We start from the raw sequence: 69,550 nt of genomic DNA on the forward strand, positions 1-69,550 counted from the left end.
TCTCCCCTCCCCACAAAGGAAAAATAAATAAACGTGACCTAGCAAATTTCCTTCAGCAGCTAGAAACTACACTCCTTTAAATCTTTGTTTCTTGGCATTTTGCCCATTATAAGATGGTCTTCATCAGGGATTCCTGTCTAGCCAACTTATTGTGCAGCTGAAGTTTAGAAGTGTGAGCAACAAGGGTGATGTCGTGGTGGTAGTCTGCTATAGACCACCAGACCAGGGGGATGAGGTGGAGGAGGCTTTCTTCCGGCAACTAACAGAAGTTACTAGATCACAGGCCCTGGTTCTCACGGGGGACTTCAATAGACCTCAATATCTGTTGGGAGAGCAATACAGCAGTGCACAGACAATCCAGGAAGATTTTGGAAAGTGTAGGGAACAATTTCCTGGTGCAAGTGTTGGAGGAACCAACTAGGGGCAGAGCTCTTCTTGATCTGCTGCTCACAAACAGGGAAGAATTAGTAGGGGAAGCAAAAGTGAATGGAAACCTGGGAGGCAGTGACCATGAGATGGTCGAGTTCAGGATCCTGACACAAGGATGAAAGGAGAGCAGCATAATATGGACCCTGGACTTCAGAAAAGCAGACTTTGACTCCCTCAGGGAACTGATGGGCAGGATCCCCTGGGAGAATAACATGAAGGGGAAAGGAGTCCAGGAGAGCTGGCTGTATTTTAAAGAATCCTTATTAAGATTGCAGGAACAAATATGGCAGGTGACCAGCTTGGCTTAACAGTGAAATCCTTGCTGATCTTAAACACAAAAAAGAAGCTTACAAGAAGTGGAAGATTGGACAAATGTCCAGGGAGGAGTATAAAAATATTGCTCCGGCATGCAGGAGTGAAATCAGGAAGGCAAATCACACTTGGAGTTGCAGCTAGCAAGAGATGTTAAGGGTTTCTTCAGGTATGTTAGCAACAAGAAGAAGGTCAAGGAAAGTGTGGGCCCCTTACTGAATGAGGGAGGCAACCTAGTGACAGAGGATGTGGAAAAAGCTAATGTACTCATTGCTTTTTTTGCCTCTGTCTTCATGAACAAGGTCAGCTCCCAGACTACTGCACTGGGCAGCACAGTATGGGGAGGAGGTGACCAGCTCTCTGTGGAGAAAGAAGTGGTTCAGGACTATTTAGAAAAGCTGGATGAGCACAAGTGCATGGGGCCGGATGCACTGCATCCGAGGGTGCTAAAGGAGTTGGCGGATGTGATTGCAGAGCCATTGGCCATTATCTTTGAAAACTCATGGCGATCGGGGGAGGTCCCGGATGACTGGAAAAAGGCTAATGTAGTGCCCATCTTTAAAAAAGGGAAGAAAGAGGATCTGGGGAACTACAGGCCAGTCAGTCCCACCTCAGTCCCTGGAAAAATCATGGAGCAGGTCCCCAAGGAATCAATTGTGAAGCACTTAGAGGAGAGGAAAATGATCAGGAACAGTCAGCATGGATTCACCAAGGGCAAGTCATGCCTGACTAACTTAATTGCCGTCTATGATGAGATAACTGGCTCTGTGGATGAGGGGAAAGCAGTGGACGTGTTATTCCTTGACTTTAGCAAAGCTTTTGATACGGTCTCCCACAGTATTCTTGCCAGCAAGTTAAAGTATGGATTGGATGAATGGACTATAAGGTGGATAGAAAGCTGGCTAGATCATTGGGCTCAACGGGTAGTGATCAATGGCTCCATGTCTAGTTAGCAGCCGATATCAAGCGGAGTGCCCCAAGGGTCTGTCCTGGGGCCGGTTTTGTTCAATATCTTCATTAATGCTCTGGAGGATGGTCTGGATTGCACCCTCAGCAAGTTTTCAGATGACAGTAAACTGGGAGGAGTGGTAGACATGCTGGAGGGTAGGGATAGGATACAGAGGGACCTATTACAGAAGGACAAATTAGAGGATTGGGCCAAAAGAAATCTGATGAGGTTCAACAAGGACAAGTGCAGAGTCCTGCACTTAGGATGGAAGAATCCCATGCACTGCTACAGTGTAGGGACCGAGTGGCTAGGCAGCAGTTCTGCAGAAAAGGACCTAGGGGTTACAGTGGATGAGAAGCTGGATATGAGTCAACAGTGTGCCCTTGTTGCCAAGAAGGCTAACAGCATTTTGGGCTGCATAAGTAGGGCCATTGCCAGCAGATCGAGGGACGTGATCATTCCCCTCTATTCAGCATTGGTTTAGATTCATAGATTCATAGATTCATAGATTCTAGGACTGGAAGGGACCTCGAGAGGTCATCGAGTCCAGTCCCCTGCCCGCATGGCAGGACCAAATACTGTCTAGACCATCCCTGATAGACATTTATCTAACCTACTCTTAAATATCTCCAGAGATGGAGATTCCACAACCTCCCTAGGCAATTTATTCCAGTGTTTAACCACCCTGACAGTTAGGAACTTTTTCCTAATGTCCAACCTAGACCTCCCTTGCTGCAGTTTAAGCCCATTGCTTCTTGTTCTATCCTCAGAGGCTAAGGTGAACAAGTTTTCTCCCTCCTCCTTATGACACCCTTTTAGATACCTGAAAACTGCTATCATGTCCCCTCTCAGTCTTCTCTTTTCCAAACTAAACAAACCCAATTCTTTCAGCCTTGCTTCATAGGTCATGTTCTCAAGACCTTTAATCATTCTTGTTGCTCTTCTCTGGACCCTTTCCAATTTCTCCACATCTTTCTTGAAATGCGGTGCCCAGAACTGGACACAATACTCCAGCTGAGGCCTAACCAGAGCAGAGTAGAGCGGAAGAATGACTTCTTGTGTCTTGCTCACAACACACCTGTTAATACATCCCAGAATCACGTTTGCTTTTTTTGCAACAGCATCACACTGTTGACTCATATTTAGCTTGTGGGCCACTATAACCCCTAGATCCCTTTCTGCCGTACTCCTTCCTAGACAGTCTCTTCCCATTCTGTATGTGTGAAACTGATTTTTTCTTCCTAAGTGGAGCACTTTGCATTTGTCTTTGTTAAACTTCATCCTGTTTAACTCAGACCATTTCTCCAATTTGTCCAGATCATTTTGAATTATGACCCTGTCCTCCAAAGCAGTTGCAATCCCTCCCAGTTTGGTATCATCCGCAAACTTAATAATCGTACTTTCTATACCAATATCTAAGTCGTTAATGAAGATATTGAACAGAGCCGGTCCCAAAACAGACCCCTGCGGAACCCCACTCGTTATGCCTTTCCAGCAGGATTGGGAACCATTAATAACAACTCTCTGAGTACGGTTATCCATCCAGTTATGCACCCACCTTATAGTAGCCCCATCTAAATTGTATTTGCCTAGTTTGTCGATAAGAATATCATGCGAGACCGTATCAAATGCCTTACTAAAGTCTAGGTATACCACATCCACAGCTTCTCCCTTATCCACAAGACTCGTTATCCTATCGAAGAAAGCTATCAGATTGGTTTGACATGATTTGTTCTTTACAAATCCATGCTGGCTGTTCCCTATCACCTTACCACCTTCCAAGTGTTTGCAGATGATTTCCTTAATTACTTGCTCCATTATCTTTCCTGGCACAGAAGTTAAACTAACTGGTCTGTAGTTTCCTGGGTTGTTTTTATTTCCCTTTTTATAGATGGGCACTATATTTGCCCTTTTCCAGTCTTCTGGAATCTCTCCCGTCTCCCATGATTTTCCAAAGATAATAGCTAGAGGCTCAGATACCTCCTCTATTAGCTCCTTGAGTATTCTAGGATGCATTTCATCAGGCCCTGGTGACTTGCAGGCATCTAACTTTTCTAAGTGATTTTTAACTTGTTCTTTTTTTATTTTATCTGCTAAACCTACCCCCTTCCCATTAGCATTCACTAGGATAGGCATTCCTTCAGACTTCTCGGTGAAGACCGAAACAAAGAAGTCATTAAGCATCTCTGCCATTTCCAAGTTTCCTGTTACTGTTTCTCCCTCTTCACTAAGCAGTGGGCCTACCCTGTCTTTGGTCTTCCTCTTGCTTCTAATGTATTGATAAAAAGTCTTCTTGTTCCCCTTTATTCCCTTAGCTAGTTTGAGCTCATTTTGTGCCTTTGCCTTTCTAATCTTGCCCCTGCATTCCTGTGCTGTTTGCCTATATTCATCCTTTGTAATCTGTCCTAGTTTCCATTTTTTATATGACTCCTTTTTATTTTTTAGATCATGCAAGATCTCGTGGTTAAGCCAAGGTGGTCTTTTGCCACATTTTCTATCTTTCCTAACCAGCGGAATAGCTTGCTTTTGGGCCCTTAATAGTGTCCCTTTGAAAAACTGCCAGCTCTCCTCAGTTGTTTTTCCCCTCAGTCTTGATTCCCATGGGACCTTACCTATCAGCTCTCTGAGCTTACCAAAATCCGCCTTCCTGAAATCCATTGTCTCTATTTTGCTGTTCTCCCTTCTACCCTTCCTTAGAATTGCAAACTCTATGATTTCATGATCACTTTCACCCAAGCTGCCTTCTACTTTCAAATTCTCAACGAGTTCCTCCCTATTTGTTAAAATCAAGTCTAGAACAGCTTCACCCCTAGTAGCTTTTTCAACCTTCTGAAATAAAAAGTTGTCTGCAATGCAGTCCAAGAATTTGTTGGATAGTCTGTGCCCCGCTGTGTTATTTTCCCAACATATATCCGGATAGTTGAAGTCCCCCATCACCACCAAATCTTGGGCTTTGGATGATTTTGTTAGTTGTTTAAAAAAAGCCTCATCCACCTCTTCCACCTGGTTAGGTGGCCTGTAGTAGACTCCTAGCATGACATCACCCTTGTTTTTTACCCCTTTTAGCCTAACCCAGAGACTCTCAACACTTCCGTCTCCTATGTCCATCTCTACCTCAGTCCAAGTGTGTACATTTTTAATATATAAGGCAACACCTCCTCCCTTTTTTCCCTGTCTATCCTTCCTGAGCAAGCTGTATCCATCCACACCAACATTCCAATCATGTGTATTATCCCACCAAGTTTCAGTGATGCCAACAATGTCATAGTTGTATTTATTTATTAGCACTTCCAGTTCTTCCTGCTTATTACCCATACTTCTCGCATTTGTATATAGGCATCTAAGATACTGGTTTGATCTTTCCTCCCGGTTTTGTCCTGACCCTCCTTTCTCTCTGCCAATATAGCCCACACTCCCTCTCGTCTCCGACCCATCTCCCAGGTCTCCATGTTCCCCACTTACCTGCGGGCTTTGCTCACCTGTCCCCGTCGAACCTAGTTTAAAGCCCTCCTCACTAGGTTAGCCAGTCTGTGTCCAAATAGGGTCTTTCCCCTCCTCGAAAGGTGAACACCATCTCTACCTAGCAGTCCTTCCTCAAATAGCATCCCGTGGTCTAGGAAGCCAAAGCCCTCCTGGCGACACCATCTTCGCAGCCAGGCATTCACCTCCATGATGCATCTGTCTCTGCCCGGGCCCCTACCTTTGACAGGAAGAATCGAAGAGAATACCACCTGCGCTCCAAACTCCTTCACCCGTACTCCCAGAGCCCTGTAGTCACTCTTGATCCGCTCAGTGTCACACCGCGCAGTATCATTTGTGCCCACATGGATGAGTAGCATGGGGTAGTAGTCAGAGGGCTGGATAATCCTCGACAATGCCTCCGTAACGTCTCGGATACGGGCTCCCGGCAGGCAGCATACCTCCCGAGATGAAATGTCAGGGCGACAGATGGGCGCCTCCGTCCCCCTCAGCAGAGAGTCTCCGACCACCACTACCCTACGTTTCCTATTCGCAGTGGTGGCAGCAGACCTCCCAGCCTTAGGGGTACGAGGCTTCTCCTCCTTTACTGTAGGGGGTGATGCCTTCTTTCTGGTGAGGCCTCATCTGGAGTACTGTGTCCAGTTTTGAGCACCACACTACAAGAAGGGTGTTGAAAAATTGGAAAGAGTCCAGTAGAGGGCAACAAAAATGATTAGGGGGCTGGAGCACATGACTTATGAGGACAGGCTGAGGGAACTGGGATTATTTAGTCTGCAGAAGAGAAGAATGAGGGGGGATTTGATAGCTGCTTTCAACTACCTGAAAGGGGGTTCCAAAGAGGATGGGTCTAGACTGTTCTCAGTGGTACCAGGTGACAGAACAAGGAGTAATGGTCTCAAGCTGCAGTGGGGGAGGTTTAGGTTGGATATTAGGAAAAAACTTTTTCACTAGGAGGGTGGTGAATGGATTGCCTAGGGAGGTGCTAGAATCTCCTTCCTTAGAGGTTTTTAAGGTCAGGCTTGACAAAGCCCTGGCTGGGATGATTTGGTTGGGGATTGGTCCTGCTTTGAGCAGGGGGTTGGACTAGATGACCTCCTGAGGTCCCTTCCAACCCTGATATTCTATGAAGCTACAACCTGAAACAGAAGATCAAATGTAGCTGATTGGAAAGGGAAAATGTGGCAGTTATGATTCATAGAATATCAGGGTTGGAAGGGACCTTGGGAGATCATCTAGTCCAACCCACTGCTCAAAGCAGGACAAATCCCCAGACAGTTTTTTCTTTTTACCCCAGTTCCCTAAATGGCCCCCTCAAAGATTGAACTCACAAGCCTCGGTTTAGCAAGTCAATGCTCAAACCACTGAGCTATCCCTCCCCCCATTCATAAGAGATTATTTTAAACACTAGCTTCTCTAGTTAAACACAATGGCAGTCTAGAAGCCACTGAATTGAAGGTCTGTTTTAAGCATGTGCAGACTACATAAATGGTGATTTACCAAATGTAGCGGTGTGGCCACTTATTGCCCCTCGAGCACCTTTTGTGGACAGAGGTCACTCTACAGCACCCGACCTCTGTGGCCATCCTTTCACTTCAAGGACCCTTTAAAAAGTCACTGTTCACAGAGTACTTAAAAAAAAAATCACCAGAAAGGATCGCATTTATTGAGCCCTCTGGTGTATACTGGCTCTCCAGGCCCCAAGCTCAGTGTGCTTCTCCCAGTAGTCCAACATAAAGGCTTTCAAAACAAAACAAAACAAAGACTAATGCATTCTTCTCCCCCATTTTAGCTGGGCACAGCACCCTCCTCCCTGAGGGTCTACTGTCAGTCTCTCCCCTGCTTCTTGGGCAAGGCCCATTCCAGGCCTCGCTACCTGGACAGCTCTTGCCTGCTTCTTGAAGTCTCAATTACTTTCTCACCCCCCAGCCACTTAAGAACATAAGAATGGCCATATTGAGTCAGGCCAAAGGTCCATCTAGCCCAGTATCCTGTCTTCCAACAGTGGCCAATGCCAGGTGCCCCAGAGGGAATGAACATAACAGGTAATCATCAAGTGATCCATCCCCTGTCACCCCCACTCCCAGCTTCTGGCAAACAGAGGCTAGGGACACTATCCCTGCCCATCCTGCCTAACAGCCATTGACGGACCTATCCTCCATGAATTTATCTAGTTCTTTTTTTAACCCTGTTATAGTCTTGACCGTCACAAAATCCTGTCAAAGAGTTCCACAGGTTGACTGTGCGTTGTGTGAAGAAATAATTCCTTTTGTTTGTTTTAAACCTGCTGCCCATTAATTTGATTTGGTGACCCCTATTTCTGGTGTTATGAGAAGGAGTAAATAACACTTCCTTATTTACTTTCTCCACACCAGTCATGATTTTTATAGACCTTTATCATATCCCCCCTTAGTCGTCTCTTTTCTGAAAGCTGAAAAGTCCCAGTCTTATTAATCTCTCCTCAAATGGAAGCTGTTACATACACCTAATAATTTTTGTTGCCCTTTTCTGAACCTTTTCCAATTCCAATATATCTTTTTTGAGATGGGGTGACCACATCTGCACGCAGTATTCAAGATGTGGGCGTACCATGGATTTATATAGAGGCAATATGATATTTTCTGTCTTAGTATCTATCCCTTTCTTAATGATTCCCAAAATTCTGTTAGCTTTTTTGACTGCCGCCACACATTGAGTGGATGTTTTCAGAGAATTATCCACAATGACTCCAAGATCTCTTTCTTGAGTGGTAACAGCTAATTTAGACCCCATCATTTTATATGTATAGTTGGGATTATGTTTTCCAATGTGCATTACTTTGCATTTATCAACATTGAATTTCATCTGCCATTTTGTTGCCCAGTCACCCAGCTTCCTGCTGCCTTTAATCTAGGAGCACTTGCTTACCCTCAGGTGAGTTCACCATGTAAGCTGGGGTGGCCTAGCCCCAGGCTCTTCAGCACAAGGTCAAGCTACCATTACTCCAAATCAAAAACCAATTATTTGTGCGTAGGTCAAACTTGGTAAATACCTTTCAGTTAGGTGTTTGTAAATAATTACGGTACTTTGTGTTCTTAATGGATTGATCTTGAATGGCATTAATTACAATGATTTTAAGTGCCATCATTCTCCCCTCACCTACATGTTGCTCTTGATTTTCACTACACGTTTCATTTTTCTGGCTTAAAATCTGCTGCTAACTTATCACCTGTTCTCTGCTGGAACACGGAGCCAGAGGAGCAGCCATTATTCTTGTTAATGTGTTTGTATCACTGACAAGCAGATGAAACTGGGTTTATTTTTATTTCCTAGGTTCACCATTTTGATATCCCCATTAGAAACGAAACACGTTTTGTTTCTCCCAGGGGGCCCAATCTTAGAGTCCAGGGGGAGATTAGTCTGAGTAAGGAGTGTATCATTTCATCCACCTCTGTGGGTGGAAGGGACAATATTCCAGCACATCTCTGGGTCCAGAATGAGTGCTTCCCCCACTTCATTGTTCCTCTCTGCCTCATAAAATACCCTCTGTGGTTGTTCCACAGGGCTTTGGTTTTGCACTGAGGGTGGGGGATGCTGTGGTGAGGGAGGGCAGGGGAATGGCCACATTCTGCAGCTTCCCCTTCCCCCTCCCCAGTCCCATAGGACCTTTATCATTAAATAACAATACTTGGCATTTCATGAGTAAGTTAATGTTGGCCCCTGTTGGACTCAACTTACCTGCTGTCCCTCTCAAAGCTTCAAAACCTCCCTTGATGGCTAGTAAAGTGGGATGCAAAGGCAGCAAGGCTCCTGCAGGGAATGGGAGGAGCCAGAGAAGAGCTAGATGAAGTGGGTGGTAGGGAGGGGGACACCAGGCCCCTGTGAAGATGGCCCTGCACCAATGGATCCTCCAAAATCTGCATGGATCTTGATGGATCTACAGGCTTGGTGGACCAAGCCCCTTGGTCATTCTGCTGGAAGACAAACCACATGCTTCCCACAGAATGATCTGGCTGAAATTCTGCAAAGAGACTCTCCCAGAGTTTCACATCCCCTATATGGTAGTAGTGTGTATAGACGGATGACAGGGCCCTTTGACAGAAGTTCAGGATTGGGCCCAGCTAGATTTGTTCATTTTGGGTGCATTGGACAGGAGTAGAAGCTCATTGACATGAGATGCACAACAACGCCTACATATTTACAATACAAATTAGTTCTGTAGTACCTCAATGAGCTGGTAAATTATCCGTTCCAGATACCTGCTGAGTAACATACACACTCTGGACCAAATTTTGCCCCTACTCATTCTCTGTGCAGCTCTACTGAAGTTAATGGCAGCCTTTGTGGTGGATTTTAATCATAGAGGGGGTGGTGGGTTATTGAGATAGTTCAGGCTCAGCCCACTGAAGGCTTTAAAGATAAAGACTCAAACCTTACATTTAATCTGATATTTAATGAGGATCCAGTGTCTCCCATCATTGACTGGAATCTGAGAAGAGCTAGAAGGCTGAAGAAGCTATGAGACAGTATATGGTTCATTCAGTTATTCATGTATGAAATCCCTGGGGGAAGCTTGTGGATTTGTCTCAGTCACTTAAAAAGTTCTTGCTTTATTAAACTACAAGTAAAGAAGCTTTTTAATCAATCAGTTCCGTTATAGTAATTTCCTTTTTTTTGGCTTGTTTTCCTTTTTAAATCAGCAGGTCCGGATAACTTGTATCCAAGAGTTTTAAAGGAGCTGGATGAGCAGCTCACTGGACCATTATTTTTGAACTGACTGTTCAATAAGTCTTGGAACACTGCAAACATTCTAGAAGATTGGAAAAAAGTTAATGTGCCAATATTTACAAAGGGGTAAATGGGATGACCTGGGAAATTATAGGCCTGTTGGTCTGACATCAATCCTGCGCCCGGGGGTGGGCAAGATAATGGAGTGGCTGATATAGGACTCAATTAATAAAGAATTAAAGAAGGGTAATAAAATCAATGCCAGTCAACATGGGTTTACAGAAATAGATCCTGCAAACTAACGTGTGTGTGTGTGTGTGTGTGTGTGTGTGTGTGTGTGTGTGATTACAAGTTTTTTGATAAAATAATAGTGTTTATATAATATACTTAGAGTTCTGTAAAGGATTTGACTTGGTATCACATGACATTTTAATTAAAAGACTAGAATGAGACAAAATATGGCACACATTAAATGGATTAAAAACTGGCTTTCTGATAGGTCTTAAAATGTGATTGTAAATAGGGAATCATCACTGAGTGACTGTGTTTCTAGTGGAGTCTCACAGGGCCCTACACTATTTAACATTTTTATCAATTACCTGGAAGAAAACATAAAATCCACAATGATAAAGTTTGCAGATGACACAAAAATTGGGGGAGTAGTAAATAGTGAAGAGGACACAGTGATCTGGATTGCTTGGTAAGTGGGTACAAGCAAACAATATGTGTTTTAATATGGCTAACAAAGATTGTAGGCTATACTTATACAGTAAGTGACTCTATCCTGGGAGGCAGTGACTCTGAAAAAGCTTTGGGAGTCATGGTGAATAATCAGCTGAACATGAGCTCCTAGTGCAACATTGTTGCCAAAAGGGCTAATGCAATCCTTGGATACATAACCAGGGGTGTGATGGGGTGTACCAACCCTGCACTGGGCCAACAAGGATGGACCAATTACTGTGGTCCAAGGAGGCCATGCCCCTTTTCCCCTGCTGCGCATGTTCCAGGTGGAAGAGCCAGATAAAAGGAGGCAGCCCTGCTCAGTCGGGGCTGGCTGTGGAGTTAGGAAGGATGTGTACTGCAGGCTTCTCCAGAGGTGCCGGTGATGCTCCAAGTCGCAGAGCCCGTGGACCCGGACTATTCTGCGGACGACTTGCCAACAGCAGAGACTGACAGGGACACCAGGCCACTGCCAGCCGAGGAGATGCCTGGGACGCAGTTTGTGGTAGGAAGTGACCCAGGGGATGTAGTAGAAGCTGATGCCTAAACCCTTAGTGGGGAAGTCCTTCATAGGGCCCTGGTTCGGAACCCAGTGGCATGGGAGGGGCCGGGTTCCTCTACCACTCCCCACGAGCCATTAGGCGTGGCTACTGTTTGCCCTCAGTCCCAGCCTGGAGGCTCAGGGACCATAGACTATTTGTTCTGCCCATCCAGGGGCTACAGACTGATTGCTGTTCTTCTCTGCTCAAGGGGCCGATTCCCCAGTTGCCACTGTCTGCCCCAGCCAGGAAGCTTAGGGGCTTTAGACTGTTTGTTTGTTCTGCCCCACACAGGGGCGACAGACTTTGTTGTTCTGCCTTGCCCAGAGGGCCAGAACCCCAACTGCTACTGTCTGCCCCAGCTAGGAGACGTAGGGGCTATAGACTGTTTGTTAATTGCTACTGTGTGCACCAGTCAGGCAGCTTAGGGCCCATAGACTGTTTGCCTAGTCCCACTCGGGGGCTACAAGCAGATCATTGTCCTGCCCTTCCCAGAGGGCCAGAACTCCAATTGTTGTTATCGGTCCCAGCCCGGAGGCTCAGAGGCTATGGACTGTTTGTTTACGTGGCCCCACCAGGGGTCTGGAGCCCACTTTGCTGCAATTACCTGATCTAACAGGGAATCCCGACGACTGAGACGCAGGGTACCAACCCCACACTGGGCCAATGGGGGCAGCCCGGCTTGACAAACAGGGCCTCCGTCACAAGGGGAATCTCAGGTTGTCACAGCTGGGTTGTGCGCACCCAGATCTTGTAGTCAGAGCCAGAGTCCGCAGTCACAAGACAGGAGTCAGGTTATTGGGAGGTCAGAAGCAGGAGACAAACTGGAGTTCAGAATCATGAGCCAGAAGTCACACTGGTTCAGGAAGCACATAGTCTAGAACGGGGTGGAGCACCCTTGTTCAGACAGCTTCCTGTTCCAGGTGCTGGCTTAAGTAGGACCATAGGGCCAGCCAGCTGCTCTGGGACTCCATCAGTAGGACTGCGGGGGTGGAGCCTCAAACTGGGGCTGAGCTTCATGGGTTCCAGGTAAGCGAGTGTCAGCAGACTGCCAGATAGATACTTGGAGCTGCTCCTATAAACAGTGCAGCCACACATTCAAGACCTGTGGGTCATGACACAATGAAGAGTGAAGAAGGTTATTTTATCTCTGTATTTGGCACTGGTATGACTACTGTTGTGATACTCTGTCCAGCTGTGGTGTCCGCAATTCAAGGAGGATGTTGATAAATTGAAGAGGTCTCAGAGAAAAGCTACAAGAATGATTAAAGGATTGGAAATTATTCCTTATAGTAATATACTCAAAGAGCTCAATCTATTTAGCTTAACAAAGAGAAGGTTAAGGCATGACTTGATTACAGTCTATAAGTGCCTACCTTGGGAATAAATATTTAATAATGGGCTCCTCAATCTAGCAGAGAAAGGAATATTGTGATCCAATGGGTGGAATTTGAAGCTAGACAAATTCAGACTGGAAATAAGGTGTACATTTTTAATAGTGAGGTCAATTAACCATTCTCCATCACTGGCAGTTTTTAAATCAAGATTGAATGTTGTCCTAAAAGATCTGCTCTTGGAATTATTTTGGGGAAGTTCTGTGGCCTGTGTTATACAGGGCGTCAGACGAGATGATCACAATGGTGCCTTCTGGCCTTTTGTTCTGTTTGTACAATACCAACCACATTGGGGTTCTGGGGGCCCCATGACAGGGGATCCTAGGCCCTATCCCAATACACATAAATTACCATTATCAGTCTCTCATCATTCTTTCTATAGCAAAACTTTCGGTCTTCATCCTTCCTCAATGGGGTTACTTTCCTAAGTCACTTGCCGACCAAAAGCTCAAGGAAAATTGTCATGTGCTATTTTGCCTCCTAAAATCGCACCGATGTGATTGTTAAGTGTCATTTTGTACAGGGAGCTGAGGAGGGAAGCTTGTGTGATTGGATGGCTGGGGAAAAAATGACACTATGGCTGAAGGATTTACCCATGTATATGATAAACAGTAACTCTGGAGTGAAAATAAAATTTGAGTCAAAAATAAAATGTAAACCTAACATCATTCTATTCTGTCTCTTATAATGTGTCATCACTGTAGTATCTGAGCACCTTGTAGGAATGCTAAGTGCAGCTTCTATTTGGTTTTGTTGATAGAATGGACAAAATTCCAGCCAGAGGCTGGTCCAGCTGCTCACATGCAGGAAAAGCTGCAGCTCAAAGGAAAACGTGGTGAAATTGTTCTGTCCCAATGCTGGCTGCTCTTCAGAGAGGGAGGGGACACTTGGTCCCCAGTGACCACAGACATGAGGGTGAGAGGGCATATTCCACCATAAGGCATAGGGGACAGAGTACATTAGTCTGCATATTTGAGTATGTGAGCCCTATAAGCAGGCAATGGAAACTCTGGTCTCTGTCCCAATCCCTGCAGATAACTCCTTCTCTGAGAAGGATGGTGTCACAGTTATAGGACAGGCTGTACTTCTCACCCCTTCTATTTGTTCTTTCTGAGTGCACCCTCCTCTGGTCTCTCCTTGTGCCTTTATCTTGCCTAGGATAGAATCCCATGATTCTCCCACTCTTAGACCTCATCCTGTGTATCCGTTATGCATACCCAAGAGATCCCATCCAACTTGGTTTGGTACATGTTCTTCCCTTTGGGAGCTTTTGGCCAGTGGATTACAGTGACCCTAAGCAGCCTTCTTAAAACAAAAATACTGTTGATGTAAGGGTCTAAATGCACTGAATGAATTCTTCCCTGACAGCTAGCTGGGGGCACTTGTTATCAACTTTGGCTCGTGTTGGGTTAAAAATTACTTTAGTACTGAATGCAGGGGTACTGAAATGCTGTTACCAATGTTGGCATTATTGTATGAATACAGGGAAGCAGGACTGTGCTTAACCTGTCCCAAAGGAGGGGGTCACCCTCAGCTGAAAGAACCTCGTTAAGCCAGGGGCTCAAATGCCAGAGTCCTGTGAAAGTAAGAGGGGTAGGGACAGGTGTCCCAGCCAGGAGGTATGGGCCCTCCCCCAGGATCCTCCCTGGACTGGTTTAACCTGTTCTTCCGCTTCTGTTCAAAGAAAGAGCTAAATAGGCTTCATTAGGAGACTCTTTGTTATTTTAAATGCTCAATCAGAGCTGAAATCAGTTGTGGTAGGACTGTGTTTCTGCCCTGCCTGCTAAGAGCTAAAAATCACTGAGAGCTGAAGTCACTTGAGATGGGGCTGTGTTAGTGCCCAGCCTGCAAAGAGCTGAAAATTACTAAGAGACTGATGTGCAGAGGTCATAGCAGAGAGGCAGGTGGCAGCAGGTGACTGACAGTTGGCTCGTGAACGAGTGGCTGGTGAGGTGGAGAGGCGCGGCAATCGGGCAGCAGGCCGGCTGGCGGAAAGGTGCGGTGAGAAGGTGGCCGGCGGGAGTGGCCGGCGGGAGCGGCGAGCAGGCGGCCGACAGGGACGGCCAGCGACAGCAGGACAGCTGGCAGAGAGGGGCGCTGAGCGAGTGCCCAAGCAGTGGAGTGAGTAAGATGCCTCTTTACCCTCTCCCCAACACCCAGGGTGGGAGGTGAACTCTGCAGATACACCTCTGAACTCTGGGTCTGCACTGACCAAGGACAGTAACTGTGAGTGGGGTGCAGAGAAGGGTCGGGCACGTGAAAGGGACTTTTGCTGGACTTAAGAACCTGAGGGGAAAAGGACACGGCCCAACTTACTTGAGTTTGGGTCTTTTGCTCATGGTTTATTTTTATGAACCCTATTTGCAGTGTTTTCCCAAATTAATGCCGAGTTATTTCCCTCCTTTTATTAAAAGTTTCTTTTCTATTTTCAGACTCTGTGCTTGCGAGTGGGGAAGTATTGCCTCTCAGAGGCACCCAGGGGTGGTGTGTAATTTTCCCAGGTTACTGGGTGGGGGCTAGAGCCGGTTCTGTGTTGTATCAATGGAAAGGAACCCCTAGATATTGAACCTGGTCCTGATTGCTGCTGGCTCCACCTGGCAAAAGGGTTACATTTATTTAACCATAGAAACATTGCACAATATAAGCAAAAAAAGCTTTTAAAACAACAAAAAGTCTACACATAAGTCTGTCTTACCTAGGGTCTCACCATCCTCCTGATGAGGACCCCGCAGGTCTATCTTCCCCCAAACGCACACACTGCAGGATCTGGGGTCTTAGCTCAAAACCCTGTGTCGTCCCCCCCGTGATGGAGGGAGTGTGTCTCTTTAAACTCTCCTGCAATTCACAGGGTCTGAGTCATTCCTGAGGAAACCTGTCTGACAGGCCCAGCAGAGACCTGGGCCCAGGTATCAAAGTGAATGGCACTTGCATTGTCTCTCAAGTGTTTGCTGAGGTGTAGATCATCTCCCACCTTCCTGAGTGCATTTCCTGGCAATCTTGCTATTGATTCATGCAATATATGCATACCGAAAACATCACAATAACTTGGTCAAGATACAGTATTCATAAATCACACAGGCGGCTCCAAATAGCTCACAGAAGGTTATTGCCAGCCAAAATACAGGAGCATGTTAACCTGGATTTTCCAGTGGAAAAAAATGGTTACTAACTCTTCATAACTGTTGTTCTTCAAGATGTGTTGCACATGTTCATTCCATTCTTGATGTGTGTCCCCTGCACACAGTTGTCAGAAATTCTTCCCTCAGTGGTACCCGTCAGGACAGCTTGAGTGCCCTCTGCTACTTCGCACCACTACGTGTGGTATAAAGGGCCCATTTGCCCCTCAGTTCCTTCTTGCTGGACAATTCCAATGTAAGTAAGAGGACGGATTGTGGAACGGACATGTGAAACACCTCTCAAAGACCAACATGGTTACAAAAGGTTAAGAACTGTTTATTCTTCTTCAAGTGATTGCACATGTGAATTCCACTCTCGGTGAGTCACAAACGGTAAAGTAGAAGAAGCGATCAGAGTTTATGTACATATAGACTGGAGTACAACTTGTCCAAATGTAGCATTGTCTCTGGAGTACTGAGTAATGGCATAATGGGATGCAAAGGTGTGAATTAAAGACCAGTCTGCTGCTCTACAAATCTCCTGGAGAGGGACTCAATGAGGCCACTTGCGATCTTGTGGAACATGCCTCACTGCTTGTCCAGGAACTGTCTTTCAGATCATAACAAACATGAATCCAGGAAGTTATCCAAGACCAAATTCTTTACAAAGAAATGAGGAAACCCTTCATTCCACCTGCTATGGTTACAAATAGTTGGGCTGACAAACAAAACTATTAAACCTGTCTATGTAGAATGCCTATGTTCTTCTAACATCTAAGATGTGCAGATGTTGCTCCTGTCTATTGGCCTGTAGTGTTGGGTAAAATGTAGTTAAGTTAATTGACTTGTTAATATGAAAGGTACATACCACTTTAGAGAGGAATCTTGGATGAGAATGCAAGTACACTTTATACTTAGAAAAGATTGTATATAGTGGTTTGGGGTCAGAGAATGCAGTTTGGCCACCATCCCAGCCAAAGTGATAGGTATTAGGAGAGCTACCTTCAGAGATAGGTCCACTAGGGAGCATGTTGTTAGAGGCTCAGACGGTGGCCCCATGAGCTTTGACAAAACTAGGTTCAAGCCCCAGGGCTGGATAGGTTTCCTTATTTGAGGGTACAATCGTTCCAGGCCGGTCACAAATCTGATTGTCATATCACTAGAGAATATAGAACAGTAACCCATATGAGGATAAGAAATGTGATATTGCTGCCAGGTGGACCTTGATAGAAGAAATTGCTAAACTTTGCCATTTTAGGTGCTATAGATAGTCCAGGATATGCTGGATAAGAGGACTGCATTGGTGAGACACTGGATTGACAAGACCAAATGGAAAAATGCCTCCATTTTGACATGCATGCAGCTCTGGTGGAGGGCTGTCTACTATTTTACAAGACATGGCAAACTTGCTCCAAGCAAGACTCCTCCCTAGGATTTAGTCATGGAACCTCCAGGCCATTAAATGAAAGGCCCGCAGCTTCGGTTGAAGCAATCATGACCTTGGGAGATCAATTTCACTCCCATTGCACCTCGACTTGGAGCCTCCACTGACAGATCCAGTAAAGTGGAGAACCATTGCTGTTGCGGTCACACTGGTGCTATTAATATAACTGAGGCCTGGTCCCACTTGATCTTTAGCAGCATTCTGTGTAGGAATGGGATTAAGGGAAAAGCATAGTATAGCTTGTTTGTCAGGATAACAGGAAAGTGTCTGTGATTGAACTGGGACTGTGGCCTTGTAGAGACAAAATTATAAGGTATTTCCTGTCTGGCCTTGGTTGCCAAAAGGTCTATCTGGGGAGTCCCCCACTGCTGGAAAATGTATCTGACTACATTCAGGAGGAGAGACCACTGGTATATGACCTGCTTAAGCAGCCCGCCAGTTTATTCCGCACTTCTGGAAGGTAAGAGGCTTTGAGATTGATTGAACTGGCAATGCAAAAATTCCATAGGTGAATTGTTTCCTGACAAAAGCAGAGAAGAGCGAGTTCCTCCCTGCCTGCTGAGGCAAAACATCTCCACACTGTCGTCTGTGAGAACAAACAGGCTTTTCTCTTTGACATGAGGTAGCAAGGCCTGACAGGTGAGGTGGACAGCCCTTAGCTCTCTGATGTTGATATGAAGAGAGAAATCCCTTGAGGACCACAAACCTTGAGTTCAGAGGGGGCCCAGTTGAGCTCCCCTCCTGCACCAATCCCATGGCAGACTTGTCCATCACCAATGTCAGCAAAGGCTGAGGATGGACAAAGGGAACACCCCCCAAAAATTGAGTGGCTCTGTCCACCAATCTCATGAAGTCAGAGCCCATGAGGGCACCATGCTCAGACAGTGATAAGTTGGCAAATAAACGGAGGCCAGCCAACTTTGAAGAGGCCTGAGGCACAGCCTGGCATGCTGGACTATATACATGCACAAGACAATATGCCTGAGGAGCCTTGTACAATTTTGAGCTGCTGTGATTGGGTGAACCTTGAGATCTGGCACAAAAGATGGAATTGTGTAGAATCTTGTGTCTGGAAGGAAAGCTTTGGCCTGAGTAGAGTCCAGCACTGATCCTATAAACTCTATCTGCTGAAATGAACAAAGGGCATACTTATCTGAGCTGATCAGTAGACCTAGAGCTTTGAAGGTTGACTGGTTGAGTTGAACACTGGAGAGAACCTGAGCCAGGGACCTGCCCTTGACTAGCCAGTCATCTAGGTAAGGGTAGACCTGTACTCCTAGTCTCCTCAGGAAAGCCGCTACCATAGACATACATTCTGTGAAAACCCAAGGAGCTGCCTACAGGCCGAAAGGCAGCTTGGTGAACTGGTAATGAGAGTGCTTTATTATGAACCTGAGAAACTTTCCGTGACTGTGATAAATTGCCACATGAAAGTAGACATCTCTTAAATCAAGGGCAGCATACCAGTCTCCAGGGAGGGAACAATGTAAGACAGGGTGACCATGCAAAACTTTATCTTTTTGAGATATTTGTTGAGCTGACGCAGGTCTAAAGTTGGTCTGAGACCTCCCTTTGGACTCTGACACAGATCTCAGGGCCACCTCCATGAGTAAAAACTTTAGTCTGGCTTCTCTGTCTTTCTTTGTCCGAGGCTTAAAGTCTTTGCAAGTCTGACAAACAATCCCGAATTTGAACTTCCCCTAAACATTTCAAGCAGCTTGAGTGTGAGTCCCTCATGGGCCTTGACCTAGCACAAGAGAGAGAGGGCTTGAAGCCTGGTGATCAAGGCATCCCTCAGTACTGAGTAACGGAAAACACCCCAAACTGGGGACCAAAAAGGAAAACATACTTAGTTCATACTGTAAATAGTGTATTAACACTACATATCTAGAATGCTAGTAGGGGAGGGATAGCTCAGTGATTTGAGCATTGGCCTGCTAAACCCAGGGTTGTGAGTTCAATCCTTGAGGGGGCCACTTAGGGATCTGGGGCAAAATCAGTACCTGGTCCTGCTAGTGAAGGCAGGGGGCTAGACTCAATGACCTTTTGGGGTCCCTTCCAGCTCTATGAGATAGGTATATCTCCATATATTATCTACAGTTAATTTACAATGAACACACTGAGAGAGCACTTGCTAAGTCAAGCAATTCCAATGACCGTCATAGGCAGTAAAAAGGAATTGAGGGGGTTCGGGCTCCTTTATACTGGCCTGCAGGGCACGCAGCAGCAGAAAACACTTGAGCCGCTTCTATGGTACCTATGAGGGAAAAATTTCCAATGACTGTGCGTGGGGTACACATACAACAAGAGTGGAATGGCCATGTGCAGTCACTGGAAGAACTTGAACTGCCTGTCTAGAGTAGGAGGGACAAAAATAAACAATTTTAGGCTCATTTGTGTATTTGCATATAAATCTGAAAATAAGTATCAGCCTCCATACCTACAAACAGAGCTGCAATGGGGAGATCCAGCGAGTAAATCAGAAAACCGTCATTATGTGCACCATGCAGGTCAATGAAGTTCAGGCTCCAGAGTATGACGTGTGTTAAAATATGATTCGTCACTGTGGAGTAAGGCAGAGTACACCATTTGCTAAATTTTGTCTTCATGAAAGAACCTCATTGGTAATCAGTAAACAGTGGGTAAAATCTACTCTGCTCTGATAACAGTTATCACTTTCAATGAACAATTAATAAAAATGAGCTAACTTCAGCACTGATTGGCCATTTTTAATGACTAATATTTGCAAAGATGACTAAGTTGAGAATTCTTTGTGTAGCCAATTTGCCTGCAGGCACATTTTTGTTGGATTATTTTAATTTTTTTAATACACCCCCTTCAAAGGCATTAAGATTCTCATTGTAATTGCACAGATGTCAGTGGTCAGAGAGTGACAGAAGGCTCCCAATACCTGTACCCTGCTCCAATTCACACCACAGACAGCAGCCTGTCACACTTAAACTGGAACTGTTTCTGACAGATGTGGAGATATAATTTAGCACTGAGAGCACTTGAGACCTTCTGCACTTATTTCAGGCTTGATAAACCATCAAGAAAACCTGCAGATTATCTCATTAAATAGCTTCTACCAGAAGCAAGTCTTACCAGACTTTTCTAGCTGAAAACACTTTGAGAAACCTCATTGCTGCCTCCCTCAGCTTTCTCATAAGCCAGCTGTAAGTTTACATTTCAAGTCACTTATAAAAAATTTAAATCTTGTATTTTTTATTTGCAGGGTGACTCTCAGCCAGTTAACCAGCCACGATGGCATTCTATGTGCAAGTGTTGATACATTTGATTGTCTTTGAATCTGAACATTGCATATTTATCATAACCCACACACATTCTTTGCATATCTTTCTCTGGACTGTTATGCTTTCACAAGATGTGCTTGTGTCTTGGAGATTAGAATCTTAGAAGGCACAGAGTTGAGAAGCAGTTTGAGATTGTGGAGTAAGTTGGCTGGACCCTTCTGCTAAAATGGTCAGCAGTGAAATAGGAGAGAGTGCAGAAAACCCCCACAAAAATGATTTGAGGATTGGAGAAACTGAAAGCTCAATTTATTTATCAAAAAGTAGGCTGATTTGATTACAGTATATCAGTACCTTCACAGGGTATTAAAGGGCTTTTTAGTTTAGTTGAGAATGAACCAGTGACTGGAAGCTGAAGCTAGACAAATTCAAACTAGAAAATAAGGCACAATCTTTTAACAGTGAGTGGTTAACCATTGGAACAAGTTTCCAAGCAAAGTGGATTCTCCATTTCTTGCTATCTTCAAATAAAGACTGGATGACATGCTTTAGTCCAGCGGTTCTCAAACTGTGGGTTGGGACCCCAAAGTGGGTCATGACCCTGTTTTAATGGGGTTGCCAGTGCTGGCGTTAACTTGCTGGGGCTTGGGGCCGAAGCCCGAGCCCCCATCACCTGGGGCCAAAATCCAAGGGCTTCAGCTCTGGCCCCCCTGCCCAGGGCAGCAGGGCTCAGGCTTAGACTCCCCACCCCCACAGCGGGCTTAGGCTTCACCCTCCACACCCCAGCCCCCCATTTTGGGATCATGTAGTAATTTTTGATGTCAGAAGGGGTCGCCGTGCAATGAAGTTTGAGAATCCCTGCTTTAGTCAAATACAATTTATTCACTCAGGGTAACTGAGTGAATTGTGTGCATGTATTGCAGAGGTTGGCTAGATAATCTAATCTGTTATACAAGAGTCATTTCAGAGAGATCTCGTTTTCTTTGGAGGAGCAAAATATTGATACCAAGGTCAAGTTTGATTTTTGGATATGCATGTACATCTTCAGTTGAAGTCAATGGGAGCTGCGTGTACATATTAAGAGGGCTGTACAGTTGTCTTACCACAGTGAAGGGTTAAGTTTGAAATAAGCAAAAGCATTGCTATAAGGCAGGCTAATTTTAGAGTTGGTTTTGGGAATCTAACCACTATACTGTAAATGATAATCAGCTGTCCACCATAGGATTTTGGAAATAAAATATTTCAGTGGTAGAATAAAGTTTCCACAACAAATGTCAAAAGCCAGTAGTGTCGTAGTTCCATTCTATAGGATCCAGCACCAGACAATGCCACTCATTTTCACTGGAAGCCACTACTTGATGATTGACTTCTTAGTGGATGTCCCAAAGAGCACACCTGACATGGTCAGTAGCATGAACTTCAGAAGCAATTGTCATATTCAACTGAGAAACAGACTAAGAGGGACAGACTACAAGGCACAAAAAATTGGCAATGGACCCTAAATGATCAAGGATAAGCAAAATGCAATAGACTGGATTGCAACACATACCCTAAAGGCAGCCATTGAGGGACACCTGCAGAACTACTCCAAGACAAAATCCTGCTCCTGACCAGAAGCAGACAAGTAGGAGGAACATGGAAAGCAAAAGGTGACCTCAAGTGTGTAAGGATGTAAGATGTGATGAAACAATTACTATTATAAATCTATTGATCTATTTTGTTTATAAAGGCCTTCATTCAATTGGTTTAATTCATTCTTCGCGTTGGAATTCTCCAAATCCCTGATCCCAACCTAGGAGATGGAGACAAAACCAATACATACATACAGTATTTATTTTTAGTCAGTTTGCACTCCACCGAAGTGTTCATTTCTTAGGCTGGTAATGTTTAATAGCAATTATTTGTTCTACTCTGTTCTGCAACAATCATTTATCACATGGCAAGTAGTTCACATGCCACTGAGGTGAATGGAGGGGAGAATTCATAGCTTGGCAACTGCACTACACTGAAACATCTTTGCAATGGGGATAGCATAGGTTGTATCAGAAGAAAGTGAAAATAATGCTGGCGTGTGTTAACCGCCTATCCCATTACATCTCTGCATCTCTCAGATGATCTCATGTAGTTAATGAGCAGAAAGGCATGATAAATCCCCTGACTGTGAAAGTGAAGGACTTTGGAACAAGCAGCATTTGCTCATTCCACTTGCTGGACACTGACCCTTGTGGTTGAGTCAAAACATTGAATATGGTTTCCATCCATTGCCTTGGGACTATTTTACTGCCATTAAGACTCTATCCAGGCTGTGTTTGTGCCTGAAGCCAAGTTTTCAAGCATCTAGGTTGCTAATAGAGGATTATGAAGTTCGGTTGTCATTGTTTTCTCAGTGATTTTGCCTATAATGGAAGTTTGGTGCCAGCATTTAGAGGTTGTCTGCATCCATTGTTAGCTCTTTTAATGTCAGGGGACTACTACATTTTTCAGAAAGGCTCTCTGAAGGAAAGTTTGATGATTTGTTAGCTGTGGACATTCAATTTCACCAGGGAAGGTGGCATGGATTCCACTTCCTGTTTGCTAGGAAACTTCTCTGCTTCCTTCCAGAAATAGTCTAGCTGCAGTGGTCCATGCTTTCTGATCAGCAACTGGTGGCTCAAATACTCCCAAACCCTGCTAGATTTTCATCTTGTGTAGTACAGACCATCACCACTGATAGAATTGTGGCTTCTGACTATGCAATAGGGCAAGATGCAGAAGAGTAAGTTATACCGTAAACTCAAGAATGCTGCTCTTGAAGATTAACTTGTTCAGGTACAGAGTGAAGTCCCTCCATTGCACAGCTAATCACAGAAATGAAGTAAATGAGATGCATGGAACTACACTGTTCTTTACAGGCTCTGATCCAAGCATTCAGATTGCCAGGGGCATTCATACTACCCTGATAACGCCAGAATATTCACATTCAGAAGCAATTTTTGAAGCAAAGTAAGTTGCAGTGCTAAAAATAGGAGTATGAATTTGTTTTTGGGATAGGGAGGGATGGGAACTGAGACAAAATGCATTTTACAGACAGCCTCCTTGTTTAATTTCCTAATTCTGGAATATACACAGGCAGCCATTCATAGCATGAGCACTTAAATGAGAGAGAAATACAGCATTGTTAACATAATTTAAAGCAGGGGCAGGCAAACTTTTTGGCCTGCGGGCCGCATCAGATTTCTGAAATTGTATGGAGGACCAGTTAGGGAGGCTGTGCCTCCCCAGCCAGGTGTGGCCCAGCCCCTATCCACCCCCACCCCCCTGCTTCTTGCCCTCAGACTCCCCGCCCCATCCAACCCTCCTCTCCTTCCTGACTGCCCCCCTAGGACCTCTGCCCTATCCAACCACCCCTTCTCCCTGGCCGCCCCATTCAACCCCCGTTCCCCACCCTCTGACCACCCTGACCCCTATCCACACCCCTGCCCCCTGACCACAACCCCAAACTCCCCTGCCCTCTATCCAACCCCCCCGCTCCCTGCCCTCTTACCGCGCTGCCTGGAGCACGGGTGGCTGGTGGCGCGGCTGCACCACGACAGGCAGCTGCGCACCACAGAGCACCAGGTCAGGCCGGGCTCTGCAGCGGCGCTGCCCCAGGAGCTCGCTGCTCCGCCGCCCAGAGCATTGCGCCGGCCAGGGGAGGGGCCAGGGGCTAGCCTCCAGGGCCAGGAGCTCTGGGGCCGGACAAGACGGTCCCGCGGCCCGTAGTTTGCCCACCTCTGATTTAAAGTGTTCCTTCCTAATGGCAAAAAGTATTTATATGTTTGAGGGAGTTTTTAAGAATCTTTTTAAAGAATTAACTTCTCCTCCTAATACCAAAATAAGCAACATGTCACAAAGGTATTCAAACAGGATATAGCACCAGTACATAACAGCTTGTAACAATTTTTATTAGAAAAGTTATACATACAGCATCACCTATTTTCAAGAAGATCAACCTTGAAAAGCAACAAAAAACAGACTAACAAAATGTGTAACAAGAAACTAATGACCTTTCTATAATTAAACACTCAAGTTATCTACAATGTCTTTTTACAAAGGGGAAAATCATGGTTTTACAGGCACATTATGTTGAAAATAAAGCTGCAGTAACTATTTTATACAATTTACTTTTTCAACAATTATTAAAACACGGTCATTATGTAGTCTCAAATTTTTAAAACATTCACATAATTTTACACGTGAGTATACACTGAAATTTCAGAGTCCCAAAAGAGAATCATTTCACAAAAGTGCCAACATTAAAACCAGAACTTTCAGTGTGAATAATTTTGCCCTAAAAAAGTTAAGACGTGTTTCCATAATCAACATATTCACATAATTTCTGATACTATCTGGTCCTAACAGTAAAGCTTTTATTCTTTATAGTAAAACCCAATAGGACTTATTTTGCAAAGCTGTTAAAATGTTCTGAACAGAGGAGTGTGCATTATTGGAAAATCGATACTAAAACTATAAATATATCTGAAGAGCCATTAATACACTTTACACAGCAACATTTGCTTTAAGTGTAACTGTCTGCTTGTACTATATGTTTAGTTTGCTGTCCTTTCAGTACAGGTTGTGTCTTGATTTAATTCAATATTTTACAAATGCAATCTGTTCAACTTCTCTTATGCTCATCTTCATAGGCCTGCATAATGTCAGAAAATATACAATCCAGAAGTCTGTTCTTTAAAAAAGTTTGGGGTTTATGTACAGCTCGATCAAACCTAAAGCATATTGATATTTTAAGTTTTAAATGAAATTACTCGAATTATTTGCTGCCTATTAACAGTAGCTAGCCATTATCAGTAGTGGACCGCAATGAGGTGATAAATGAAAAGGAATGTTTTGTCCAAGATGTTTTACACATGCTCTGTCCTCCTGCATAAGTAAGATCAGTTATAGGAAGTGCTTTCCATAGACATCTGTTTTCCTTTAACATCAAGGGCTACAAAATCCTACTGCAAAAATGACAAAGCAAAGTTCACATGCCAGGCACTACCATTCACATTGGCAGCTGCAAGAGACCCATGGTACCCAGGAAGAAAATAGACACAGAAATCTAGGGAAGGAAAAATTCATTACTATGAGAAGCAGACAGAACATATTAGACAAGTTTGGCAAAGTTTTTAATCAGACAATAGGTTGGCCTTTCAGGTTTACTTGTGTAGGTTAAAAATATCATTACTGAATTAAGCTAGTCAAATTATAGTAAGACATTTTCATTGTCACTCAACATTACATGCACCAATATTGCACACATCTGCTCTGAATAAAACAATCTTTATCTGGGTCCTTGAATTGCTTGTCTTGTTTTTGCAGTTGGAACTCAAGCCATCCACCCCAGCAGTGTCACTAAAAATGAAAGTGGTAAATTTAAAATACAAGAACCAAAACCAAAAGAAAACCAAGGACTTTGTACAGACAATTAAAATCTAAAATTTTCTCCAATGGTCTTGTGGGCCCTACACATGGGGCAATACATATGCACTAGTGAAATTAACACTAGCTATGATGTATCTAACCATTCAAATAATATGGAATCTGGGACCAGGTGTTGCAATGATGTCGCTGTAGGGCTCTTCTTGTGTCAGCTCTATAGCTTGCTGCTTTTTGAGTACCAAAAAACTGTAGAATTTTGCTGCCGCTTGTTTTCTGTTTGTATTTCTGCACAGCTCAAGCAAACTGATAGATTCTGCTCCAGTCTTAGCAAGAGCCCTCTGGAAAAAAAACAAACAAACACACAAAAGTTGGTTGATACCATAAACAAATCCCCCAAAATTCTACATACCCAATTATGATCAACACTGATTAGTACAGAAGTCATATATTGCAAAAGCTCAAAGTGTTTTGGCAGCTGTGGGTTTGGTGTCAAGATACTCATCACTAATGGGTGCAGGATGTTTTAATCAGCAGGAAGGGGCAGCTGTATTCAGGATTTGAGGTTCCACTTAATGTCATCCACAGCTGCTGGGGCAAGTGACTATTACTTCTCCTTGTAACTCAGTGGTTTGAGCCTTGGCATGCTAAACCCAGGGTTGTACGTTCAATCCTTGAGGGAGCCATTTAGGAATCTGGGGCAAAAATCTGTCTGGGGATTGGGTCCTGCTTTGAGCAGGGGGTTGGACTAGATGACCTCCTGAGGTCCCTTCCAACCCTGATATTCTATAATTCTAATGCATGTACCAGCTTTAAATGTCTCCTTCCTCTGCCTGGGAGACTGTCACATTGCAAAATCCAACAGATCCCACAGGAAACAGTGCCTGCCATTCATTTTAGGGGGAGGGATAGCTCAGTCGTTTGAACATTGGCCTGCTAAACCCAGGGTTGTGAGTTCAATCCTTGAGGGGGCCACTTAGGGATCTGGGGCAAAATCAATACTTGGTCCTGCTAGTGAAGGCAGGGGGCTGGACTTGATGACCTTTCAGGGTCCCTTCCAGTTCTATGAGATAGGTATATCTCCATATTATAATTATTCTCCCCCAACTCAGGATACACTGGCTCTCAAAGTAATCCCCATTTGAGCAGGGAGCACACCTGTGATAGATGCGCTACTAGTTCTGCCAGAAAGAACAATTAGAGACAGATAACACAATACACGTGAGATCAAGTAACTTCAATCCCTTGGTAGAATCCCAAGCCACTTAAAGCCATATGGTTGCCTGTGATTCGGTAAGTATTTGGGAGAAGAGGCATATTACAGTAATAAAGTAAAGGACAAGATTTTCAGAAATGACTAGAGATTTTGGGTGCCTGGATTTTTGGATGCTCAACTTGAGATTTTTTTAAGGGGGCTTGATTTTCCAACAGTGGGTACTTTTGAAAAAAATCAGACACCTATTTGGTGAGAGCATCCCAAATCACTCCTTTTTTCTAAATTGCTAGGGTTCAGGAGAATTGAGATTCTCCTAGCCAACAATACTTTTGTAATGACAAGTGACAGCTTCTGAAGAACATAAATTACAGTTAGTAGATGTACATGTAGAGAACGGCCTGCCTTACAAAGTCTATTGGATGGGAAAAGATCCACGGATAGTCAAACCAAAACAGAAGTATCCACAAAGGGGTTTGCATGAGTTTAACTAAATTAATTTTATTTCTTTAGTTAAATTGATTCAACTTATATCAGATAAGCCCTAAGGTGGAACTCTGGCATTGTATTCAGAAGGAAGTTAGGATGCTTCTGAACACCAGCTTCATCTGTGAAGAATTTAGTTAAGACAGATCACTAACGTTCAATTTGCAGAATGAGAAATCAGCGATATCAACTAAAACTTCCATGTATGAAGTGAGATCACAGGTTCAATGTGACACCAAAAGGAGCTTTTATCAGCAGCTAAAGCCACATTAATATTGCACAGGACAGGCAGGCTTTTAAATAGGGTATTATAAATGCTCCAATCCCCTCTCCCTCAAACAAATATTGAGAAAGTGGGTAATTTCTACAGACACTGAAGATAAAAGAGCTGTCAAATAAACGGAGGGAAAAAGGAATCCAGACTGACAGGTCAAAGAGATCAAGTAATGTGTGCAGGGAGCCTTTTTTGTATCAGATCGCAACAATTTTCTGCTCAAATTTGTGCAATCTTATGCCCAAATGCAAACTAGTGCTCATGTCAAGCAGCTAAGGTTCAGACAACTGATCAGAATTCCCCCCCAAGAATTATGCCTACAAAGAGATGGCTTCTGGACTGAGATGTAGCAAGGTGATTTGATTCTGGGAGTTCAGTTCAAACTTATTTACTGACCTCCCCAACAACGTTGAGAATCATATTTATTTCAACCAGGAGGACTGAGAATGTGTGCTTCTCATGAACTTTCTCAGAGAGATTTTGCTATGAGATAGTAGTAAAGTCATATGTGAATTTCTTCCATAGCTTTTAAGAGACTCTCCAGTGCAGTCTTTTCCTGGTGCTTTGTGTGGAACCAGTATTTTGTTGTTCAGAGACAGGAACAGAACTCTTATGTCCTACTCAAGATCCATCTGATCCATGTGCTCCAGATTCAGGTAGAATTCATACAAATTCACTGTCAGTTAAGTGTAACAACATCTTGACATATGGCTTTATCCCACATTTGTAGGGTCTCCTGAGACAGCAGGAATGATTTTGTTTTTCTGCAAACTGATATAGAATACAGTGACTTGACTCTCTGAATCAAGACCAACTTCAGGGATACAAGTTCTTCAAAAGGTTCCCTCAGACAGTCGCTCAAGCTTCTGCTCAACAGCAGAATGAAGGTCAGGATCTCAGCCATGTATGTGTCTGAAGTATGTGATAATGGTAGGAAGTACAGCTGTTTCTAGTATATATGATTGGGCATGAATCATCTTTTCAATGCTGAGCTGTGTTCATATGGTTCTTGGCCAATTTCACTGAGTACTGCTTCTCTTTGTGGAAGTGGTCAAGAGTGACTCCATAACTTGAGATATTTGCTAATGAAGGTTAGGAGTTCCGAATGCGGTCTGCAGGCAGCTGAAAGAACTGGAGGTGCCTCGGTTCCATTGCAGGAGCTGGTATGTGTTGCTCAGAAAACAATTAGGAATTAAGAGTTTTTGGAGTTCCTGCCTTTGCTGCAAGCCGAAGTACAGACCCAAAGGAAGGACCTGTCAGTATTCTACAAGTATCTCGCTCAACTGTCCCTCTATTGCACAATATATGAATACACATGTTTACTTTTAGAGAGTGCTTTCAATGATTTACCTAATCACAATCTACACTTTTTCTATGCTCGTTTCAAAATCAAACCTTTAAAGTATCAGTCAGGTATGTGGTGTCTACTGTCAGCCTAGCTTTTACTTGACCTCTTCATTGGTCAAAACACGCTAAACTGGTTCAAGAAGTAATTGTAAAGATAAGTGCTATATGTACCTGAAGACCATGAAGCATCTGCTGAGTTCTCTTATTCCATCTTCTTTCTTCTTGATCTTGATCACCCCCCGTACCATCTTCTTCCTGCAACCGACAAAAAATTCACACTTAAAAACACCTGTAGGCTTAGGTTAATATTTACACACAAATTGTGAAATGAAATCCATGCTTCTAGAGTTGTTTACAGCACTCCACAAGCCAATCAAGAATTAGCTGGAAGGTCACGATGGCTTGACTTACAAGGAATGAAGAAGAATGGCAACACATACAAGGAAACTGGATATCCCAGTGGGACTAAAAATAATTGACAAAAGGCTACTTGCCTGCCCTTATTGTAGGTTAAAGGTACGTTTACATAGCAATTAAACACCTGAGGCTGACCCGTGTCCAGTGATGCGGGCTTTTGCTGCAGAATTGTCATGTAGACGTTCAGATTCTTGGAGTCCCATGAAACAGGCATAGAAAAGTGATTTGCTCAAAGCTACAGAGGAAATCTGTGGCACCATTGAGACTAGAACGTATCTCTCTCAATGCCCATTCCTGCACTTCATCTACAAGAGCATCCCACCTCTCCTTATGGAGAGTAAGCTCAACTTTTAAAGGAAATGTTCTACATTCCAAAAAGAAGCACTTTCTGAAACACTGAAAATGCTAGGTAAGATTGCAAGCCAAATCCCATCTGCTTTAGTAATCTTCAAATATTTAATTTCCTTTTGCTTCAATTAATACTGTTCAAAGCAGGATGAAAACTAATTTACAGGCTGATTTGTGGCTTTCCTACTGTTCCACCATCACTGTGTTTAAGCAAAAAAAGCCACTGCCAATTGGCAAACTCAAGAATTGCAAGCTTAAGGAGATGTCCTTATTTCTAGAACTCTGATGTGATAGTTATGGGTTTTCAAAACTATGTTTTGGTGCCTGTCTGATCCTTTGCACTGTACTGCACTAAATTGTATGTACATTATTCCTCAGTGCATGCACATGGCTTTTTACATGACCACAGTGCTACATACACAACATTGTCAGTTTAAAATCTACACTGCAAAGAAGTATCTTCACCTAGGCCATACATTAACACTCAAGAGGCCACATCAAGATCAGGGCTCCTTTTCAAACACATAAGTTACAATCTTAGTTCCAAAGAATTTACAGTCTAAGAATGAATTTAATTTGTCACTTATACTCTATTTACTTTTAAATTTCTCTCAGCTTGTGCAATGGAAATCATTTAAGTCAGTTTCAGGACCATAATTATGTAACATGTGTGTTTCAAACGCCACAACAGAGTGCTTAAAATTCTACATAAGAATTTTAGATTTGTGAAAACGTTTCATTTGATCTTAAACTTTTTTTGTAAAGCTTGTTTTTACAAAATTGATCAACATTTAAAATCTGATAACACCCCTTGAAGTTCAAAATGTAACACGTATAGCTGTTAACTGTATGCCAATACCTCTCCAATCAGTTGAGCAGCTCATCAAGTCAAGCATGCAATCAGGAGTGTTCTCCATATCTCAAAGTTCTACCCTTTGTCTCACTCCCCAAGTAACCAGAAAATGCTTCCTTATCCTTTAAACTAAGTGTTTCAGCTGTCACAAGTAAAGAGATGGCAGTAAAAATATTTTCAGGAACCCCACCGAGTACTTCCTGTGTCAAATCTATAGACTGATCCTTAAGAGCTCATGCCTACCTCCTCCTCCTCTTCCTCTTCCTTCTCTTTTTCCTTCTCCTTCTCTTTTTCTGGCAAAAGTTCCAGCTCTGGTATTAGTTGGCAGATATTTTGAGGCTCTTCTGGAGGCATTTCTACAGGTGGCATTTCCAACTGTTGTAATGGCTGAGGCTTTGAGAACACACGAGACATTAAAGTTAAATGGGAGTTAACATGAAGATTTCAGCTACTGGAACTTTTAGGACTGAAAATCTTAAAGATACAATTTGGCATCTTTATAATCCCACATAATTAAACTTAATCCAAGTTTCTAATTTTCAGACACTTGCTACAAATAATCCAAGTGTTCTTTGCAAAGAAATACAACACATTTTATTTTCCTTAGCTCCCCGTAAGTACCTCTTTAATCTTAGATTCCATTAAACCTAGAAATTCTAATAAAATATTAGTAACACAAGTCTGTTTCCCAAGAAGTTGGTTTAGTACATCACCCTGGGAACTGATCTTACTACAGAGAAATATGGTGTACTTTGGATGAGAGATAGCTTTAAGACCCCCCCCCCCCCAGATAGCCAGATGCATTGCTGTATAAACCGCATTGTCAACTTATTGGGGAAATGCCTCTTCAATGCATTAAAAACTACGGTGGCATCCTCTGTGGGACAAGAGTGAGGACACTGGTATGAAGGCACTAGCTAATATTTTCAGAAGTGACTTACAAATAGGGTACTGAAGACCCCATTCCCCACAGATCGTGGAGAACTGGAAACACACTGCTTGCTAAACACTGAAGCAGAGGTACCCAAGTTATTAACTGTTCCCCATCCTTATAAATGAAGGGTGAAGACAGACAACTGAGGTTTTTCTTGCCAAAATAGTCTGCCAACAAGCAATTCTTTACACCAAGATAGACAGGAGCACAAGCAATACTATAACTGTGTGTTGCACTGAATTATATCTTGGCGAAACCTGCGTTAAATTACATCATCTATAGAGAGGTTATATAAGCAACTCTCATTGTAAGAGGTATTCTAAACATGTTAAATGCATTGGTGTCAAGTATCAGGGGGTAGCCGTGTTAGTCTGTATCTACGAAAACAACAAGGAGTCTGGTGGCACCTTAAAGACTAACAGATTTATTTGGGCATAAGCTTTCGTGGGTAAAAATCTCACTTCTTCAGATACATAGGCTATGCATCTGAAGAAGTGAGTTTTTTACCCACGAAAGCTTATGCCCAAATAAATCTGCTAGTCTTTAAGGTGCCACCAGACTCCTTGTTGTAAATGCCTTGGGACATTCTCTTTCCTTTAAATGTAAGGGCTTAGCATAGCATAGCACCAGCTTTTCCCTTATAGACCTTTTTACCATGACCTTACTGTTTTGGGGCTGGTTTTATTTTTACTCAAATTCTGTAGGACACAGTCCCAGAACCACCTTGATATGTTTCTGTGGGGTGGGAGTTGGGAGAATTAGTCTCTGCTACAAATCCTGAAAGTAACACCATTTCCTACCCACCAGAGAATGTTATCTATTTCTAGATAAAGGGATGCTATAGGCTTTCTTTGCAGAGCATATAGTCACCACTCCTGTGTAACTCACATCTTCACTGTAATCTTACTCACAGGTAATACAGGCTCTGGATCCACTTGCTGAGCCTTGCGTTTCACACCTGTTTGAGGTGGTGGGGGTGGCATGACAGATTCATCCAAGTTGGTTCTGCTGCCTTCCATCATTGATTCCTGTAGGCGGCTTGGCTCTTCCAAGATAGGTTCATCTATATTTTGTGATATTCAATACATTTTATAAATAGGTATTTTGATTTCATTGTATATAAGTAGTTTATAAATCATCACTTCTTAAACTCACACTCATCATGTCACTTCTTAAACTCACACCAGTCAACTCACAGCACCTCCAGAGTTTACAACAATTAGGTCCATATTTTCATACTCACACAGTTTTTGTACTGATTTAATTAAATTGACGCAAAAGTCAATTTAGTTAAATCAGTGGAAATGTATGTGCAGACCAGCCCTCAGTGCCCATTTAATCCACTGGACACAGCTGTCTCATGTAAGTCTGCTATATTTAGAAAAGAGATCTACCAAAGGAGTTACTAACTGTAGCAAGTTATATGAGTAATTACAAAGCCCTGTGCTTTATAACCTAAGTAAATGTTTCCCCTCTAGTAATTTAATATAAAGCACAAGTCCAAGTAAAAATTAAGCTTTGAAAGGAAGTAGAGCATGTTGTTTAACGAGTTACAAACCAATAACATCTCGCTGTTGCTGCTGCTGCTGCGGTTCCTCTCTGGGCACCTCTGGGTTTTCGAAGTCTTTAAGGAACTCATCCAAGTTATCAGCTTCTCCACCTTTCCTCCTCTTTCTGAGGTCTTCTGGTACAAGAGGTGTAAGACAGCGAGTAAAAAGCTATAAGAAAAAACAATCACTCCTGTAGACTAGTAGTTCTCTGATCTGTAGTTAACACATAAATTTTTGATATTATATTTGTTTCAGAGATGGACTTCTCGTTATGTGCCCTTGTTTTAAAAAGCTTCTTTCCCTGAATGTTTAAGAATTGTTACATATCAGCAGGCTTGGCCGAATCCATTTTTTTTTTTTTAATAGCTTCAACTAATACAGATGTTTCTTTTTAAGCATTTTTAAAATTTTATCCATTTAAATTTTTCATAGTTGTGCAAAAATGTAGTGGTCAGACAATAACTATTTAATGAAAGTAAATGCTGAGAGTCAAAAAGGTAAAGATTCATAATAGTTAAATCAAATTGTCGGAATATGTCAAAACAGACAAAGTAAATAGCCTTAAATCAAACTAAGTGGTCACACAACACTTTTCTTACTTTCACTATCTGCAAATTTCAATCAGATGAAAATATTTTTTCCTTGGCTTGTGTGGGTGGTGAAAAACACTACTGATCGACATTTACTGTTAAAAAAAAAAAAAATCTAATCCTTCCCAGCCTACATATCAGTGACTGAACTACATGCAGACTCCAGAAGTTTGTTTTCAGTTGAAGCAAGTTTTCAAAAATGTACTATTTATCAGATGCTGCCAATGCACATTTTTGCTTGCTATATAAGCTTTCAGCCTCACCCACATGATCAGTTCTTAATATAATTCATTTAAAAATAAACCTTCAGAAATCTGTATTACCTTCAATAGTCGGTTGTTCCACAAAGGCTGAGCAGGCAGAGAGAAAAGTTTTTCAACTCCTCCCGTCTCTTTCCACATCATCAATTTCTTAGTGGGAGGTGCTAAGTCCAAAGTAGTGACAATATCAGAGTAGTCACTTAATTGGGCTCTAATAGTCTTGCTATCCAGCTCTTTCACGCTGTCTACAATCAGCTTTCTCTTCCTCTTTGCTTTGGTTTCCTTGACTGTTGAAGACAAGAGAGAGGGAAACAGACTTGATACTATGTTACAGTAAAAATCCTACAGGCTCCAAGTAAATATACTGCCTAAGAATTCCCTAAATTTAAGATACACCTCTACCCCGATATAACGCGACCCAATATTACACGAATTCGGATATAACGCGGTAAAGCAATGCTCGGGGCGGGGCTGCGCACTCCGGCGGATCAAAGCAAGTTCGATATAACGCGGTTTCACCTATAACACGGTAAGATTTTTTGGCTCCCGAGGACAGCGTTATATCGGGGTAGAGGTGTAGTAAAATTTCTTAATCTATTTGGTGGCAGCACTAAATATTTGTACAGTACTTTTAAGATGTAAACTGATATGATTAGCTTTTAATGTTACACGTACTGTAAACAAGTAAATACCAGTCATTTTGCTAGCAACTCAACCATGCTACTATCCATTTTGACCAAACAACCAAGTATTTGTTTTAGTAATAACTGAACTAAAATTAGACTAACGATATTTATTTTCCTTCACGTCAGCATGAGTTGCTTCTTACACACTGCAGACAGCTATGTCCTAAATATAATTTTAGTATCAGATTTTAATTTGTTTCAGTAAGAACATAACTGTTATGTTAAATCAGACATTAGATAACTAGACAAAAAACTTCAGGTTCTGCTTTAGCAAGGGACTAAGCAAGGTTGATATTCCAATATGTGCAACTGCACTGTATATGCTCCAAGCAAGAAAACTGGTAGTGAATTTCTTGGGAAAGCAAGACAAAATCCCATGTTCTGAAAAGAAAATGGGACACACACCACTAAACTGAGTTAGCAATAATACCAAGAGATTCATTTCTACTCCACTAACTCAAGGTTTTCCTAGATCAAAAGGTCTCAAATATTTCAATTAAAGTGTTCTCAAATGGCTTACTTACCAGTGATGTCAATAGGCTCCAAAGCAAAAGCTTCTTCTTCATTTGGAACCAGTGTTGTTTGATCAGTCATAGTTGGTAACGGTTCAACTGGATCTACTGAGTCTGGGCTGTCTGGTCCACCCACTACCAAACAAAACAAAAGTTAAACATCTTGGACTAAGTTGGAACACAAAGAAAACATCACAATATATCAACAGGTTCAACACAAGCTTTTATAAACTTCAGTCCACAACGTGTTTTATTATGAAACTAAACAATTCCTAGTGATAGTTTTAAAAATGAAACTTAGTCCTAGATTAAATACTCACTTGATACGTTATCATCATCATCCAGATCATCATGGGGAGGCTGTTCTGGCATCATTACCCCACCTTCTGAGAGAGCAGGTGGGTCATCAAAGATGCCTCCATCATTATTACTAAGAAGTTTGTCATCTGAAATAGCAACAGAAGAATCAGTTGTGGTAGAGTGCATAAACAAACCAAAAAAACCCAAGTAATCAAAATGTTGTACACAGCACAGAAAACTGAAGGACTAAAGATACACAAACTATCTGAATTTTTTTTGTAGCAGTCGTGCTCCGTCAAAGGAAAAAATGTGTTGTTTTTTTTTTTAAGTGAAATCCAGCAAACAAACAATATTAAGTCAAGTTAGTTATCACACTCGTGTCTGTTTTATTAGTACACTGTTATGTTCTGACTACCCAATTATACATAATGTTTGCATGTTGCATGCAAAGCTTAAGTCTATCATGCAAGAATTCCACAGGGTTTTTAAAGTTCAGGGATCATACTAAAAAGGATCCAACACTTAACAGTCTCATTGTATAAATTTAATCCCTCCCAAGAGAGTTTCAATGAGCCAGAAGATTCACATACTAGTTTCTCTTCCACGCCTCACATGTACAGTGGAGTGCCTTGAATTTGGAAAGTGATTTAATTCAAACTGCGTATTTTAAAATAAAATGAAATGTTTACCAGGATAATTATTATTAGGCACTGTACAAACAACAACAAAACATGGCCCTTGCCCCAGAGAGCTTACAATTTAGACAGAAGACAAGGGACAGTTAATAAAACCCAGTTGCTACACTAATTTCTCAAACATACCCAATATTCCTCCATCATTTCCTTCTCCAAAATTGTCATCTTTGTATTGGTCTTCATATTCCAGGTGGTTAGCTTTCTCATTAAGATGACTGGTGCTCTGTTCAGGCTCCAGTAAAAGATTGGACGCACTGGTACTCACTAGCATGTCATCCTCAAATGCACTACCTTCTCTCATCATCTCACGATCATCCATTCCAAAATCTCCTGCAAGAATATAATTTTAGCCAAACAGATAAAGAATTTAGGTTTAAGCAAACCAACAAGCAGATCATTAATCACTTCACTTAATCTATGAAAAAATGGACCCAGTAGATAATTTTGTTCTATAATTGTAATTTCTCAGTAAGTTTTAGAGTTATTTCTGTTCACCAAAATGCAGTTATGTTTCTATAGTTTTCAACCCTTTTACAATTTATCTATTAATTACTTTTTTAAATGTAGAGTTAATGGTGGACACATTGAAGAGACTTTCTTCAGTGCTGTTTTAATTTCATAGGTTTGTTCAAAACAACTTCCTCTCTTGTCCTCCTCCTGAAGTTATCTTTCTTATGTAGAAAATATATTCTAAGCATACCTATTGAGAATGGCTTCAGTACTGCACCAAAATATTTAAAATATTCAGTTTAGAGACGTCCATTGGATCTATTCAAAGAAAAAGCTTCCTAAGCGCTAAGTTTGTGTTTAATGCACTCCCAAAAACAGATTAATACCAGAGAGGTCTATTAATCCCATGTGTAGACAACCGATTAACAGATTCCTATTTTATGGATAATATTAAACAAGCTTGGAGCACAGAAAACAATTTTAGGATATTCATATACATTTTTATCAGTTCTAAAGCACTCTGTACAACGATACACCAAGAGATATTGAAACAAAAAAATCTCAGAATACCACTTTCATCACTGCAATTGCCCCGCCACTAAGAAAAAGTTATAAAGGGGTCAAAAAGTTATTTCTGAATGCAATGAAAATAGGTAGAAAAGAGCTGCTGGTTAATGAATTTAGACTGCCACATTTAAAGAGAAAATTAACATTTCATATATTCACTTAAGCATTAATCCACCTGACAAATGGTTATTGTTGCTTCTTTACAAGCAGCAACAATTTTTTTGGCTATTAGATGACAAATTTTTTGAAAACTCATCCTATAATGAGGGTATTCACTCTTGTAAAAACATTTGACTAACACATCTAAGTGATATTTCATGTAAAATTCTCACAGTGCTAATTAACCCATTTTGTAGGATTTCCACAAGATTTGTGAAACTTTCATTTCAGTCCAAGAGCCAGCAAAACCTAACTTAGCACATATATTAAAAATATTAAAGCATTTTACCAAAGTCATTATCCTGAAGAATACTGATGTTGCCCACTTCTTCTCTCATTGTAATTTCTTCCACTCTACTCTGGTTCAAACTGAATTGTTGAGCCACATCAATATCGCTTAAATAAAAAGAACATACAGTTTTAAAAGACTTTCCTTGATTAGGAAAGCGTAAATAACTTGGAACATATTGTGACTTATTTCTCAATTTACACAATGCATTTTAAATTTAACTGTAAACCAAATAAATATTAGCATAGCAATTTGCATTCCAGGAGTTCCACAGGCAAAAAAAGTATTTCATTTTTTAAAAAGGTTAAGTATCCAATTTGAAATGGTACTTATCTGCCATTGTTTGTGTTAACTGATAAATTTAGATTTCAAATCGCTACTCCAGAAAAGCAAGCCTACTTTAGTAAGAGAAAGTAAGCTTACTCTAGATCAGGCAGTGGCTGGTCAAAATCATGAAATTCCTCAGGTAAAGTGATAGCATTGTAGGCAGCCTCTCGATTTTCCTCAGGCAAATCAACAACACCTGAAAAGGAGAACACTCAGACATAAGTTTCTATATCTTTCTATATCTACACAAAAGATAGGATTTTTTTTCAACACACTTAGTGTTGGCCTCTCTGCTCCCTTAGGTAAGACTCCCATTGTCTTCACTAACTTCAGTGGGAAAACACCAAGCCAATGGCTCAACGATTCTGAAAAATCCCACTCCAAATATTTTTGTTACAGATAAAAGTTAAATGCAATAAAGCAGGCAGTGAAATGTCACTGAAAGCCACGGCCATATACTTGAGACTCTGGATCAGAAAGGGAGATCCAAAAAAACCTAAATAAAAATGCTACATACTTCAAGTCTCATTTTTTTAAAGCTGTTTTGTGCCAGTTTTCAAAAATATGCCACTGTAAAAAAAACCTGGATTCCTAAAGTTAAATCCCCAAGGCCACATTTAGGCACATAAATAGACCGGATTCAGAAGTACTGAGCACCCAGAAGCTTCCACTGAAGTCCCGTCTGAACAATTTCAAATTGGCAAAAATTTTTTACAATTCCCACACTAAAATCAGAGATAATCAACTAAGTTACTCAACTTAAAGTTGGGTTAAAAGTAGTTTCAGGTATTAACAACATTTGTTCCCTCCTTCCCCACCTCCAAGTCTCCCTGCCAATTCTTCTGCTTTTACAATCACGTTCTCCTACTTAAATTATTTTTCTTTGTTGCTGTGTGAAACATCCACACAATAGGAGAAACTGACTATCCTAAGGAAAACAGTGATACTGAGTAGACATCAAATACTGTAACACAAAATACACATACTGAAAAAAAATATTCCTTTCAGTTACTGTAGCTTAGGTATTACTTTTACGATTGTAGACAAAATCGTTAGACACAAGGAATATGATTGTAAGATAGCATCTCTTTGAACAACTTGCTTCTATATTTCCCTTTTTCACCTCCTGCCTGCATGGCCTCTTGATACTCCACTGGTTCCAAATTCCCCTCAGTGCTTCCCAATTGCATGTGCAGCTATTTAACAAGCAGCACATCCCCATATCACCTGCTGAATAGGTCTTATTGACAAGAGTGCTGAAACCTTAGTCCAGAACACTCAACTGAAGCAGTGCTGGGGAAGAAGCAGAATTTCAGACAGTCATCTGAAAGATGGTATTTCCCTATGCAAAGTAACACAAACTTCTCTTATTCCAATAGGAGCATCAGGAATGTAAAATGGCATACGTGCTTATTAAGTCTCACTACATATTGTAATGTAACTTGTGGGGGAAAGTGTTTAAGATACATGACAAGTACCTGGACGAAAAGCCATCTTGATCTTAATGAAGGCTTCATTACAGTCTGCAAGAAGGTATTTAGCTTTCCTGTGGTAGATTCTAACAACTCCCAATAAGAGATGTCCTGAGGTTCGAAGTGCCATCTTCACCTAAAAATACATTTACTGATTGCAACAACAGGTATATCTTGTTTATATTAAATAAATAATAAAAAAAAACCACAGTACTTTCACAGGAGAAAAAAAAACCTCAGTGCAAGCCAGTCTTGCTAGAGTTTTTCTTATGATATACTCTTTTTACATCAATTTTAGGATAAACAGTAAAGCACAGCATCTCAAAGTAACTTTATACTGCAAGAGACAATATTAATCAACATGAAGTAGTTTGCAAACCCCATCCTTTCAACTAAATCTGAACAGTGATTTGTTAATTGTACTTTGTACTATTTCAAGAAATATCTACAGAAGTAATACTTAAAATAGCATATGCTGTTCAAAAAGCTTTACAATCAGTTCCCACAGTGTGATGCAGCTAAGTATTCCAATGCTATACATGGGGAAACTGTCCAACACCATCGAGGGAGACAGCATCAGAGCCAGGATCAGAATTCAGGGAATTCCTAGCTTTAAGCCCAATATTTTGACTACCACACTCTATTAGTATAGAGTGGAATGCAGGTTTAGTTTGTTATTTTTGCTTAGGGGAAAATGAAGAGAAGGCCTGTTACGTTTGCAAACGAAGGGGTATTCATTGAGTCAGCATGCCTAGTGATTACAGCAAATGCTTTACTTCCTAAACATTCAGTTTTAATTAATAAAGTTAAGTTTGAAACATGTCACTTTGGAATAAATTAGCAAGCAGCACACAAAACCAAACCCATCTCACTGCATCCTGTATAGCTCCTTCATGCCTTTGTTTCTTTGGTTAACCTTCAATCCTGCTCAAATTTGTGAACATCACCAAGATTTAATAGGTGGACAATGGGGTCCTCCTGGTCCACGACAGGGGCCCCAGGCTCTATGATAATACAAAACAAAGAACAGAACTAAACTGTACACTGAACCAGAAATAAAGTTAAAAGTGACTGCAGGCAATGAGGAAAGATTTACTAATAGTAAATCTAGAGTTTCACACCAAAATAGGAAATAAAACAGCACAGTTAAAAATTTTGGGGAGGGCACAAAGAAGCAGCTGTACCCATCACATTAAAACAAATTTGTGTTCCTCTTGTCGCCAAGTCTCTAAAACGGTTTCACTGTTATTTTTCTATGTAACCAATATTGTATTTGCTGCAGGGAAGGAGTGTGGTTGTCAAAAGATGTGGCCAGGAAAGAATATCTTCAGTGGCTCATAATCTGAAGAAGTTTGAGAACTGTGTTGACGGATAAGTGGAATAAGATTTCCCAGGAAGAATAAGTCCTAAAACTTCTAACCTCAATTTAACTGAATTATTACAGATACCCAGGCTTTTTATTACACACAATAATAAAAGCTCTTCTAAGCCTCCAGAAATCAGATAAAAACACACACACAAAAAACCCCCAAAAAACAAAAACAGATTTTAAGAATGCCTAGCTCTGAAAGTCTTACAAAAATCCTTGCAAGCCTCAAGGCACATGCATAACCCCCGTGAGTGAGCATTTCCACTGCCTTGGTTCTCATTCTCCTTTCTCTGACTCCTCCCTGGGTTGTCAAATGAGGTTCTTGTCATAACTAAGGCCTTGTCTACACTGGCAAGTTTCTGCGCAGTAAATCAGCTTTCTGCGGTGTAACTCCCGAGGTTTACACACTGCCAACCACTTAATAGCAGAACTGCGCAGTTTCTGCACACTAAAAAAAAAACCACCCCGACAAGAGGCGTACAGCTTTCTGCGCCGAGGCTACAGTGCCGCTGTGCCAATATAGACACCTGGTCGATTACAGCACTGCAACTGGCCTCCGGGAGGTCCCATAATGCCTGTTCTCGCCTCTCTGGTCATCGGTTTGAACTCTACTGCCCTGCCCACAGGTGACCAACTGTGAGCCCCAACCCTTAAATTCCTTGGGAATTTTGAAAGTCCCCTTTCTTTTTGCTCGGTAATGTGTGCAGTGGTCTCAGCGTATCTTTCCAGGGGACCATGCCTGCTCCACGGATCAGGCAATCTCCTACTCGGAGCAATGCCGAGCTGCTGGACCTCATCAGCATTTGGGGAGAGGAAGCTGTCCAGTCCCTGCTGCACTCCAGCCATAGGAATTATGATACCTATGGACAGATTTCACAAAGCATGACAGAAAGGGGCCATGACTGGGACACACTGCAGTGGATGGTCAAAGTGAAGGAGCTGCAGAACCCCTACCACAAGACAACGGAGGGAAACCGCCGCTCCGGTGCTGTGCCCACGAGCTGCTGGTTCTACAAAGAGCTGGACCCGATACTTGGTGGTGACCCCACCTCCACTGCGAAGGCCACTGTGGTTACTTCGGTGACTCGCATGCCAGTAGAGAGTGAACTGAGCCAGGAGGAGGAAATCTTGGATGAGGACGTAGAGGGGGACCCAGAGGCAGAGGACGACTCAGAGGTCAGAGATGCATGCAGCCAAGAGCTCTTCTCTACCCCAGAGGAGGCTAGCCAATCACATCAGTCGGAGCTTGGCGAAGTGCAAACAGGAGAGGAGGCCCCGGTAAGTGGCTTTGATTTTGGGAATCGCTGAAGCAAGTTGTTGGGGGCAGGAGGGTTGCAGAAAGCAGGCTTGTGTCTGTATGATGTGCGTACCACCACATGCCCAGTCTGAGCGGAGGAACAGGGTGTTTATTCACTCCCATACGTCACGGGAATCTGCCTCAGATCTCCACGAAACGCTCATGGACATACTGGGCAATCCGCGGCTGCAGGTTCTTTGGCAGAGCTGCTTTGTTTCTTGCCCCATTAAGGGTAACTTTCCCGCGCCACTCTGCCGTCACTGGGGACCATTGCTGCACACAGGCAAGCTGCATAAGGGCCAGGGCAGAAGCTGCAGTTTTGGAGAAGACCCTCCCTTGATTCCCTGCTCACCCTCAGCAGCGAGATATCTTCCATAATGAACACAGTCTGCGGAAAATGCGGGGAGAGTAATGATTATAAGGCCCCCCCCATAGTGCTGGCTCTCCCCAAGAGCCAGGTGCCCAGTGTACAGTAGGTCCTGGAACACTGATTTCCCCTACCCCCATGGTTACTCATCACTTTGGGGGGGTCTTGTGGCTCATGTGTGCTTCCGTGGGTTCAGCCAGTTAGTGAGAGGTATGTGAATAGTAGCTGTGTTTTAAATCACTGAATCAGTGGTCTCTGTGTTGCAAACAATACTGCTGCTGTAAAACATTGCATTTTGGCTTCACAGATATGACCATGGGAGCCCAGCCTCCCCTCTTTGTTATCGCCAGCTGAACAGCTGCGCAGGATTAGAAAGCGGCCACAAAAAACTAAAGAGGACTTTCTGTGTGATGTCATGATGTACTCCGCGGTGCGCCAGAACGAAACCATGGAGCTGCTCTTAAACTTTATGGAGTGCCAAGCGGACATGCTCCAGATGCTACTAGCATTGCAAACCGAGCACCTCTGCACCCACTCTCCCCTGAAGCGGCTGTCACAAAACTCTTTACCATGCTCCCCCTCAGACACCACAACCACACTCTTATCAACCTCCTGGCTCCAGTTCTGTACCCACTGGATTCCACTCCTGCCGCATCACAGTCCAGCCCTGTGGATTCCCAGTACCCACTGCACTCAACACCCATCCCTCTGCAGTTTAGTACCCACTGCACTGTACTCCAAAGGACAAGGTTGCATATGATACCTGGACATACACAAATCTTTAACCGTCCCAGGACCCCACCTCCTCCTGGGACCCTCCCTTACCCCACCCCCCCACAGTGCTGATGTGTTTTTTTGTTTGTCTCTCTACTCCAGCTGTTTTTTAATAAAAGAGTTTGAAAGCAATCTTTATTCCGTAAATTGAAAGCAAACAGAGCCCTGCAAAGCAACAGACAATTTTCTTAAACCTTCACAGTGCATCGTCTGCACCAATCACAATCACCTGCTAGCACTACAAGCACTGCACTCCCGAACATAGCAACAAATATTAGTGGCTTTCAGCTTCAAATTCAGGGTGGATAAAAATCAATGATTTAAAAAATAAATAAATAAATAAATTAGATTTTTTTAAAATTTAAATAGGTTTTCCCATCAAAAGACGTTTTATCAAAAAAATCTGATCTAAAGATAGTTTTAATTAAGATCATTATAGCTCAAAGATATCTCATCATGGAATAGGGATCATAAATTATAATTCTATAGTATGTGGCAATATATTCATGTAATGTTTAAGAAAAGTTTTGTAAATGAGTTCCAATGGTTCATGGATTAAGGACCCAATCTTATGAGGTTCCAGGGACTTCTGTATAGATTATTTAGGTTAATCTTTCTATCTACCCAATGGGACTCAGTGCTCAGTCTAGAAGATACCATCAGAGATGCCTAGTTTTGCAGTTCTCAAACTGTGGATTTGTGTCTCCAGAGGTAACATGCTTGTTAACAGCAAAATTGTTTTTAATAAATAAATAAATAAATAAATAAATAAACAAACAAACAAACAAACAAACAAATAGACGTGAGAAATAACAGGCCTCAACTCTATTGTCCCTCTGCAAATTTGTGTACACAGAGTCAATCCCTTACCTCTCTCTAAAAGTGCAAAGTTTCAAAAAGTTCAACAAATAGAAGATTGTTGGGGACAGAATTGATCTGGACAAGGAGAAGTCAGGAGATAAATGTGAAGCGAGGGACATACGCTTGTTTTGTTAAAATATTATGTGTTTGCTGTTTAAGAAAAAAATCCAGAACACTTAATGTCCTTGTTTTAGTTAAATAAAACAGTTTAAATGTCTGTCTGGTGATGTTCTCCTCCTAATACAGCATGGCAAGAAAATCCTTCAAATATTAATGATTAACCTGTTGAATTGGAGATAGTTCACCTCCCAATGACTTTATAAATATCTGCTTCAATTACCTTTGGTAAATGAAATAACCAATCATTCATTTTCTGATATAGCTGTAAAGCTAATCTGAAGTTTTCAAAATAAATCACTTTAAAATGTATAAGTGTGTTCCTTCTAAAAATGAAACCTACATCTATCTCCGAGTTGTGAAGAATATGTATTAAGGTTATAACAACCAACAAGAATGCACTTTTACGTAGAAAACCATGATTAAATCGAGTCTTCCTGACTAGTGATTTAAATCAATTTGATTTAAATCAAATCCACCCTGTTCAAATTGCTGCCTCAAGGCATCCCTGATCCTTATGGCCCTGCACTACGCCCCTCTAATAGCCCTGGTCTCTGGCTATTCACATTCAGCCTCCAGGCGCTGAGCCTCCGCGGTCCAGCCCTGAGTGAAGCTTTCATCCTTCCCTTTACAAATATTATGGAGCGTACAAACCGCGGCTATAAGCATAGGAATATTGTCATCAGCCATGTCCAGCCTCCCATATAGACAGCACCAGTGGGCCTTTAAATGGCCAAAAGCACACTCACCAGTCATTCTGCACTTGTTCAGCCTGTTATTGAACCGTTCCTTGCTACGGTCAAGGTTCCCCGTGTATGGCTTCGTAAGCCACAGCATTAAGGGGTAGGCAGGGTCTCCCAGGATCACAATGGGCATTTTGACTTCCCCTACAGTGATCTTCTGGTCTGGGAAGTAAGTCCCTGCTTGCAGCTTACTGAACAGGCCAGTGTTCCAAAAGTTGCGTGTCTCATGCACCTTTCCAGACCAGCCTGTGTTAATGTCAGTGAAATGCCCACGGTGATTCACAAGTGCCTGGAGAACCATAGAGAAATACTCCTTCCAATTAATGTACTCGGTGGCTAGGTGGTCTGGTGTCAGAATTGGAATATGCGGGCCATCTGTCGCTCCTCGACAGTTAGGGAAGCCCATTTGTGCAAAGCCATCCACAATATCACGCATGACTCTGGGCAACGTGGTCTTTTGGAACAGGATGTGATTAATGGCCCTGCACACTTCCATCAACACGACTCCAACAGTTGACTTTCCCACTCCGAACTGGTTAGTGACCGATCAGTAGCAGTCTGGAGTAGCCAGCTTCCACAGTGCAATTGCCATGCACTTCTCCAAAGACAGGGCAGCTCTCATTCTCGTGTCCTTGCGCCGCAGGGCTGGGGCAAGCTCATCACACAGTCCCATGAATGTGGCTTTCCTCTCCGAAAGTTCTGTAGCCACTGCTCATTATGCAGACATGCATGACGATGTGATCCCACCACTCAGTGCTTGTTTCCCGAGCCCAAAAGTGAAGTTCTACTGTGGTCAGCACCTCCGTGAATGCCACAGCAATCTCATGTCGTAGCTACTACGCTTGGCGAGATTAATGTCAAACTCCTCTTGCCTTTGTAATTTAAGGAATAACTCCACTGCCACTTGTGATGCGTTAGTGAGAGCGAGCAGCATATTGGTCAGCAGTGCGGGATCCATTCCTGAAGACCGAAGAGGCAGAGTGCACAGTACACAAACCGTTGAAATATGGTGCCAAAGGCGGACAGAAGCACAGAATTTGCTGGAATGCGAAGCAATGCATCACGGGGCATTGGGACAGGACCCAGGATGCCCCGCGACCCCCTCCGCCTTCCCACAATTCTTAGCAGCAGAAGAGGAAGAGATGCCAGAGTGCACCGCTCCAAATAGCGCTGCAAGTGTGAACACGCTATTGCACAAGTAGCTGACAGTGTGAACCCACAACAGTGGTTTCCCTTCAGTGCTCTCTGAGCAGCGATGTAACTCTGCCAGTGTAAACATACCCTTCAATTACAAACTCTTGTAGGCAGGGAATCAGCCTGTTCTGTAAAGCACCATGCATATCTACAGTGCTCTGATTAATAGAGGATACAGCTATTATATTTGTGTATATTTATAACTCTTGTAAAGATCATATTAGCTGCACTGAATTGACAGCCAAAACATCTGTTTAGCTGAATAAAGTGTTTATGGATATTAGGAAACAAGCTTTAGGTTTTTTAAAAAAATAAAGCTTTTCTTTAAGGCAGTGGTTCCCAAACTGGGGTTCGTGAACCCCTGGGGGTTCACGAAATGTTACAGGGGGTTCTTGGGAAAAAATTCCCTAATGGCAGACAGAGCTGTACCTAGGCACCCCGGGCACCATGGGGCCAGCAGCCTGGAGCCCCTGAGCTTCCAAGAGCTAAGCAGATCAAAGCAAGCGTATCTATCACACTGAGGAGATTTAAACTTCAAGACTCCTTATAAGAAATGGAAAGGGAGGTGGATATTTTTTGCTGATTTTATAATTAAATAGGCAGCTAGTACTGTTTTTAAAATTATTATGAAGAACAAGTTTAAACTTTGTTGTAACGTGCGTTGTTTGCCTGGACTGCTCAAGACCTGAATGCTTGTGGATGGAGGAACTCTGAGTTGGCTTCTTAAATACCTTCATGCTGTTTCACATCTGATACTCCTTGATGAAACATAGGAGCCTTGTCTTATAACAGGCTTATTCAAAGTGATACAAGCTATGAAAGTGAGATCTTGGAAGAGTGTTGCCATTTTCATAATGTATTAACAATACTGTTATGATAAATAATAATTAATAATAGTGTGGAATAAGCATGTCATAAAAACAAATGTTATATTTCCAAGATCACTGCTTTTATAATTTATACTCAGGTAAAGGAGAAAATCCCTGGAAATATTCATTTTTAGAAGCGGGTTCGCGAAACTTGACATTTTAGTGAAAGGGGTTCACAGGTTGTTAAAGTTTGGGAACTACTGCTCTAAGGCATCCAAATGTCTGTTGTCAAGTAAAATGGTTTATATTTGACTAATGTGCCACATAACCAGTCCATTTTTAGAGGTGAGTTAAAAACGAAAACATCCATGAACACATAAGACCTGAAGAATCTTCCCTCTGATTAGTAGGTATCTGGTAAGAAGAAAGTGTTCCATTCTCTCCCCCTTAACTCTGAGGTTGTGTCCTTCAGCACCTTTCACAGTTGTTCTATTGGCTGTAGCCAATACCAAGCAAAGCACCAAAGGCAACTTAGGGCCTAGCCTGGAGAAAACTGTATTCAGCAAGTAATGTTATTGTGTAGCTATCGACTACATTTTCCAACCCTTTGAACATAAAGGACAAGAAAGAATATTTAAATAATCAATCATTCTTTATTTCAATAGCTCTCAATGTCAAGCGTATTCAAATGTTACCGTAAGTCCTTTGAAAGCTATTTGCTGACAGGTACAAGATGTTTTTTTCCCTTTCCCTCTCCCACCATAAAAAATTTCTACGTATACACATGGTACGTCAAGATAATTCAGATAAAGATACTCTGTATAAAACCTATTAACCAAAGGACCAAATTTGAAACCTGGCCACTTCTTGCAAAACTATAAAATAAGAATTGAGTGAAAAGCTCAGATTATTTCTTAGAATACAGGTATTCATGGATTATTTCATACTTCATGTAAAACAATTGTGAGCACACTATTTTTCATTAAAAGAGTTAACATTTTAGAATTTTTCAGGTTAAGGCATCAGTATATTAGTTACTTCTTGTATATTGATCATGTGCTGTCGTAATTTATCTCTGCTGAACCAGCAACACTAACATCAAGATGACTGTAAAATAGATACCTTAGGTGAGATGATACTCTCCACGCTGCTCTCTAGATTACACTCGAATACATGGGCTTTGGTTAGCTTCTTATCCCAATGGGCCGCTAGCCAGATTTTGGCCAGCGGCCCACGCTTGCTCAGGACAAAATGGGCGTAGAACATTGTCCCAGCCGCCTATAAGGTGTAAACCTGTAAAGAAAAATATAATTGTTTTATATTGAATTGGGTTACTGCAAAAAAATCTTACCATATGTATATATATGCCACTTGGAGGCTATCAACATGTCTTCTTTTCAACCAGAAAGATTCTAGAATGGTTTTGTACAAGAAAAAGGACAGAAATTTTCAAGTAGAACAGAAAATGCTCCATATACCTTGAAATCTGAAAGGATTTTGTTCAAGATTGAGCGCGTTTTGCTCGTTTTTTCCCCATTGGTGGCTATATGTTTATAAGTGTAGAAGTTTACTGCATTGGAAACTTGAGCAGGTAAACTAGAAAAAAGTCACACCTACAGAAATGTGGGGCTGGAAGGGACCTCAAAAGACATTTAAGTCCATCTCCCGGCATTGAGGCAGGATTAAATATACCTACACAAACGTCTGCCAGCAATGGTCTAAGTTTAGCATCATCCTTGACCATGAACTTTGGTCTCTTATTAGACCTATCTATGATTCTTCCAAGAGCTCATTTCCCAATTCTAGTCACTAGGACTCCTCCATTGTAAAAATCTTCATTCATGCTTCCATCTCCATTCACCACAGTCTTCTACATAGCCTTATCAAGTACCAGCTATTCAGACCCCAGCACATATGGAATACTACTGACCCAAATTTTCCTCACACACAAAAAAGATCACAGTCTTTCCATCCTCAAACAGTTCCTGTATCTTTTCATTCCAAAACAAAAAGTTAAGAGCTCTACTCATTCTAAAAGCCTTCCATATGTTTATTCCAGGGGTTCTCAAACTGGGGGTCAGGACCCCTCAGGGGGTCGCGAAGTTATTACATGGGGGGTCACGAGCTGTCAGTCTCCATCCCAAACCCCACTTTGCCTCCAGCATTTATAATGGTGTTAAATATATAAACAAGTGTTTTTAATTTGTAAGGGGGGGGTCGCACTCAGAGGCTTGCTATGTGAAAGCGGTCACCAGTAAAAAAGTTTGAGAACCACTGGTTTATTCCAACCTTTCTAAAGGACTCTTATTATCTACAGCCCTTTCCCTCTGAGTGTAGCATTGTTTTCCTATTGTCCTTTTGTCTTGCTGCTGGTGGTGCAAGAGCCCACTCCTAGCAGCTTTGAGAAGGGGAAATATACTGTATTTATAAGGGACTGGTCACCATAATATGAAATAGACATAAGACTACAGTCCCATCACTAGCTTATGGGGAAAACCCATATGAACCTAATAATTAAGGTTAAGATTTTGTCACAGGTATTTTTAGTAAAAGTCATGAATGGGTCACGGGCAATAAACAAAAATTCATAGAAGCCCACAACCTGTCTGTGACTTTTACCAAAAATATTCAAGACTAACAGTCCAAGCCCTGCTGGGGGCTGACTGCCAGCCACTGCTCCAGCTCCGGTTGCTGCTACTGCAGCAGGCACAGACAGCTGCTCCTGACCCGCTGCCGTGGTGGGAGTTGAAGCCAAAGAAGTCATGGAGGTCCGCTAAAGTCATGGAATCCGTGACCTCCGACAAAAATTGCATCCTTACCAATAATTAAGTGTGTGTATTAGGGAAGCAGAAGACCAAAGCCACTAACAGGCAGCTAATCGGAAATGAGCAAGTAAGGGGAGCACGCTATCATCCTAAGAGGATGGATCCGGCTCCTGGCAAGTCCAAGCACCATCTGTCTTGCCTCTTCTATCCTTCTCTCACTGTACCTACAATGGAGGATCAAACCTATGCCTTTAAAGCTCCTATATAGAACACCTCCCCAGCAGGCACAGCATGTGACACTAGGAGCAGAGCAGTTTAATTTGATGCATCAAGCAGAGGAGTATCAATTTCTAGCAAAACTGACAATTGTCTCCTGCTGGAAAGTTTCCAAAATGCAGGGTAGCATACAGAATGCAGGCTTCCTGTGATTCCAGGCCAGGTTTAAATCTGCGGTCCCAAAGGTTAATAGAAGTGCAATGTCTAAACTGCAAATAAACTGCAGCTGGCCTGTGCCAGCTGAATCAGGTTCACTGGGCTCAAACTGCAGGAATGTTTCATTGCAGTGTAGACTTCCTGGCTAAGGCTGCGTCCCAAGCTCTGGGACCCTCCCACCATGCAAGGTCCTCGAGTCCAGGCTCCAGCCTGAGTCCAGAAGTCTACACTGCAATTAAACAGCCCCTGACAACATCCACGGGTATTTAATTGCAGTGGAGACATACCCTTACATTCTTTCAGTTACTCCACAGTTGTGCAATATTCTGCAACCAGATCTCAACATGCCCACTCATGTAATTTGGTTTATATTTATCTGAATATGCGTTTTATTAGCCCTATAGTATTACCATAGTACAAACAAGCTCCAGTCATGAACTGGGATCCCACTGTGCTAGACACTGTACAAACAGAACAAAAAAAACCCCAAGAACGCCAAAGCAGTTCGTGCCCCAAAGACCTTACAGCATAGGTATAAGACAAGAGACAGATGGATACAGGCAGATAAATGGGGGAGTACAAGGAAACAATGTGACAATATAGGTCAGCATTACAGGTAGCGTCTCAGCACATTGGCAGCGTAACCATAGTTAATTTTTTTGTAGGATCCTGGAAAAAGTTTTAAAGTAGTATAATGAGTTAAGTTTTACAGATGTTTATAGGGAGCTCCTCCAAAGCATGAGGGGCTGCATTAAAAAAGCACTCCTTTGAAGATTAAGAAGTGGGTGATGGAGGTTAGCATTACAAGCTGTTCAGAGGCAGGACTCAACCCTTAAGAGTGAATGAGAGATTATAGCTAGGGTGGGGACAGGACTCAAAGGGCCTTGAATGTGAAGGCAAGTAGCTTATGTTTGATGTGATAAGAGAAGGGAGAGCCGGTGAGGGATTCAGAGAGAGGGGGTGATGTAATCAAGCAATGTGCTATGAGAACGATTTTTGCAGTAGCAATCTGAATGGATATGAGCGGGGCAAATTTGCATTTGTCAAGGCTAGAGAAAAGGATGTTGCACTAATTGGGAAATGAGATGATGAGAGCTTGGATGAGAGTTTTAGCAGCGTGGATGAAAGAAAAGGCCAAATCTTGGAGATTGTATGCAGTGTGATAGACCCAGACCAGTTGGGAACAGCAGAGTAGCAGAAGGGAGATATACTGGTCACTGGATAAGTAGTTTTCTGTTCCCTGAGTGACCAGAGCAGGGGCTGCTCCAGGCTAATAGACCACCTGACTCCAATTAACCTAAGAGTCAGGTGAGGCAGTTAAGCACCTGACTCTAATTAAGGCCCCTTTGATGCTATAAAAGGGCTCACTCCAGTCAAGCCAGGGAGCAGAAGTGAGTGTGAGGAGCTGGGAGCAAGAGGCACAAGGAGCTGAGAGTGAGAGGGTGTGCTGCTGGAGGACTGAGGAGCACAAGTGTGATCAGACATCAGGAGGAAGGTCCGGTGGTGAGGACAAAGAAGGTGTTGGGAGGAGGCCATGGGGAAGTAGCCCAGGGAGTTGTAGCTGTCATGCAGCTGTTACAGGAGGCACTATAGACAGCTGCAGTCCACAGGGCCCTGGGCTGGAACCCGGAGTAGAGGGCGGGCCCGGGTTCCCCCCATACCTCCCAACTCCTGATCAAACACAGGAGGAATTGACCTGGACTATAGCTTCTACCAGAGGGGAAGGTCTCTGGACTGTTTCCTGACCCACAGGGTGGATCTGTAAAGCGAGCAAATCCGCCAATAAGCGCAGGACCCACCAAGGTAGAGGAGGAACTTTGTCACAGCAGGAAGAATTGGCAAGAGTTAGACAGATCCTGAATGTAAGATCTCACAGAGGACTGAGTTGAAGAGGGCAGCCAAGTTACTGGCCTGAGTGACAGGAAAGATGGTGGTATTGTTCACAATGATAGAAAAGGGAGGGGAGGGGAAGGTGAAGAGCTCACTTTCAGCCATGTTGAGCTTGTTGTTTGGCTCGAAAGATAGGCCTGGAGTAGAGGAAGATCTGAGAGTCACCAGAAATAGTTGTGGTACAGCAGTGGTCCCCAACCTTCTTTGTCTGGCAGCTGCCAGACGACGAGCCACGGAGGACCGTGGCGGCGGACGAGCATCCGCCAACGAGCGGCAACGTCAATAGGCGTCGCCGCCAAAATGCCACCGAGAAGCAGCGTCATCCAGAGACATCGCTGCCGAAATGCCTTTTGGCGGCATTTTGGAGGCGATGACTCGGCTGCTGCTCGTCCGCCGGCCAGCACTTAGATGGGGACCCCTGTGGTACAGTAACTCCTCACTTAAAGTTGTCCCGGTTAACATTGTTTCGTTGTTACCTTGCTGATCAATTAGATATCATGCTCATTTAAAGTTGTGCAATGCTCCCTTATAATGTCATTTGGCAGCCGCCTGCATTGTCCACTGCTTGCAGGAAGAACAGCCCGTTGTAGCTAGCTGGTGGGGGCTTGGAACCAGGGTGGACTGGCAGCCCTGCATCAGCTCCCCGCTCCCCTAAGTTCTCTGTGCGAGAGCCGCCCAGCAGGCTATCAATTGCCAGCAGTTCAGCTGTCCCTCCCCCCATTGCCATGTGCTGCTCCTGCCCTCTGCCTTGGAGCTGCTCCCAAGAGCCTCCTGCTTGCAGTGCAGGGGGGGAGAGAGGAGAGCTAATGTCAGGGTGTCCCCCTTTCCCCTGCACCCTACTTACTCCATCTCCATGGGGGGGACATGACAACACGACAGGGCTCAGGACCAAGGGAGCTTCCTGGGAGCAGCTGCTGTCTCAAATTGCTGATTAATTAACAAGGCAGCGTACTTAGAGGGTCAGCCTACTTAAAAGGACAATGCGCATCTCTCTCACACACAGGAGTGTGTGTGTCTGTCTGCTATGCTGTCTCCCCTCCCTCCATTGTGCTGCCTTGTAGCTGTGAGGCTACATTAACAACAATGGGTTAACCCTTGAGGGCTCAGCCAAAAGCTAGTTCATCATTTAACAGTAAGGCATTCCCTGGAAAATAGCCCACCCTCTTACTTCACCACCTCAACCAAGCTTCACAATCATCATCGCTGTGAACAGTATTAAATTGTTTGTTTAAAATTTATTTTGTGTGTGTGTGTATATCTATCTATCTATCTATCTTTTGTCTGGTGAAATTTTTTTTCCTGGAACCTGAAACCCACCCCCCCACCATTTACATTAATTCTTATGGGGAAATTGGATTCGCTTAACATTGTTCCTGAAAAATGCGACTTTAAGTGAAACTACTACAACATTAAGCGAGGAGTTACTGTAGTTGAATTTGTATCTGCAAATGAGATTACCCACAGTTAACGTGAAGAGGGAGAAGAGAAAGGAACCAAGGACAGAAATCTGTTGCACCCTCACTGAAAGCTGGAGGGGGGGGGGGGTGAGATGCGGAGGATCCTCCAAAAGACCTGCCAAAGGAGCAATTTTATGGGAATTACCCAGATCATCAAATGAAAGGGGACATTATAAATCAGAAACTGTATTTCTCGGTGCAATGGGTTTAAAAAAGTATTTCACAAATCTATGAGGTGGGTTTGTTGTACAACGCAATACACCTCTACCTTGATATAACACGAATTCGGATAGAATGCAGTAAAGCAGTGCTCCGGGGGGGGCAGGGCTGCGCACTCCGGTGGATCAAAGCAAGTTCGATATAACGCGGTTTCACCTATAACGCGGTAAGATTTTTTGGCTCCCAAGGACAGCGTTATATAGAGGTAGAGGTGTATTTCTCAAAAACATTAGGCATAAGAGAATGGAGAAGGAGTGAGGCATTAAAGCCATCAGCATTAAATCTCTGTCACAACCTTCCAACTCCAGTTGTAAAAACTGTTCTTTGATTTTTTGTGGATTGGCATAGTTATTAGATTTGACATGTTCACAATCAGTTCAAAATATATAGCTTGAACTTCAGGGAAAGAGCAATCATACTTGACTCAAACCTGAAAATATAATGAAGTCTTCCCATTAAACATGAAAAGCATTATGTGGACCAATAAGACACAGAAGCAACTGTATTCACTCCAGTTCCCTGACAGCACAGATAGCAGCTGCTAGCATGGACATATTGCCACTACTATCTTTCAGCAATATTGCTGCACTCGGTCTGCATGTTCCCCCATTAGAGCTACAAGAGGAAGTAACTTTCCCATGGTGACAGGAACACACAAACACTAAATGCTAAGGGGTAACAAAGTTAGTTCCTTGTGAGGACAAATCGTTTATTTCTTCTATTCTGGGAATATACATGGGCATGGGGGAGTGGGGGGAGGGGGGAGAGGAGAAGGGAGAGAGGAAGAAGTGCTCCCCAATGTGATAGGGAAAGGTTTAATCTTTCACACAAATACAGGTCACTAATACAACAAACAGGACTGGGAACCTATTACACTTTTGTTGTGGGGAAGATGGGGATAGGAAGCCCAAATGGTAAGTGGTCAGCATGCTGATGTTTCACAGGACTAGCATAGAGAATTGCTAAATCTATGCAAGGGTTACGGATAGCCTGAAACTCAAGGTCAATATTAGAGAAGAATGAGAGTTACTTGTTTCAAGTACACTTCTACCCAGATATAACGCGACCCGATATAACATGGGTTCGCATATAGCGCGGTAACCCCAGGGCTCTGGCACCGAGGGTCGGGCGGCGCTTTAAAGGGCCCGGGTCTCCGGCTGCTACGGGGAGCCCCGGGCCCTTTAAATCACTGCTGGAGCCCTGCCACCGCTACTCCGGAGCTGCGGCAGCGGGGCTCGGCCGGCGATTTAAAGGGCCCGGGCTCCCCCCAGCGGCCGGAGCCCGGGGCTCTTTAAATCACCGCTGGAGCTCTGCTGCCGCTACCCCAATATAACAGGGTTTCACCTATAACGCAGTAGGGATTTTTAGTTCCCAAGGACCGTGTTATATCGGGGTAGAGGTGTATTGAAAATCTTGAAAAGAGGAAATAAAGTAGAAGTAAATTGCTGCTGGCAGAGATTAGCAGTTTTCCTCCATATATTATGGACATGCTGCCACAGAAAGTTATACATATAAATAGAGGAAACAATTTAAAGAGTGATGTTACCACACTAAAAATAATTTAACAAATGCATTTATAAGTTACAACATCTTACATTAAAACATTAATTTCTATTTGCAATGTCTACTTTATGCAATGCGGTCTGCTTGAACTAATACCACAAGTCAGCATCACTTCTAAGTTCTAATGCACTATCCCAATACTGCAATGAGAATACATTCACATGCAGCTTGTACAAATTTTAAAAATACATTTCCAGTGGAATTATTACTGAAGTGCTCACCAACTTTTTTTTCTTGGACTCCCCATCTGGGGTGCACTAGTGCACAGGCACCACGCATGATCCTTTGCAGCATGGCAGCAACTGTTGCTGCCTTTTTCTCACACTTCTGTCCTCTCTCTTTTCAGTATATTTTCTTTCCCTTGTTTCTTTCTTGTTTTCTCTCCTTTACTTTTTTTTGTCTGACTCTTCTCTCCAGAAAAGTGCAGGCAGATGGTGGTGGGGAGAGCAATAGGACATTTGATACAACCCAAAGCTGAACTAACTGCTAGATGTGCAAAGAGAAGCTTAGGTTGGCATGGTACTCCCTGACTATACACCTGTGCATGTGAGTTGCTCCTGCAGCCAACAATATTAGGGCTCACAACAGATGCAGGAAGGGTAATTAATTACTTTCAAGTAGCCACCTGCCATTTTAACTAGAGAAGCAATGGATCAGATCTGAGATCCTACAACTTTCTTCTACACCGGGGTACTCAACCTTTTTCTTTCTGAGTCACCCCCCCCCCCATAAAAACTCCACAGCCCAGCTGTGCCACAACAACTGTTTTTCTGCATATAAAAGCCAGGGCTGATGTTAGGGGGTAGCAAGCAGGACAACTGCCCAGGGGCCCATGCCACAGGGGGCACTGTGAAGCTAAACTGCTCAGGCTTTGGCTTTAGCCCTGGGAGGGGATGCTTGGGGCACCAGGATGCAGTCCTGCATGGTAGGGCTTTGGCTTTTCTGCCCTGGGTCCTAGCAAGTCCCTGGTTGAGAACCACTGTTCTGCACAGTGATCTATTCTTCTGCCCAGCAATCCTATTGGGCACCTCACGGGCAGCCTCACTCACCTCAGATTGAGAAACTTTCTACTATGATCAAATTTTGACCCTGTCAAAAGATGTCCTTTTAAAAGGGACACCAAACTGAAGTTTAATCAACTTAAAATTATTTCAAATGCCAGTCATCCTTGAGCCCTCCTGCCTATTTGTGTTTTGACAGTCAAGCATTCCTATTTTGTTTAAAGTGTGTCTCTATGTTGTGTGGAAAGCCCAAAACAATCACAGGAAAATTGACTATACTAGGTCTGTACATTTGACCACACAGTGTATATAAAGTAAAACTGAAAAAAAGAATGTTGAAATTGCCATAGTGAATTAGACCCACGGTCCATCTACCCCAGCATCCTGTCTTGGACAATGGCCAGCACCAGATGTGTCTGAGGAAGGTGCAAGAAACCTCAGAATGGGCTGATGTGGGATAATCTGCCCCCCAGAAAGTCTCATCCTAATTCCCAGTCATTACAGACTGGATTAAACCTAAAGCATCAGGTTTTATATCCCTTCTAAAATGTATTAGCATTAAAGTATTGTAATTCTGGAAATACTTGTTAGCCATATAAGTGTCCAACAGCTCTTTGAATCTAGCTAAAAACTTGGGCTCTTCCACATTTTAATCATACACTGCATGAAAAATTCCTTTTATCAGTTTGAATCTGCCACCATGTTCCTTTTGTTCTTAGTTAAGAGAAAGGGAGAGACTAAGTTCCTGATCTACCTTCTCTATATCATTATTTGATATACTTTTTATCATGTTACATCACATTTGTCTCTTAAGGTAAAAAATCCCAATCTTTTCAGTCACTTCTCATACTATAATTTTTTCATACACCACATTCTTGCTGCCCTTCCCTTAGCCCCTTTCATTTTGCTATATCTTTTTTTGAGTCAGGTGACCTGCACATAATATTCCAGATGAGGGTATTCAATTGATTTACATAATAGCATAGTTTTAATATTATTCTCCATCCTGTTACTTGTGCACCTTAATGTCTTCTTTGCTTTTTTGACCACAGCTGCACACTGAGTAGGTCTTCACTCCCACAATGAGGCCCAGGCCTCTTTCCAGAGTTAAGTTAATTATCAGGCTAGTTCAAATTTCCCCCCATCAATGGACATTTCAGTGTTGGTAAAAGCAAAGTACTTAGTCCACCACAGTATCTGTCCATTTATCTAGCTTGGTTAGGTCCCTAAAGTTCCTCACAATCTTCTCTATACTTGACTAACTTAAATAACTTATCTGCCAATTTTCCCACCATACTCACTTTCTCTGATTGTCAGTATACTGGGTTCATTTTGTTTTAATTACTGTTTACAAATTCACAGCATGCCACATGCTTACAATGAGTCTTTAGAAAGTAAACTAAGGCCCCGATCCTACAAACACAGGTCAAGAAGACTACACACATTTGTGAAAGAGAGCATGTGTGTTTGCTGAATCCTGGCCAAAGAAACTACTGTAGAAATTTTGCAATATTCTTGCCCAAAAAGTGTTCAAATTCAACAAACAAGGTAACTTAATTTAAATGACACAGCAACCAAAATATTTTTTTTTAAAAAAAAAAAGGAAAATGTGACTCTTACAGCTGAACTTTGGCAGGCAGGGTGATTCTGGGGCAGGTTTCAGAAAAGCCAGAACGAATCACAAAATCATAGATTCTGACCTCCTGTACATCACAAATCATTAAGTTTCACCCGTATACCCCTATGTTGAGTCCAATGATTTCAGTTAAAAAAGATTTTAGTCCTCAGGAGGCTAAACTGTTGCGCACCATGAGTTGAGAACAACAGGGATCCCAAGATCTCTGTGATGGCAGAGAATCGCGAGTCTCTAAGGTGCCACAAGTACCCCTGTTCTTTATCCTAGCACACAGTCCATGCTTCCTCTCATGCTGCAGAGGAAAGTGAAAAAAATCCCATGGTCCCTGCCAATCTGATTTTGGGGAAAATTCCTTCCAAACACCAAATCTAGTGATCAGCTAGAGACTAGACCATAAGCATGTGAGCAAGATTCTCTGTACCATTTCCGAGCACCAGTCCACCCCAACTGGTAGTGGCAGAATGCTTCAGAGGAAGGTGAACCCAACCCCTCCACAATACAGTTGTAGAGGGAGAGGGAGAGGGTGTGTGTGTGTGTTCGTTCCTTCCTGACTTCTGCAGGAGGGAGAGGGAGAGGGAGTGTGTGTGTGTGTGTGTGTGTTCATTCCTTCCTGACTTCTGCAGGAGACCAGATGAAACCATGAAGACAGAATTAGATTACAGTCAGTACAGTACAGAACTACAAATATTATAAGCATGCAGAGGGAAATACAGGCAATCCTATTGTCCCAAAAACTTCTTTTAACTCTAAAAATCTAGCAAATGTAACATGGATATCCCTTTGATGCACCACTTAAACTAATCACTAGTTATTGCATGAACTATTGCTAGTAGAAAAACCCTAGATTATCCATCTCTACTAATATAGGACTGATCCAAACCCCCAAAAATATATTTTCTAGTATAAGTGGGTTCTCAAACTTTTCCCTTTCAGGTCCCGCCTTCTAAACCTTCACTTTCCACAACCCCAAAAGCAACCCCCCCATAAACCCAATCCCAGAGATTACACCGTTTCAGCAAAAGGCTCGCAAAATAGTGTCCCACATAATAGTCTATATGAATATAAATTAGTTGACCCGTACAGAGGGAAGCAAACATTGTTACTGAGTGCCTCTGATCGCTTTACATTTAAAAGCTCACGGCATTCAGACACGCACTGAACCCCCTTTCCCCCTGCACCAATCACCTGTCCGGTGCCCCGGACTGGACACGGCTCCGATGCCGGCAGCAGCCCCTCACCTCCAGCAGCTCAGGGCCGCACCCGAGGGGCTAGAAAGGGGGGACTTTGGGGCACGTCACCTTCGCTTACGGAGAAGTTTTGCAGCAGCCCCCCACAGCTGGCTCACGTCGAACTGCTCCGCGCTGCCTGCCCAGGGCTCCCTCACGGGCCTCACCCGTCTCCACCCGGCAGCGGGGCAAGCTCCTGGGGACAGTGGACTACAGAGCAGCCCTCCCGGCTCCCGCAGGCACTGGCCGCAGCACCCCGCGCGCCTCTGGGGAAGCGGCCCCAGAAGACACATTAAAGTCCCGCGACCCCCCACGTCTCTCTGCCTCCCGGACTCGGTTGGAGGATGCCCAGGAGTAGCGGGCCAGGGCTGCCCAGCCGCAGCATGGGGCGGCGAGGACTAGGCCTCTCCGCGTCCCGGAGGAAGCGCAGCGCTGAGCCCGGCCGCCCCCGCCCTTCGGACGGCTGCAGATCCCCCCGCGGGACGCGCTGCCTGCTCCGCCGGGGCGGGCGCAGCGAGGCCGGCTCCTTACCCCAAGTCTTGCGTGGCGGCAGGGGAGGCCAATGCAGCGGCTGGCGGGGCCGGGCTCGGTAACTACACCGCTCCGCCTCCTCCCCGATCCGAGCCACTCAAACAAACAAGATGGCGGCCGCAGCCCTTCCTGCCGCCCAAACCCGCCGTTCAAATCGGCAGGATGTTTACTGTTAAAATGCCCCCCTCCCGGCACAGGGACCAAACACGCATGCGCGGAACTGCAGCCACTATGACGATCAGGGCTCCGTGAGTGCAAGAAGATTCCAAATACGCATGCGCCCCAGCCCCTGCCTTCCGGTAGCCGAACGAAGAAAAGGGCGGGGCGTCGAAAGGTGCTGAAAAGGCGCATGCGTAACCGCTGAGACTCACAAGGCCCAACGAAAGCGGGCGGGGCTAGGGCCCGGAGCGTGGAGAACGAGCCAAGGAAGAGGAATTGCGCGTGGTCGCTGAGCCGGTGTGGTTGAAGCGGCTCGCCCGGAAAGGAAGAGGGCGGTGGTAGCGCCCCCTCTAGGGCAGGAGTGGCTAGCGCAGTTGCTGGGGTAGATAGCAGCAGGTCTGTGCCTAGGGAGCTGTATAGTTACAGCCCCTGGCATCAGGCTTGTGAAATACTGAGTCAGATGACAGCCCCCCCCCAGTGAGATTGGCGGCAAAATCATGAGATTAAAAAGCCCCCCATCAAATCATGTTTTTAGTCTCTTGACTTTGTACACCCCCTCCTCTGCCCACCTGCTAATTTCAGTCTGAAGAGTCAGCCTTTAGTGCACACACAAATACATGCCTCTCCCTAGTTTCTCAGATGGACAGTCCACTTACCCTCTCCTTGCTCTCTCCGCCTCCCCCCCTCCCCACAACAGGGGAACTGCCATCCATTTCCTATTACTATGGCCCTACCAAATCCATGGTCCATGTTTGGTAAATGTCACAGTCATAGCATTTTAAAAATCTTGAATTTCATGGTATCAGATATTTAAATATTAAATTTCACAGTGTTGTAACAAAGCAGGAATATGTATTTAAAAACAGCAAAATATGCACATGTATAGCACTTAAGTCAGCATTTCTCAGACTGGGGGTCCCAACTCAAGAGGGGAGTTGCAAGGCTATTGAAGGGAGGGCGCCGTATTGCTAACCTTACTTCTGCGCTGCTGCTGCCTTCAACGCTGCGTGCCTGGCCAGCAGCGCTGCTGTCAAGCCACCCAGTTCTGAAGGCAGTGCAGAAGTAAGGAATGGGACTACTGCAACCCCCCTACAATAGGCTTGCAACCCCCTTTTGGGTCAAGACCCCCAGTTTGAGAAATGCTATGTACTTTTGTATACTTTTACCCCATAGTACCCTATAGTATAGGGTAAAAGTACACAAAAGACCAGATTTCATGGGGGAGACCAGTTTTAACAGTCTGTGATCTGTTTTTCATGGCCATGAATTTGGTAGGGCCCTACCTATTATCATTTTGACTCTCTCACCCCTTACTTTCCCACCTCACCCCATATTGCCCTCTGTATGAGGTCTATAAAATGGATCTGGAAAATGATCAGAGCTCTCTGCCCCAAGCCCCGAAAATCGCAGGAATGGAGGAGTGCCCTCTGTGGGTGCCAAAATCTGTAACTCATACTTAATTCGCAAGAGCTGGCAACTCTGCTGAAGCATTGAAAAGTCATGAGTCTTGTTCCCAAGATCATTACATTTAAAAATAATAATTCATTTGGGGGTCTTTTTAGTTATCAGTTGGAAGCGACAGAGGAAGAGAAAAACCTGGGTGCACTGGTTGATCACAGGATGATTATGAGCTGTCAATGTAATGCAGCCTTGAAAAATGCTAATGCAGTCCTAGGATGCATCAGACGAGGTATTTCCAGGAGAGATAGGGAAGTATTAATACCATTATACAAGGCACTGATGAGACCTCATCTGGAATATTGTGTGCAATTCTGGTCTCCCACGTTTAAGAAAGATGAATTCAAACTGACACAGGTGCAGAGAAGGGCTACTAGGATGATCCGAGGCATGGAAAACCTACCTTATGAAAGGAGACTCAAAGAGCTTGGCTTGTTTAGCCTAACCAAAAGAAGGCTCAGGGGAGAAATGATTACTCTCTATAAATATATCAGAGAGATAAATACCAAGGAGGGAGAGGAGTTATTTAAGTTAAGCACCAATGTGGACACAAGAACAAATGGATATAAACAAGTTTAGGCTCAAAATTAGGTGAAGATTTCTAACCATCGGAGGAGTAACGTTCTGGAACAGCCTTCCAGCTTCCAAGGGAGCAGTGGGGGCAAAAAACTTAACTGGCTTCAAGACTGAGCTTGATAAGTTTATGGAGGTGAATGTATGATGGGACTGCCTACAATGGCATGTGCCTAGTCAGCGACTGTCAGTAGCAAAAATCCCCAAAGGCTGGAGACGAGACACTAGATGGGGAGGGCTCTAAGTTACTACAGAGAATTCTTTCCCAGGTATCTGCCTGGTGGGTCTTGCCCACATGCTCAGTGTCTAACTGAGAACCATATTTGGGGTTGGGAAGGAATTTCCCCCCGTGTCGGATTGGCAGAGACGCTGGGGATATTTCACCTTCCGATGCAGAATGCAGGTTTAAACTAGTTTAAGCTAGTGTAAATGGTGAATTCTCTGTAACTTGACGTCTTTAAACCATGATTTGAGGACTTCAGTAACTCAGCCAGAGGTTAGGGGTCTATTTCAGGAGTGGGTGAGTGAGGTTTTGTGGCCTGCAACGTGCAGGAGGTCAGGCTAAATGATCACGATAGTCCCTTCTGACCTTAAAGTCTATGAGTCTATTTGTCCTTTGGTTTCTGAGCCTTTAGCTTACACTGGGGACACATCTTCAAGCTTTTTTCTGCAATCACGAAGACAAGGAACTTACTTTTTAAAAATGAAAGCTAAGATTCCTATGCAATCCTATGAGTTCAGGAGCTGAGGGTCGTAAGGGAAACACCAAATATCACAAGATTTGTGAGAGTTGGGAACACTGAGGTGTATCTGCTTGCTGGCCAAATGAATCAAACTGGTGGGACAGTTCCTGAACAAGTCAGGTGATGAATGATGGGGTAGCAGAATGGCTGGCGGGTCTGCTGATGTACTGCATGTGGGGTGGTGATGTGTACTGCCCCTGACTGAGCAGTTGGACACTTGGGATCATTAACGTCTCTTGTTTAGTGTTAAACAGTTCTGATTCAACACATGCAAGCTGTGAGCTTAATTACTCTGTTAACTAAGACCTTGCCAAACACAAAGTTGTACCACTTTAATTGTACTGGTATAGTTAAAATGGTATGTGTACACAATTATATTGCTATAAAGGGGCTTATATGGGTAAAGCTTATTCCTATATGTGAATCAATATAATACTGTCACACTAGAGGTTTTACTGGTATAACTATATCAGTACCTAACTGACATAACTACTCTGGTTCAAAATCTGTGTGTAGATCAGATTTTAGTGTTCCTATTGCTGATACTATCTCAGAACCCTATTAAGGAGCAACTGAGTAGACCCCAGATCCCAGGCTAGCATCTTCGCCCCACCAAGGAAAAGCAGAGCCTAGAGAAGTCCATGAATAGTTGTCTCAAACAGGCAGCATTTGTTGGCAGAACTCAAGAGAGTACCATTGCTTTTCTCCACAATGCACAATTTGAATCCGGGTGTGAAAAAGGACTAGTGCCCATGAGTGCCAGCAGGGTCTAATCTACTTTCTACCATAGGTCAGGACATTGTCTTTGGCAAGAGGTAAACTGTCGTTATTACAGATTCCCCCTGAACAAGTAAAGCAAAGAGAACGTTCATCTAGGCTAGCGAACGCACAGTCATGATGTTTGTCATTTGAATTCAGATGCAAGCTACTCCCCTCCAGATTGATCTATTAGGGGCCAACAACCATGCTGGAGGCCTGATAAGTTGCTTGATCTCAGACACAAATCCTTCAGACACAGCTCTCGGCTTTCTAGGGAAGCAAAACAAACAGTCCTGTTATTACGAGGCAGCAAAAATCACTTCCCTTGCCTTCAGGCTGTTTTGCTACGGACTCTACAAACAGGTTTCATTAGTCTGGAAAAAGGGCTCTATACCATAAATCAAATATCCCCTTTTAAAGCTTGCTTCTCTATTGAAGGCCCAGCTGTCAGGTCTTCCCTCCAAGCTTCACAGCTCACTCCTGCCCTCTGGAGCATTTCCGATATTTCTTCTCCCTTTCCTCAACAATGTTCATTAACCACTTCCGCCCATGGCTGGATATGGCACCTGCACACCCCAGACCTTTTTCCTTGCTTGAAGCAATTTGGTTTCGGAACCACATGTTTTGGAAGTTTGAAAATAGCAAGCATTTCCCTAGCAACCAAATGTATTATCTCACAGAAAGCATTATGACTGCAGGTGGAAAATAAGCAGCAGGAGTAGATGATTAGTAAACAAATACTCTGTTTTTATACTAATGACTCTAATTTTTTTTAGAGGGAAGAACTGAAATACAGAAAACCAGGAAACAATTTTTTCTGAATAGAATGTTTTTCAGTCACCTCTATGAGGCATCAGCGAGTCTGTGAAACCATGGCTACACAAAGTCAAATAACATATTGGATCAACTATAAAAGAAAGTGCCGTAAATCATCCTTGTCCCAAAGAGACCTTAAATATATAAGCATAATGAAAACTTTCTTATAAAACAATATTGTACATTTATTTAATAGACTATCAGCACATAAGCTGGAACACTGAAATACCATGAAACTCCGCTTTCCCTCCAAGGGTTTAAACAATATTACTGTAATTGAGCAAATCTATCATATCAGACAATAATATAATCTTAGCAAATGATAGCATATTAAACAAATACTGTCAAAATATACAGTCTAGTCTCCTGATTCCACTTCCTCTGACTCAATTTTGCAGTATTCAGTATTCATTTTCTGTAATAGTGTCTCATTAGAATCTTTATCCAAAACAAACACTGATTCTCCTTATGCCCCACACGGAACTTTGCTGGGTAAAGTAATGCTCCCAGGATGTCTTCTATCAGAAAATGCCTGTTGTGACACTACTAACCCCTTTCTTTTTTTCTCAATACAGTGGCTTAGTGGTTGAAGCACCAGGTTGGAAATACTTAAACTCCCTGGAACCACAGATTTTTAGTCTCAGCAAGACTGACTTGTTATTTCAGCGGTACATATATGGAGTTCCATGCATTTTAATCAGAAGTCCTTTTGCTCTCACTAGGATATTAAATATAATACACCACTTTTAATAAAAGGAAGGGTTTGCCCCACGGTCTTTGGCCAACAATTATTTTCTCCCCACTGCTGGGTAGTATGCCAGCTGTTTACCTACCTGTCACAGTCCACATTATTCTTGAATAGTAGCAGAGCTTAACTTTAGGGAAGAGTATGATGCATTCCTAAAACATTCTTTCATATTTCCTGAATATCATTCAGCTCTTTTTCTCACCCATGGACTTAAAAATCATTGTACTCTTTGTCTCACCTAATTTGGGTATTCTTGGTATTCTGGTACTCGCGCTGAATTCTGATATTAGTAGTTTAGCACTTCTTATTACAGAAGGGATCCTTTCTTGCAAGTCAGATCTTGAATCCTTTCTTGCAAATCAGATCTAAAATACTTGAAATTAGCTTGTCCATAAGACCTATTGACCGATTAGAATCATGAGGCCATTAAGGAGTAGTTTTGATCCTTTCTTGATGCCTAGCCAGACTTTTGCAATTCTTTCAGCATTTTAGTGTCTGATCTTCCTACATTTATTATTATTATTATTATTGAGCTACCAAAGTATGCCAAAGCATTTCACAGAAGTAGAGACATACAACCTGAGCCCCAAAGAGCTTCCAATCTAAATGTAGCCTAATTTAAATCTAAATTATCTGAATGATAATTTCTTCATCTTTACTCTGTTGTCCACTGTTTGCACATGATTATCAAGATTAGGATGACCAGACAGCAAATGTGAAACATCGGGACAGGGGGTGAGGAGTAATAGGAGTCTATATAAGAAAAAGACCCCAAAATCGGGACTGTCCCTATAAAATCGGGACATCTGGTCAGCCTAATCAAGATCAATTCACTCTGTAAGCTTGTTCTCCAACTTGATCTTGTCCATCACTGTAGAAGATTTCAGTCTAATTTAATGTTACATAGTTTGTCCAAGAGATTTCTGATTGATCGTCATCTCATGAGACTGTTTCTCTCCCATCACAGTTAATTAAGATGGCCTCTTTGCATGGCCTGAAGCTGAGCTTAATCACATGATGTAAAAATGTTTGGTTTAAACTGTTATTGAGATTTTAAAACATCATGACTGTATACAATGATCAAGCCAATCATTTAAGCTTCCACATAATTGTGGGAAGCTCTTCTAAAGATTACTAAAACTATAATACAACAAACAAAAAGATTTCCTAGACAGAAGCTCAGCACAATATGTTCTGTTTCCTTATGCATAAAGCTCCAGCTCCAACCACTAAACAACCATTTTTAAAGAATATCAATGAACTATCTTCATTTTTAACCAAAGAATAAATTATTGTATGAGTGTTTCAAAGGGCCACTTCCATGTTCAAAAGATTTATTTTTAATACAAATTTTCTTCAGTTGCCATAAATACCCCAAAGCAGGGGTGGGCAAACTTTCTGGCCGGAGGGCTACATCTGGGTATGGAAATTGTATGGTGGGCTATGAATGCTCACAAAATTGGGGGTTGGGGTGTGGGAGGGGGTGAGGGCTCCAGCTGGGGATGAGGGCTCTGGGTTGGGGCCAGAAATGAGGAGTTCAGGTGCGGGAAGGGGCTCCAGGCTGGGGCATAGGGTTGGGGTGCAGGGTGGGTGAGGGCTCTGGCTGGGAGTGCAGGCTCTGGGGTGGGGCTGGGTATGAGAGATTGGGGGTGCAGGAGGGTGTTCCAGGCTGGGACTGAGGGGTTCGGAGGGCAGGAGGGGGATCAGGGCTGGGGCAAGGGGTTGGGGCATGGGAGGGGGTGAGGGATGCAAGCTCCGGGCGGTGCTTACCTCAAGCAGCTCCTGGAAGCAGCAGCACCTCCCCCATCTGGCTCCTACACAGAGGCACGGCCAGGAGGCTTTGCGTGCTGCCCGTCTGCAGGTGCCGTCCCTGCAGCTCCCATTGGCCTCAGTTCCCAGCCTATGGGAGCTGCGGGAGCGACGCTTGGGGCAGGGGCAGCGTGCGGAGCCCCCTGACTGCCCCTACATGTAGGAACCGGACAGGGGACATGCCGCTGCTTCCGGGAGCCGTGCGGAGCCACGGCATGCGCAGAGCGGGGCAAGCCCCCGACCCCACTCCCTGGCTGGAGCTCGAGGGCCGGATTAAAACGTCTGAAGGGCCAGATGCGGTCCCCGGGCCATAGTTTACCCACCCCTGCCCTAAAGCATTAAAGCAAAGGATTTTTAAAATCTAATTTAATTTTTCACCACTCATGTTGCTTGTGTAGCTTTTCTATTTCACTCAACTTGGACAGTGATCTGTAGAAGTGACCTGATGCTCAACATGTAAATTGACCTCCTGACTCAGTTGCCTTGTAACTGCCATTGCACAGCAAAAGAAACATACCGTATGATTTGAATGCTGCTCCCAGTACTTCGCTGAATTTCTCATCTGGCTCTGCTCAGTTAATTGCATTCCATTCTGTACTCCAGGAAAAGAGCTGGTAGTTGATTTTATGCTCTTCACCAACATATGGGGAATAGGACCAATTCAGTGACATTTAAAAGGAAACTGAGGCCTATTTTCATTTCTAGCCTCTGGTCAAATGCACCAGCCAGTCAGTGCATCCAGAATTTTTAAGAGGAAATTAGCTTACATCAGCTAAACAACTTTTTCTTGAGAGGGGGACAGCTTTTTTTTGAGAGCTCTATTCACTTTGAATAAATGTTTTTGAGGTAATCACGTTTCCCCACTGGACACTCAAATTTGAGATACAGGTTGTCTGTGGATCCACTGTTCCATGCACCATCTTCCTCCAGTCTAAGCTGCTTTGATTTGCACAGAAACATGTAAAGAATCTATGGCTGCAAACTATGGACAACGTAGCTACCAGCTAAACTGCACACATGAGTCACTGGAGAGGAAGACCCCACTCCTTCAGAACATCCCCTCTCTTCCCACATTATAATTATCAAGGGTTGAGAGGCTATGGTTATCTAAGATCAGAAGCTCCCTTTCTCTCCAAAACATTCTATTTTCACTATGTTTAAATATATATATTGTACCAATTGTGACTTGACTAATTCTGTGGAAAAGGCCCATTCTTTGTGTTATGTTTTATCCCAGCAAGTCTTTCTGATGAACAGTATACTCAAAGTACTATTGCCTTAATGTATTTTAGTTGGGAACAGACTTGTACTAAAGTATATATCATAAAAGTGATGGTACAATACTTTATATGTACATCAGAGCCTTGCCAGTCTGCTGATATATAAAGTACTGGTGTTATATTTGTCTTGGGAATAGCTCCATGCTAAAATATATTATTAGAGTGATGGTATTTTCCATACACGGAATCAGAAAGAGGTGCAATGCTGTTGTTTATAAAAAGCTTCTGTCTTTAATAGTACAGTTTAATGTTAGCTTATTCTCAAGCTACAATGCATCATTTACAGTGCTTGGTTCTAACTGTATCTCATCATACATTTCTCTGAAAGTATTAAAAATATCCACACAATTAAAGGCATTTATATGATTAGGAATCACAATAAAGTAAAAAGAAAACAACACATTTTTGTAGCTGGTTAGGCAGAGCCCGCACTCTACCCATAGGGGCCAGTGCAAGGATGTGGAATAAAGTTGCACCTTCAATGGAGGTGTTGCAATTTGCTTTCCTCCAAGAGCAAGGGGATACCAGCAGAGCAATTGTGACTGACAATCAGAGTATTTTCCAAGAGCTCTTCCTTGAGTGGCTCAGAGGTATGCAGTCTTTTCATCAGCACCTCAAGGCTCACTGTAGTCTCAACCACATATTTGCATTTAGTATCTGCTATGTGTGTAGGTGAGAAACATCTTGTTTATTAATTATCAGAGAGGACAATTTAGAATGGAACTGGCATGTCAAAAATTAAGTAGTTTACATTTCTAAATTGTGTTAATTTAGATGGACCAATGGGCCCGGAGCATCAAAGGTGTTAACATGACCCAGTCACTGCACAAATCTCAGGCCCCACTGAAGTCCTCGTCAAAACTTCCAATCCAAAATTCAGAGAATTCATGAGAAACATGGTACAGGCAATGAGTTCATTAAAATGACTTAACCCATCTGTGTTTTGTATTGTATCCATCCTCATTTTCTCATAATAATTTTTCTCTCCTAATTCTGACAGATGCTACTGTCTGAAGTCTCAAAGTGCTGCTCTGAGGCAGTATAGTTTCTCTTGCAACGGCAACAAAAAATAAAGGCCCTGACCACCTGCGATAATGATGTCACTTTTCATAATAAGAGTACAAGGGTGTTAGCCCCAGGGTACTAGCCAAATTCTAGTTTAGATAATTACATGCTGCCTCCGATAATCAGGCCTAGTGGTTGGAGCATAGGTTGCAGCCTAGGCATAGGGTTGGGCCTGGATCAAGGGTGGTGCTGGAATTGAGATCTGGGGACATGCCAGGGTCAAACCAAGATCAGAGTCCCTAGCCAAACCAGAATCAGAACCGTAGCTGTCAAAGCTGTGTGGTCAGAGTCCAAAGACAAGACAAGTTGGTATTAAAGTTGGAGTCCGGATACAGGCCAAAAGTCAAAATTAGGTGGTCAGAGTCTGAGGGTTTGGGGAGGATTAGGAAGTGGAGTAAGGTTACCATCTTTGAAATGCAAAAAAA

General features: G+C 43.1%; 1 protein-coding gene across 1 annotated transcript; it reads right to left on the reverse strand.

The window, feature by feature from the left end:
* Positions 1 to 24,243: 24,243 nt before the first annotated feature.
* RAD21 (RAD21 cohesin complex component) lies at positions 24,244 to 59,832 on the reverse strand. Its single transcript, XM_024211567.3, has 14 exons — positions 59,716 to 59,832; positions 48,118 to 48,288; positions 39,471 to 39,600; positions 38,089 to 38,188; positions 37,666 to 37,772; positions 36,327 to 36,530; positions 35,526 to 35,651; positions 35,218 to 35,340; positions 34,071 to 34,294; positions 33,166 to 33,325; positions 32,519 to 32,670; positions 30,917 to 31,066; positions 29,227 to 29,310; positions 24,244 to 26,076 (listed from the first exon to the last, which is right to left on the reverse strand). The coding sequence occupies exons 2-14, from the start codon at positions 48,259 to 48,261 to the stop codon at positions 25,885 to 25,887; spliced, it is 1,896 nt and encodes a 631-aa protein (XP_024067335.1). The 5' UTR covers positions 48,262 to 48,288; positions 59,716 to 59,832; the 3' UTR covers positions 24,244 to 25,884.
* Between the last annotated feature and the right edge of the window lie 9,718 nt (positions 59,833 to 69,550).

This window comes from Terrapene carolina, unplaced genomic scaffold, assembly GCF_002925995.2.
Source record: "Terrapene carolina triunguis isolate 2854851 unplaced genomic scaffold, T_m_triunguis-2.0 Scaffold58, whole genome shotgun sequence".
Classification (NCBI taxonomy): domain Eukaryota; kingdom Metazoa; phylum Chordata; order Testudines; family Emydidae; genus Terrapene; species Terrapene triunguis.

Coding starts and splice junctions, on each gene's coding strand:
- RAD21 (XM_024211567.3), bottom strand. CDS start 48,261: ATGTTCTACGCCCATTTTGTCCTGAGCAAGCGTGGGCCGCTGGCCAAA. Junction 32,671..33,165: donor GCAACAGCGAGATGTTATTG/GTTTGTAACTCG, acceptor CACAAAATATAG/ATGAACCTATCTTGGAAGAG. Junction 26,077..29,226: donor AGATGCTTCATGGTCTTCAG/GTACATATAGCA, acceptor TTTTTTTTCCAG/AGGGCTCTTGCTAAGACTGG.